The 72,089-nt window shown below is 30.4% G+C and overlaps 3 protein-coding genes across 4 annotated transcripts in view; 2 read left to right on the top strand and 1 right to left on the bottom strand.

Annotated features, from left to right (window-relative positions):
• Positions 1–1,851, bottom strand: part of LOC135949953 (zinc finger protein 202) — a 3,211-nt gene extending 1,360 nt beyond the window's left edge. The window contains exons 1-6 of one of the 2 annotated variants that reach the window (XM_065499412.1): positions 1,724–1,851; positions 1,539–1,631; positions 1,137–1,478; positions 718–1,080; positions 226–563; positions 1–166 (exon numbers count right to left, since the gene is read on the bottom strand). The exon at positions 1–166 is cut by the window's left edge and continues 916 nt beyond it. In XM_065499412.1, the coding sequence (XP_065355484.1) occupies positions 1–166; positions 226–563; positions 718–1,080; positions 1,137–1,478; positions 1,539–1,631; positions 1,724–1,777 (1,356 nt within the window). In that variant the 5' untranslated portion in view covers positions 1,778–1,851. The remainder of the gene's footprint in view (positions 167–225; positions 564–717; positions 1,081–1,136; positions 1,479–1,538; positions 1,632–1,723) is intronic. The other variant, XM_065499413.1, reaches the window with a different exon arrangement.
• Positions 1,852–51,218: 49,367 nt separating this feature from the next.
• Positions 51,219–52,529, top strand: slp1 (sloppy paired 1). The gene has a single exon (XM_065500454.1). It carries the CDS (start codon positions 51,260–51,262, stop codon positions 52,193–52,195), a length of 936 nt encoding a protein of 311 aa, XP_065356526.1. The 5' UTR covers positions 51,219–51,259; the 3' UTR covers positions 52,196–52,529.
• Positions 52,530–53,776: 1,247 nt separating this feature from the next.
• On the top strand, positions 53,777–56,860 carry LOC135949807 (uncharacterized). The gene is made up of 3 exons (XM_065499244.1): positions 53,777–53,865; positions 56,014–56,194; positions 56,243–56,860. Exons 1-3 carry the CDS (start codon positions 53,777–53,779, stop codon positions 56,858–56,860), a joined length of 888 nt encoding a protein of 295 aa, XP_065355316.1.
• Positions 56,861–72,089: the final 15,229 nt, after the last annotated feature.

Raw genomic sequence — 72,089 nt, 5'->3', positions numbered from 1 at the left:
CTCCAATTCTCTATGCATCATTTTGCCCGTTGTTAAATGAGGTTCAGCTGGCATGAGAGGCACCGTGGGATCGGTATTTAAAATGGGAGCAAATTGTCCAGAAAATAAAACGTCACAAAATGGTTTCGTTTTCAAATCGATGCCGTTGAAACAATTGTTTGTAAACCTTGATAAAACGTAATTAAAGATTAGAACTACTTCTTTATTATTCAAAATTTTATTTACCAATGTGGCCTTAAACCATTTGAAGTTGGTGTCATTAGATCCATTGTATCACAAGTATCCTCTATTAGTACTTTATCCCTTATTCCTTCTAGCATGTCTTCAGTATCGCTAAATTCTTCAGGCACTAGATTTGGTGTTGTTTGCTGTTGTTGCTGCTGCTGGTGAGGTTGATTGTGTTGTTGTAAACTAGCAGCTGCCACATTAAGAGATGTTTCTCCCATGGCATCAGTTCCATGTTGGGGATCCATTACCACACGTACCGAAACAACTTCACCCGTTTGTGTAAAGTTTTCAAATGGAAAATGAACGTCTTGGAAGACTTCATCAAGTCCGTCAGTCTAAAAAGAAAAAATTTTCTTGATTAATGTGTAAAGGTAAAGCAAAGGCAACTGATGAAAATAATAGATTTTTGGCCTTTAAAATTTGGTCCATTCAACTTTTCAGCAATTTCGAAAAGCAGCTTTTAGAATTTCTAAAATTTAACTTCAATACCTTTTTAATGGCACATAAATGTTCCGCTGTTTTTTCTGGCCCCAAAACATCCAGTGAGGTTTTCATAGCAGCCAATATTGTGTCTGGAGTTGAAGGTTCATAGTGTTGTTTGAGATGGGCAAAAAAATCCAGTTGGGAACAGGTGACGTGACCACAAAGTTCACAACGAAATTGCTGCATACTGCCAGGTCCCACTACCAATTGATCAACATGTGGCAATTTATGATCGTCTAGCGGCACATTCAGTTGTAAATCTGAATCACAGTGGTGGATTTTTAGTTTGCGGGAAATGCGTTTTTTATGGGGCAAGACTTTGCGGGAATTGAAACGTGTTAAATCACAGTCGCCATCTATGGAATTATCCTGGAATTTGAAAAAATTAATTATTTGACATAATTTCTATACAACACATTACTTACATCCAAAGTGACATTAGAATCGGTTAATAATAATTGCTGTACGACTTTTACACCATTCTCATCTTCGGTGGTCACCGAATTAACTGTTGTATTGTACGACTTTTGAACCGGCATAAGAAAATCATTATTTAAAGGCATAAACACTGAATTTGGTGGCGACTTGCGAGGCTCATTTGGGTGCTGGTGACTATCGGTGCCCACGGGAAATAAACTATTGTGGAAGTGTAAATCTGTAGTTAAATTATCACCATTATTATGAGTACCGGCTTCGGTTTTCGGAAAATTCATCAAGTCCATTATGAAATGATTGGGATCCCTCATGTACTCTGGAGCCAGCAATGTCTGCAATAAAGAATATTTTAAAGAGCTGTTTATAATATGATGTTTTTGTCAAATTTGTACATGATCTATAAATTCTTGCTCCTTGCGTTGCATAATTTGCTCCATTGTATCAATACTGTGAGATTCTTTTTGAACAAATTTCACCTTTAAATCCTTTAAAATATAACAAGAATAGAACACTTTATATGTATTTCTGAGCCATCCTTCCTTTTGGCACATTTTGGGAAACTATCTTAAAAACTTACGATTTCATTATTCTTACAATGGTCTTCGAAACCATTGTAATCGTTTAGTTCCATAATATTGCCTAAACTTTTTCCACAAATTTTGTTTATTCTAATCCAACTTGCACTAATTTTAGCCAAATAAACAAATAAAAATTATGATAAATAATACAGAGACGAACTGTCAAATGATTTGGAACAGGGTTGTTATACGAGAGATGCCATCTGTAAACAGCTGCTGTAGAGTAATGCCAAGTTTGTGTTTGGTATACTCAAGGGTTGAACAGAATGTAAAGCATACTTTAAGGGATGCACCGAAAATATATTTTGCAAAAATGTGTAGTTAATTAAAACGTTGAGATTCGGCCAACTTACTTATTCATTCGTGCCATTTTTTAAAAACCAATTCGTTTACATATCAACTTTGTGGTTTCCCACTAAACATTTTTTTTTGCAGAATTCAGTCAGAATTCATACCGAAAGTTAGTTAGCACAAGTTGTCGTAACTATTTGTCTGGGGAAATGTTTCCAGACTTCTTGTGTTTTTATTGAGTTTTCATTAAAAACTAGTTGAAAGTATTTTTTGATGTATGTATGTATATGAAATAAATATGAATATATTTTAATACAATAGTTTTTCAAACTACTAGTTTCTCATTGGTTTAAATGGCATATAACCGAAATATGTTTACTTCACTGCTTTTACTGGTGGAATACCATTTAAAACTGAACTTGTGAACTGGCAAAAATAGGCTGGAATTCAATGCAAATTTGATTTAAAGGTGTGTCATTTAAGTACATTATTATAACTTGCCTTTAAAGTTCATTTTTAGATCTTATTTTGATTCATTTGTACAATATAAATTTATTCAAAGTATTGCCCATTGTTAGCTATGACCTTTTCCCATATTTCTGCCGACATATGGATTCCGAGCCAAAGGAACTGTTCATAGTATTTGGACGGGGCAAGGTCTGGACTATAAGGCGGATGAGGTCTAGTAAGATTTCAGCAGCTCATAATAGATAGGACTCTTTTGCTCCTACCAAATACAGAGCATTACCTTAGAGCCATGGATATTTGGTTTTGGTGTCGATTCTGCTGATTGGCTGGGCTTCCCGTACGATCTCTTACTCTTCGGGTTATGGTAATGGATCCATTTTTCAATGCAAGTAATGATTCGGTGCAAAAATGATTTTCTTTTATAGCGTTCAAGCATAATTTCGGATATTCAAAATCGTCATTCAAGGTCTCTCAGATTCAATTCGTATGGAAATACTCATGAGTTTCAATCAATCAATTACGTGAAGTGTCAATGAAATATTTAGTGTGGTACCGTGAAATAACTCCCATCAAAAATTAAATAATTCCCAAACTTGAAAAATGAAATAACTACCAAATGGCAAAATGAAAGCGCAAAGTCTTCCTCCTGTAGAGTATATCAAAATCTGACTTCGCTCAGAAAAGATTGCTTTCATTGTAGAAAGGTTTTATAATAATTCAGAAAGCCAATTTACATTTCGCACCAGATTAAGAAATCGTTGCGACCTGACAAACGCCGACAATGTAAAAATAATCTTTTCTGAGCGAAGCCGGTTTTTGATACACCCCAGAGGAGAAAATCTTCGCGCCCTGCAGAAGGCCGTCAATGCAAAAAACTTTTCTGAGCGATGCCAGTTTTTGATACACCCCAGAGGAGAAAACCATAGCTCACGGCCGAAGGCCTTCAAAGCAAAACAAATGGTCTGAGCTAAGCCAGTTTTTGATATTTATGGGTTCTGCTTTTGCAAAGTAGAACCGAACAAAAATGAAATAACTCCTAATTCCCAAAATAAAATCAAATTAAACCCAACAAAAATTTAATTGGGAGTTGTTTCATTGGGAGTTATTGCATTTTGAAATAACTCCCAACTAAAAATTAGGAGTTGTTTCATAATGAAATAAGTTGTATGAAAAATTTGTTGGGTGTTATTTAATTTTTTCGTGGGGAGTTATTTCATTTGGAAGTTATTTCACGGTACCATTTAGTGTTCTTCTTCTCCTCATTATTGCAGCTCACCTGTCCAATGAATGTATAATTCAACAAACCACCAGAAGTGGCTTTGAAGGAATTGTTGCCTTAAAAATCCAAATGATTCGAATCCCTTTTTTAAGAAAATACTAAGGCCCTTTTTCTAAATAAATAAAAATATAAAAATTCGAGGCATCTAGAATACGAAAAACCCAACACTTCCTGCTTTTAAATTTATGGACTAAAGATATCCCCCAAAACAATAACAATAAAATGAATAATAAATACGAACACAAGTTCATAAATTGTGTTCGAAAAATGACACTACCCTCTAAGCATTATTAGTCTAAAAAAAAGACAAACACTGGAAAATATTGTTGGAGTTTTACTTGAATTCAAATATAATTATTTTTTAACTTGGAAAATATTTGAAAATTAGAAAAGTTTTTCAAACAAAAATCATTTATTTGTCTGGAATGCTATTGATATAAAGTGCAATACAACTGTAATTCAATTGCTTGACACTGGAATCCAGGCTAGAATTACATTTGTTTACAACTTGAAAAATGCTTATTGGGTATATGTCTTCTCAAAAGAGGCAGTTAAAATTAAACCCCTCCATATGGACACAAACATTCCTCTCAAACATCACACTGCTACATTCAACGTGCATTGGTGATAATCCTCAAATTGTAAAAATAATTTAAAAAATATTTAAGGTCATTATGGATCAGTGTCTAAAGCCACAACCAAACTGTGTATGAGTTCCACCACTCAATTGTAAAACTGATGGACTTAGTTGAGTGATGCAGCTACAAATGTGTTACAAATAAATAAATACAAATATTTAGCTCGTAAATATATTTTGTTATTTTGTGTTAGTATATTTTTGTTTATGGGTACATATGTATTTATTTTTATGATCATTCTGAAGTGTTAATAATGCACTAAATGTGTTGTAAATGAATGTTTCTATTTAAACTTCATAATTCTTCTAGTAGTGCTGCACAAGACGTTGTTGAACACATTGTGGTGTGTAGGAACAACTTGTAAACGATTTAAATGAAATTTATGTAATTTTAATTTATTTTACAATATTATTATTATTGTTATTGATTTCTCATTTCTCATTTGGCTTTTGTGTTTCTCGCTGTGAAAATCATTCCAAATATTTTTATTTGAAACGTACGCTATATTAGGTTTATAGGAGTCGAATTGTTAAGAGTTAATCAACTAATTTCAGAGAATAAAATTACGTTTTTGATACACTTACACTTTGGTAGCTACGATCGACTAAACAACAGTGGGCTGGGCTATCAATTTGGGGTTTGCGGCTTCGATTTCCACCAGAGACTCTGGGTGTAAAAAAATAATTAAGTCGACTAAACATACTCGTATTATAGTAGAACTGTTACGTAATTCCTTTGTGAATTAAAAAATTATTTGTTTGATTTCTTCTCTCTTACAAAATATGCAATAATTGTATAACTATGGATTTTCATGCATTTACAATATTATTGGAAAATATGCGCCAAAAATATTCTTTAAATAAATCAAACAAAATATGCCCTAAAAACCTAAAAAAATATGCATTTATATTTTTCTAAAGAAATATAAATGAATTAACTATGGAGCGCTCAATGCCCAAACATTACATAACAGAGTTTCCAACAATAAGGCTTTCGCAGATTAGATTATTTAAATTATACTATCAATTAAACAGTTAAGTTTTAAAATTATAATTGTCCTTCTGGGAAAACGATGGATATATTAATTCTAATATCTTGGGATTGTATGTGAAATGACATTCTATATAGATAAAAATTTTAACAAAAAAAGTGTTTCCACTATTATTGGGTGTATGACTTAAAAATGCGGGATTTACAGTACGCTTATGAACGCAGTTTTTGTTTTTAATAACTTATATGTAATTTTTTGAACATTTTAGTGCAAACAACAAAGTTGTTTTTGCTTCGAAAATGTCCAATTTTCTGCCACAAAAGCGTCATATGCGAGAAGTTTTGCTTTATTTATTTAATTTGAAAAAAGTGCCGCTGAAGCACACCGATTACTTACCGAACGAAGCTTATGGTGAATGTGTTCCATCAGATTCAATGTGCGAGAGATGGTTTTTTGCTGTACAAAACTGGTGATTTCGAAAGGGAAGACAAATATCGCCCATGATAGCCAAAAAGGTTTGAAGACCAAGAATTGGAGACATTACTCCATGAAGATTGTTATCAAACTCAACAAGAGCTTGCAAAATCATTGGAAATTACTGAAGCAGCATTTACAAAACGTTTGCAAGCAGCAGGATTCATCCAAAAGCAGGAAAATTGGGTACCATACGAATTGAATGTGAGAGATTTTGAAAGACGAATTTACATGTCTGAAATGCGGATTGTACGCTGTAAAACAAAATCATTTTTACACCGAATCATTACTTGCGATTAAAAATTAATCCATACGATAACCCGAAGCGTAAGCTATCGTATGTGAAGCCCGGCCAACCAGCTGAATCGATACCAAAGCCAAATATCCATGGTGTTATGAGCTCTATTACGAGCTGCTGAAATCTGGTCAGACCATCACAGGGAATCTGTACCGAACGCAACTGATTCGTTTGAAGCGAGCATTGTCCGAAAAACGACCAGAATATGCTGCCAGACATGAAACCGCAATATTCCAACATGAAAATGCTCGGCCACATGTTAAAAAGTATTTAGAAAAAAGTGATTGGCAAGTTTTGCTTCACCCGCCTTATAGTCCAGACCTTACCCCGTCTGAACACTATTTGTTTTGATCGATACAGATCGCTCTATCTGGGATACGCTTAGAGTTATTCTTTTCCCGCACATTTTCATTTCCCGGGAAATCGGAATTAATTTTGAAATTTCCAGGGATCCCGGGAATTACCGCCTAGAACAAATTATTAAATTTTAAGAATGTAGACTTCGTTAAAAAGCTAAAAAATATCGTTTGTTATACCCTACACCACCATAGTGGGGAGGGTATTATGCGTTTATGCAGATGTGTGTAACGCCCAAAAATATTAGTCTAACACCCACCTTAAAGTATACCGATCCACTTAGAATCACTTTCTGAGTCGATTAAACGATGTCCGATGTAAAATTTGGTACATATAATTTTTTCGGCAAAAGGACGAAGCCTATTGAAACAGGCTGAAATCGGTCCATTATATCACCTAGCCCCCATATAAATGTCCTCCCGAAATTGGACTTTATCGGTCATAAATGTTTAATTTAAAAATATTCGTATTCAAATAAAATTCGCTCCACATAAGTTTTATATATACAAAATTCATGTCACCAAATTTTGTTACGATCGGCCCATAATTAGTCATAGCTCCCATATAGACCCGCTTCTGAAAATCACTTTAAATCGCTTAAAATGTTGGTATACTCACAAAATTCAACATAGTAAACTTTCATATAGACATAAATCACGCGACCTAATTTCATGGTGATCGGTCCATAATTGGTCATAGCCCCCATATAAGGCCCACTTCCGAAAATCATTCAAAAATATAAATTATTGAAATTTTAAAAAGAAAAATGTTTTTGCTCTTTTACTTAGTGTAGGGTATTATATGGTCGGAATTCTGTGACAGCCCTGAACATTCACAAGGTTTTGGAATAATTTGGGTTAAATTTTGTTTGTTGTATGAAACTTCTGCATTTGTTTTGGAGCTTTAAGTATCTTTTAGAGAAAGTCAAGTTCAAAAAACATCACATAAAACTAAGGAAAATAATTCGGGGGAATCCTCGCACAATTACCGGGATTGAAAATTCTGCGGAATTCCCGGGACTTCTCGTGAAAAACTCTAGATACGCTTCACATTAGAACAGAGTATCCGAAATTGGGTTGATTCGTTCTTGGCCTCAAAATATGACAAGTTATTTTAAATAAATAAATTTATTATTTAACATTGAAATTATACATACATATAAAAGCTATCTGAACTGCCTATACTAAATTTCCTTGCTAGTCAAACCATACCTGTATATAATTGTTTGATTTCTCACAACAACAAAAAAAAAAACAGTACAAAGCATAATTTTATTTACATCTATTGTGGTAGGGCATGTTCAATTTCGTCTTTTGCCGCCAGATATATAATTTATGTGATTCTATTTTATTTGTTATTTTTTATACCAAATCATAAATAAGGTTTTAAAATTTACAATAAATAATTAGATCAAAAAAAACTAAAAAAAGAAAATCAAATTGTTCCAATAAAAAAAACGAAAAACTCTTAATAGATAAAAGAACCCACCATTTGTAGTAGACCTGCCCTATAAAAAATAAATTTTTCTTGAATGTGACTAATTTTATATTTTTCTAATAATAAATCAATATGTAATGGGGTATTTTTGTTCCATAAAGATGAATATCATGGATTCAAAATCACTAAAATAAGAACTCACGCATTAATAACTTAGGGCCTATAAGCCCTCGAATTCTGCATCATTTAGCATTTAGCTTTGGATAATAAAGAAAAAAATTATATCCATCCAAGACAAATATACAAATTTATATTTTTTAAGGTCGGGTCTAATGTACCATCTAACGAGCGGCTGCATCTCCAAATGTGTGTGGTTTTCTTATACTAATGCTTGCAGTTACAACTTGCAAGTAGTAAGTAATCATCATGTTTTGTTGGAAATTTAAATATGTATTACGCGTTTAAGAAAATCAACATCATCGAAATCAAAACGAAAACGAAAAAAATGATTAATCTCTTAATAAAAACAAAGAAAATTCTCTTGAATTTCAATTGTTTACAAACTAATTCTGATTCTGTTTTGTCCATAAATAAAGAACCGATAAAACGAATTATATTTGTTGCTTTGTTTTGTTTGTAACTTTGGATGATGTGCCGACTTTGTGTGCGAAATGATTTTTGTTTGACAGATGGATTCCAATTAAATGTATCATCTTCTCATCTACATACTTCATACTCCGTCTGTTTATAAGATGATGAATTAGTGTTGCCAGAAAAATGTTACCTCAGGTCCCCAACAACTGCTTATTTCAAAATTTAAATCCCCAATTTTGTTTTCAAAATCAAACAAATTATTTGAAATAAAAACTAAAAAAAAAGTATTTTATTTTATCAAGAATATTTAGATATATTAATCAGAGTACCGAGAATGGTCGAATTGATTTCTTAATTCGAATTTATCTTTTCGATTCTCGAATTTAATACATAAAATTCGCGAAAGAAACATAAATATGAAGAATGCAAAATTGATTTCGTTTATGAATTGAATAGAGTACGGAAATTCTTATAAATATCGAGCCCTTAGCGCCAAATTATCGTAAGCGACATTTTCTAAATTTTTTTTTATTGCAAAAATGAAAATTTTATGGACCGACTGATGTGTTAGGGTTCTCAGAATATCAAAATTGTTAATAACTTAAAAATTATAGGGGGTAAGATTCTATCGTAAGTCAATGTTTATATTTAACAGAATACAAATTTTATCGTAAGCGTATAGTGGTATCGAAAAAAAGAGGGATATAAATCAGTTACTTCTAAATGGTTAGATTGGTTTGTATGAAATTTCACATGTGCAAAGAAAAAGTGCTGTCGAGTTTAAGTTTTGAACCTTGATCTCATGGGCCCACCAGGGGCGCGACCAAGGGTCCTCAAAGTAGGACACCTCGGTTTGTGTTTTGCCGCTTACGATAATTTGGCGCTAAGGACTCGATATGTTCTTTAACAACTAATTTTGAATAAATTGTAAGTAATATCCCCAATTTCCTCCCCAATTTAGGAAGAAATACCCTCATCAGGCAACACTGTGATGAATGAATGCTCTTCAAAATATGATATTTTTGTTATTGCAAGATGCATCATGATGATGCTCTACATTCCATTTGCATTCTGTTTATGATTAAATGGTGAGAACAGAAACGTGATCATGTTTACAAATTGTAATTGGGAGTTTAAACTTTAAAGCAGATCAACGACACTTGTTACCAAAAAATTTGTGTTGTCGGCATTTCAAAGGAACTTTCTCCGAATTTCTTTAATGTTTTAAACTAAACATATTGATTCCTGGGAATTTTTCTCCGAATGAATATGTTTATTATTGCATAAATAAAGTATTAATCAGGTTTTAAATTTAATATAAATTCAAACAAGTAAGAGTTGGAGTATTCGGCTGTGAAGAATCTTATATACCCAACACTAATCGATTGTCTGAAAATCCAGTAGTAAGATTTGATAACTGAAACAAACTGGTATAAAATTGTTTATTAATATCGATATTTATGGGCGTTAATGTATTTTTCTGATGTGTGCCTTATATGGGAGCTATGTATGACCATTAAGGGACGATCGTTATAACATATTTTGCGTTGATATCTATTTATTGATGCTTATTCTGGTTCAGTTTCGTCTCAATAACAATGTTTACAATAGTTGTATGGTTGTTATAGTTATTCTCGAAAGTGGATCTTATGTGGGAGCTATGGGCAATTATGGACTGATCGTCACAAACTCCAGTAGTATGATTTTTTTCGGAAGTGTTCTTCATGTTCTTTATAAAATTAGTTTCGGCGATTTTTGTGTACATGAGGATTACGCGTATTTAAGTGATTTTCCGATGTGGACCTATGATAAAATATTGGCCGATATTCACATTAAAACATATACACAAGCCTCCACTATTTGCTCATTGTTATCACTATTTGTTTTTATATTTTTTCTACCAAAGTGCATTTCAGATGACTAATCATTTGTTATTTTAGCACAAACAACAGAAACAAAAAAAATATTTATTTTAGTTTTTCTGACCACAACATTTGAAATTTTAATCGACTAGACAAACATTTACTGAGCAATCGATCTCCTGTTTCTACATACAAATCGACGACTACTAATAAGCATTCTTTAGATTTGTTGTTTGCGCAAAATAAATATTCAAAATAAACGAAAATAAACCAAAATATTTATTTTTAATTTTAAAACTATTGTTTGCAGCATAAATAAACAAACCAGATTAAGCCCTTTTCGGCCAATATACAAATAAACTGACGAAGATAAATAAAAGGATGTTATTTATTTTTACTAAAATTTCATTTCAAAAACTAGCAACAATAGAAAAACTACCTGCCAAACTATTTTTTTTAGATTTTATACAAATCGAAATAAAAAGCAATTGTGTTAATGAAATACAGTCGAACATGGTTATAAAGAAGTACTGGAAAACATGGTTATAAATGTTCTTATTCGTCATTTCGAATCTTTTCGAGTTCGTTATAACAATGGTCGACCATATTCATGTGTATCTGCATAAAGAAAAATATTTATGCAAAAAAGATTAATAAAAATAACAAATATTTAACAAAAATAAGATTTCTCATTTACGTTAAAATCAAAATATCTACACAGAGATAACAGATTTGTAGTAGCAACCGAATTTGTTGCCAATCGAATGATTCTGCCTTAGTGACCGCATTTTACAGTTCTGGCTACAAAATTTTAGAAGAGATAAAAAAAGCTTGTTTGCTTCAACCGAAATTCTTCTGTATCCACTAATTGTTGCAACCGAAAGAATCTATGAGTGCCACCGAATCATTCGAATCTGTTTTCTCTGTGCAGTCTCCAATATTACATGTATTCCAAAAAATTTTAATCGCGATATACACGATTTTTAGGAGAGCTGAAATGTTTTTAAGATTATTTTTGAATAATTATAAGCTAGAATAGTTATTGGTTCACTTTTAGATTTAATAAATTATACAGAAATGCTTTTTTATAATAAACATTTATTTTATCCAATAATTCTGCAAACTTCGATTTTTTAATTTTTTTTTTAAGATGAAGTTTGTCAATACTGCAGCAAAATGAGTTGAGATAAAAGTATATCGATTTCCACTTACATAAATTCTTTTAAATAATTTTAAAATCTCACAGTGTTTTATATCTGTGTTACACCTTTTTTGATAATAAAAATTTATGGAACAAAAATTTAACATTTTGCGCGATATTTAAGATGTCTTTAAAAATTAAACATTTCAATATTTTCATGGGCCTCTCTGTTCATACTATTTTATAGACCAAAACATTGAATTCAAGCATTGCTCCTCCATATCTGCTCGGCCATAACCGAGCTGTGTATGCAGTTGCATCATTTTTATTAAATCTAAGTATCAATCTACAAAAACCAAAAAAATCCAGATTACTAAGATAGAAAAAAAGTTATTTTGGTACCGGCTTTCATCAGTCACCCTGTATATATACTACCTTCATTCGTCCAAAAATAGAATATAATTCTCATATATGGGCCGGAGCCGCAAGTTCTAGGCTAGAGTTGCTGGACCGGGTTCAATGAAGGCATATTATAAACTGTTACCCGGTTTATTTCTAATTTAGAACATTGTCGGAATGTTTCAGAGATATTATCACGGGTATTGTTCAGAAGACATAAGAAGTCTAATACATGGATTTTCATTCGGAATACACGACTATCACGCAGATCGCACCCATTTTCTATAAATTTAAGTATCGATCGCACGACACATTATAGGGAAAATTAGTTATTTGGTGGAACCATACGTATGTTGGACCTGCTTACTACCTGACAACGTTTTCCCGGCGGAATATAATATTTATTACTTCATGTCAAACGTCCACAAACTTTGTATCCTAACATCAACTCATAATTGTATTTCCTAACATCAATACAATGCACTGCATATATAGGGGGTGTTATTTTTCAAGTTTAGGAAACTATACCTTGAATTTTGTAATTTTGTTGCATTTGTTTATATTTTCGCTCATAGTGAAAATAGTGATCAAAACTAGTTCAACTGATGAGCTGATCTACTTTCATTTCACGTTGGAACAATTGAGAATGACATTTCTTGTTGCACAGTTGTAAAGCAGTACGATTTTTCCAAAAAGACACAAATTTACCAAAAAAAATAAAAATGTCTCAAATCTCGTAGTGTCTGACTAAAGAACATCCATCCATAAGGATTTATTAATATTTTATTGATGACAAACAAGTGCATACATACAAAAAAGCACACACATACAAAGAAGAATGTTTGTATACCTAAAGTACATACTTCCTTTCCTCTTCTCATTAGAAAAGTTATTAAACAAAGGGATTCCTTCATACAATTTCATTTTATTTGTCCGCATGACCAAAATAGAATTTTTATGAAAAATTTAGAAAAATTTATTTTATTTAAATGAAAAAATCGATTATATTTCTAAAAATCGATTCGACTTAATTTAACTTAATTTATATTAGCACACATTAAACACTTTAAATAAAAATATCTCCATTTGCATGAGTAAAGTTGTTTGTATTTGCTTACAAAAATAATAAATAAATTCGTAGTTATTAGTGTATCCAAAACCGAAACCGAAAACCGGAAAACGGTTTTTGGAAAACTTTGATACCATTTTTAAAAACATTAATTAATTTTATAAATTTTTTTTAAATTTGCCGGTTTTTTGGATACTCTAGTAGTTATTTATATGATTGCATATATATTGTAAATAGAGTTTTTCACTGGATTTCCCTGGACGCGAAATCCCGGAAATATTTTATTATATTCCCGGGTTTGGGTGTAGCGACTTAAATTTTTTCGGAATTCTTTCGTACATATTTAAATGATGCACAGTGTGCACTGTTCAGAACAATATGCTGATGCTAAAGTTGCAACTTTTTTTATTTTTTTTACAATATTACAATATAAAGTACTTTTTGCCATAGTATAGTATCTTTTTTTTTAATTTGTTTTTATATTGTGTATGTATTCATGATTATTTACAAACATATTTATAGTGTGTTTGTAGTATCGTTAGAGTACATTGTACTGAAGGAACATGCAAAAAATGCCTTCTTTTGTTATTTGTCACGTTCTGCGGTACCATACATTTTACTACTACAACAAAATGTCCAAAAGCTGTTCGATGTCAAACCAAAGAATACGTGTTTTCACCAACATTTTGCACAAATACAGCCATTCTGATTTAAAACAACACAAAACAGACAGAAACCAAAAAAACAAAAAAAATGAATTTGAAATTGTAAACTGTAACAAAACACTTGAATCGAGTGGATTTTTCCTTTCTACATATATATATTTATTGAAACGGCGAGGGTTGGCAAATTGTAAATAAATAGTTTAAAAACCTAAGAATTCACATGCATTCTTCCTATTCTCAATAGTTTGAACGAAATTAAATTGGGGTTTTGACCGTATAACGCAATTAAAGCAGTTTCTGAACCCTTCAACTATTCGTTTTCCTTATATAATATTAAATGTGTTTTAAATAGTTTTCCTTTAATAACTTTACATTAAATTTCTGATCAATCCTCGTTTATTCCCCCCTCTGAGACTTGAAAAAAAACACAAATCAAATGATGTTTTGTGTGAGTTTTTCGTTTGCTTTTCTTTATTCTATCAAGTGTATTTATTGCTTGTTAAGGACTTTAGGATACAAAAAAAAAAAACAAAAAAAACAATATGTATGCTAAAGTTACGACAACAACACAACATTTTCCAACTGAACTGAAGATGTTGTTGAAAAGCCAAACAAAATGCAACAACAACAATAACAAATATGAAAAGTACTTCAAGTTTATTGAGTGAAAACAGTATAAGAAAATTATAATTCCATTATTAAACATGTTATATACTAAACAAAAAATATAGATATTCTGACCAGATTTGGCAAAAAAATAAAACAATATAATGGTTTAGAATGTTTAAAATATAAACATAATTAAAATTATATATAAAAACCAGAGCTTCCAAAAATTCCTTTAAACAAGTGTGTAAAAATAGTGTGCATTAATTTTACAAGAATTCACCATCAGAAGAGATGAGGGGTATTTTGTTTTTGTCATTCCATTTGTAACACATCGAAATATTCATCGCAGTGAATTATATGCATATATTTAAATTATATATATTCTGGGTCCTTATGAAACTCTAAGACTATCTAGTTATGTCCCTCCTAGTGTTTATAAAAAACCGACTTTTTAAAAAACCGGTTTGACGGTTAACCGAAAATTGGCCTTTTTTAGAAAACCGGGTTTTCGGTTAACCGACATCGAAAAAACGGTTAACCGTCATTTATGTATATGTAGAAAACTTAAAATGTCCAATAAAGTATATACAGCTTTCAAATTTGTAGTTTTTAATAGTCAGGAATGATTAATATTAAATTACTATAAATATACAAAAGTGCTAAGTCCATTTTATTTTGTAAAAATTTCTCAGTCAAATGGAATTGAGTATAAATATGTTACTAAATATTTAATACTTGTTTTAATTATTATTATTTTCTGTTTGATATCAGAAAGTCGAGGTGATAATAAATTTCAAAATTATCAAATATTTAATTAAAAAATTGATTTACATTTTTTGGTTGAAATTAAATGAATAAATTTCAACCAAAAAATGTAAATCAATTTTTTAATTAAATATTTGATAATTTTGAAATTTATTATCACCTCGACTTTCTGATATCAAACAGAAAATATTACAAGTCCAAAAAAAGGACCTATAAGATTCAAATTTACTTCTTCTTAGCTGTGATTATTTGTCATTATAAATCATACCAAATAATTAATAAAACTCCATTATCAGATTTGAAAAATATTCCAAATCATGGATTTTAGAAAGTTTTTTGTCTCTCCTGTAATATTTATACACTAAGTTTCATTTTGTGCAATTTATTCTGAAAAAGTTTTTAAGTAAAATCATCGTCCTCTACTATTTAGAATCATTGTAATTCTTAAAAATATCAATCTAAATAGGTTTGTATTATAAATCAGCAGTTTAGGTTTCAAATCAGACCAATAATGTGTGTACAATGAATATAAAAAATGCATAAAACTATGAGATTTCGTAATTTTAGACCTGAATTTAAAAGACCATTTAACCGAGTGATAAAAACCGGATAAACCGGTTAACCGAAAATCAACATTTTAAACTAACCAAAAAACCGAGATTTCGAAGAAAAGCCGGTTTTTCGGTTATAAACACTAGTTCCTCCATCTGTCTCTTTGTTGAAAACGCGATAGGTTGATAAGGTTTGTTTGGTATTGCAAATGGCCAATATCGGTCTATGATTTCACCTAGCCTGCATCCAAATGTCTCCCGGAATAATGTTTGAGCAGCCATAAATATGTTGATTATACGGAACTCCTGATAAAATTTTTTACAAATTAGTACTCGGAAATAATACTATAAAATATAGCAAAAACCAGGCACAGTAGCTTTTAATAATGTATGATCACTTGACTAACTCCAAGTGATATATTTTGGGTCATTTGACAAGTATGTGCTATGTGTAGTGAAGAGAGAAGTCAATTGGCTACTTTATACATCTCAAGTAATCTAGAGTGAAGTCAATTGTCACTTAAGTGTCTCTAAGTAATCAAGAATGTAATTTGTTTAAAAATGAATTTTGTACTGCACGTATTTTTTTGAGTAATATAATATAATTCTCATTTAGTTTATTTTCGTTTTGCTTAAGTATACTGACATCCCATGTAACAGAGCGCCACGTTAAACTTTTATTTTATACTGCACTTTATAAAGTAGTTATTTTACCCATCAGGTGGTCGATTCTGGTTCTGTGAAACGGTGAAATGAAAAGTTTTTTCATATTTTCATAGAGTTCAATTTCAGTTCAATGAATCAAATTGAAAACGGGAATCGCAATTTGTGTAATTGTGAAATGATAACATGAAAAGTTCGTATGAAAACGCAAATGAAAAGTTTTTTTTTTATCATTTCACCGTTTCACATAAACAGGATCGACCCCCAGAAGTAATATATTGGAGAGTTGTGGGAGGAAGGTTTGTTTACTAACAAACGGTCATTAGACTGTCTATGAGATGTCTTATTAACTGACTATTTGAGGTCAATTATCATATGTGGCTGATCAAGTAAACAAATAGGTAGAGAGTAAGGTAATTGACGCTATGTAACCAGTATGTGAATCCAATACGTTGACTACTTTGGACCAGCTATCAGATGGTCTCATTGTAATCAAAAAGGGCGAATTGACTTCGTGCTTAGTTATGTAAAATGTTCGGGACAGCCTCCTAGAACTGCTGGGACGTATTGGTTCTTATTCTGTTATCCTGGATGTTCTTAAACAAACGATTATTATAAGTATATGTAAATATGTTGCCATAGCGGATAAAAAAGTTACGTAAAATTTACAAATGTTACCAACGGCAACACTGATACACATTGAGAAAAGGGGCCAAATTGTTTACATACTTACACTAAAAGAAGGAAACATCACCAAATAATAACAATAACAATGGCAACAATATTGAATACATTGTGAATACTCATGTAATAAACTTGTGCCAAAGCAGCAAAAATACCAACTACATCTTTGTTTTTTAAATACATAAGTTCTGAATTTGCCACCCCTTCGTTATTTTCGGTATTTTAGCAATCACCAGTCACTCTGTTAGCGAAGGAGGAAGAAAGGAAACATTTTCTGCTCGTACTACTGCAATATGACAATACAAGTTGAGAGATGTGGTGATGCGATGAGGCTGATGATGATGACGTTTAACAAATAAACACGTATTTACGGATAATTACGTGTTTATGTTATTGTTTCGTGTTTTATTTTATTATTTATTTATATTTTTTTGTTAAACGGTGACAAAAATCCGTGTTGTTTACTTTGACGGTCACGTGTCAGGCATGGATATTGTAAAACATTTGTAGCAACAACATTGTCGATGAACACAAGATTTGTCAAGTGATAAATTATTTAAAGATTTTGATTTAATTACACATAATATGTACTTGTGCTCGTGTTTGTACTTATGGCTTTTATTATCGTCTTATGCGTAAAACACGAAAGAAATGAGATAACGATGATAAAGGTCGTGCGATATGTTTACGTTTGTATTATATGAATTAGGGATGCCAAACGGGAATGGTGGTCACAACCTCACAATACTGGGGAAAACTATTTCGTTTTCCACAAATTTCGAAGATATGCCTTACATATTATTAATAACGAAAGCCGGTTCTACTACTAGGCTAAGGGCGGTCAATAACAGCAAAAACCCAAATATTTTCACCAGCGGAGTTGAGATAAATCTGCGAAATAGCAGCAGCTACTTGCTTCATTCCAACTTGTCGATTATGCGTGTGCGGCCGCACTTCCAATCAGAAACAGCGGGACTAGCAGATGAACGTGACAAGAACCGAAGGTTGGTAAATGACGATAATCGGAAACAAATTGTTAGATCACCTGAAGAACTGCAAGTTGTGGTCTACAGATCGGTCTCTCTCTAACCCGACGAAAAAAGATGATAGCGTTTTAAGTTTGCGAATACGGTGCTCGAGTCTATTCTAACGACTTTTTTTGAGCACCCAGAGATAAAGATAAAGCAAAACGAAGTGTAGTTCCCAATCTTCACAACCTTCCAGTCTCGGACACACCACAGCTTTTTACGTCAACTGAAGTTACAGAGGCCAGCAATGCAGCTAAACCATTAACCCAGACAGAATAACCATGCTAAAGGGTTTTAACATGTCAGTGAGGAGATTTATAATACCCGGTGCCTAGAAAAAGGGTAGACACATCACAATTCTCAAACCTGGCAAAAACGCGACTGAGGGATAATCGCACTCTTGTCACCTGTAGCATTGACCACCATTACCACCCAGATATCACAAGGTTTGAATCAGTTGAGGCTTTGTGAAAGGTCGTACCTCAACATCGTTATTCTCTTCTAGGATATCCTGGGATCCTCAATGCCCAAGAACTTCAATTGGCCGCCAGTCGTTCGCAGAGTTTAGTGAGTTCCACATGGCGATATTCTGTCGGTACTCCTGTTTAACTACTACATCTCTAAACGCTCCGTACCACCACAAGGAGTGGAAGTGATATCATATGGTCGTGTGAATGGTTATCTCACAATTTCTTCACTGCATGTAACCTCTAGTGAAGTCTTCAAAAACACTATTTACCATCTAGACGGTACATCTCAACCTTGGCGTCGTTGTCGATTGAGCCAAAATTCAGACTGTGAACCACCAACAAATTTTGGGGGTCACATTTGATAGCCTATTTACTTCCTCAGCTCATGACAGCAATCACCCACAAATTGCAAAGAATAAGACAAATTAAATGGATGAAGAAGCCTTATAAGATGATCGGTCCGTCAGTGGTTAATTACGCAGATCCAATGTGGTCACATTTGCTGAATGATACCCAGAAAAGGAACACAACGTCATGTTGTCGAAACGGTTCCTCTTGAGATGTAATCGGTTCCAAACTTGAACTTGAACAATAATGCAGAATTAAAAATTGTCAGCAATTCTTTCCATTAATCCATTCCCAAAAAATTAATCATTCATAATGGAATTAATTCATAACAGAATTCAGTCAACCTTTGAATAATCCAAATTTTTGTTAATTCACTGAAATGTTCCTAAAGCTTTACAATTTGAACTTTTATTTCCGAAATTATACAAAGCTGTGTTCAATTATTTAGTGTATGTTAAGATTTTAATAGAAGAACGATTCAATCTATCTTCTATATAAATAAAAATCAATTGTCGTTCGTTGGTAATTGCATCAGTTGAGAACGGCCGGACCGATTTAGACAATTTTTTTTAAATGTTGGTCATAGTCCAACTTAGGTTTTTACGGAATGAAAAATTGACCACGCCCACTTTTACGCCCAATTTTCCATTTATGTAAAATCGGAAAACGGCTATTTTGTTTTTAAATGTTCGTAAGAAAAATTTACCACGCCCCCTTTTTTTCGATATATCTAAAATCGCAGAACGCCTGGACCGATTTGGCTATTTTGTTTTAAAGCAATAGTCCACAAAAGTTTTTTACGTCCTATAATACGCTCACTAATACGCCTACTTATCAAATGCTGTAAATATGTGACCAAAGGTAGTGGAAAATGGTTGATCGACCGCCATCTACAACATGATATGTGCCGGAATGATAAATTTGCCCGAACGCTGCTATACTTCGAAATTCCAAGATACTTGGAATCAATCGTCAAAGAAATTTCAAAGGCGGAAACAAGGAATTCCAGTTCCAGGTTTCCCCCATTTATTTTCCAACCACACATTAGGTCCATCCGAGAAACGATGAGTATTTCTATTTGCGTTGGCCAAAAATCGATTTTTTATATAAAAACTCACAATATCTAAAATCTCTAATAACTTGGCCAATAAGCGTTTAATCATGAAAAAGGGCTAGATCTGTGATCACTCATATTTCAGACCAAAATTCTATTACTTATATAAAAACTCAAAATATGTACATTGATTTACAATGTATGCTGTTGTGGCTTGGACAGGACAACGTCTGTCGGGTCAGATAGTAAAGAATAAAAATTATGGGCCGAACCTCAGCAAATATAATACTTATTTAGGACGTTTAAAATTTAGTGGTTAAATGAATTCTAAAAGTGATTCTCAGTTAATTGGCATACTTTAAGATGGCTTTTACTGGGAGATTTTTATATGGTTGCAATGAGACAAGAGCAATTGTAGAGCTTTTAAATTCGGCTATGGAACATGTTCTAAAGGTTTTAAAGCTGTATCCTGGTACAATTCATAAGTTTTAATATACATTTTTAGGACAAAGTCTTCAAATTCCTCCACCAGGTGCATTCTATCTAACCTACATTTTTAATTGCTTGTGATAAAAACAAATTATCAAAATTACTTGAAACCACATAAATCTTGTCATCTAATTGTTAAAAATTTATGTCTTAATAAACGCATTCATCCATATGTATGGATCTGTATATATATGTATGTGTGTGTGTGTAATTATTTCCAAATGGAGATGTTTAACATAAATTTCTTTTCAGCTTCTTGTTTAACTTAACATTGACTTTTTGATTGTAGCCGCACCTCGTTGGTTAACACCTTTTTTTATTCTTTGCTCTGCATTGTGTGTTGTCATTTTTTGGTTCTGTTTTTTGTGGACGGCATAATGATAATGAGTCCATTATATAGATCAAAGAATTAACTACATAGTATATGTAAAGGTATAAATAAATAAATACACATTGTGCAACATAAAATGTTGAAGAAAAGACAACGAAACTGAAAACAAATGAAAAGCTGTATTGGTAAATATTTTGCACGTGCATTCGTTAACAAAATCTAAAGAATTTTTAACCAAAGAAAACTGTTGTGGTATTAAATGTGTTTGATGACTTTATTATTTATTTCACTTTTTATTGTGTTGTGTTGTCTTGTGTTGAGTTGTGTTATTTCCACAACTGTAATTTATAAAATGCAACAATAATATTGCGTTGTGTTTGATCTTATTATTAGATGTTTTACACTTCTTCTCCCTTTGTAAATACAACAGGACATGCCTGCCATCTCGACCCAAAAGGACAACACACAAAATGTGTTACTCTAAAGCGGTGAAATAAAAACAAGCACATTTTATTTAGTTTTTTTTTGTTTCTGACGATGACAAGCGACATTTAAAGAAATCGGTATAAAATAAAACAAGCCGTGTAGAAAAACATTGAATCGTGCTTACGTAGAATGGTGTTTGAATAAAATGTCCTGCTGAGCCGTCTAAATGAGTATAAATTTCACCTTTTATTTGTTGGTCGATCATTGTTTCATCTCGTTAGGAGCGAAAGCGACAAGAGAAATAGAAAACAATGATTACAAAACAAAAACACACAAATAGTCATAATCATCAGTGTTATCATCCTTATAATGACACGACTAGTATTTATAAACCGGTTAATAGAAAAACCGGGTTTCTTCACAATATCGGTTAATCGTTTTACCAGGTTTTCATCACTCAGTTAACCGGTTTTTAAAATATTGCACAGAAATCAATAAATTTCATGTGTTGGTAGATATTTTTTTTTTACTTATATTCATTGTTATAATCATGGTTTTAAATATAAACTACTAATATAAAAGGCTCTTTAGATAGAAATTTTGAAGTATTACAATAATTCAAAATGGTAGAGAACTATGAACTGGAACAAACTTTTCCAAAATCAATTATACATGGTTAATGAAACTTTCAACAATTATTCGGGCTCTGATGTATTAAAATTCCTTATATAATTCAAGAAGTTTAGGCTAAATCTTACTAATGATTTATTAAGAAATGATAAGTTTACTAAACTTCTATTAAACCATTTTTATCGAACACGGTTAACCGAAAAACCGTTTTTCTAAAAAGGATACATTTTCGGTTAACCAACATATAGGTTTTTTTGTAAACACTAGACACGACTAACAAAACCGATGATCATCACCACCGCCGCCGACACCACTAATACCATCAAACATGAACGATTCTCAAAAGGCGATGACGCGTTTTAAGGCATTTCTCATGTTCATTTTATGTTTTTTTTACTCGATCTACACTGGCAAAAAAGGTTTTGTGAAATAAAATAGTGTTAAAAACTAAAACTACCTTAAGTATATATCCGCTATAATATTTATATATTCGATGACCCAAGATATTTGTATTGGTTCGAGACTGATTAATAGTGGCATTTTTCTTGTACTCCATAATATTTGTGAGATCAGTTTGTGGCATTCAATGGCATATAATAACGTAACATAAACAATTTTATGTTCCACAGATGTTGGTGTTGTCCTCTCTCTACGAGGACAGTTTAAAAACTCCGTGACTTTAAGAATTAAAAATATTTTATCTGCAAAAAGGGTCTTATTTCTCAACATTTCCTTTTAGAACGATACATCCAGTCCATAATATATCCTTCAAGATAATAGGTTTTCTTAAGGTTCCCAAAATAGGCGTTTGTTTTAGTGATAACCTCTATATTCGACCAAAATCTTTTACAGTCGAGCCATTTCTTCAGGTTTGGTAACAGGAAATAGTCGCGGCGGCTGGAGAATATGCTGGATATGGTAGCAGTTTGTAGTCCAATTTATGAATTTTATGTTTGAGTTTTCACATTTTTCACCAAATGGGTAAGTTTTTGTGAATAAAAGTAGCCGGAGTCCTTTCCAAAGTAACTTATGTGAATGACACCAATTAAGACCACTGCTATAACTGTAGTTTGGTCTCTGTTGCTACCAGGCTTCGTCTAAGTTTACAAAAAACAACATCGCCAAGTGATTACAAAATGTTCGAACATTTCAATAACATTTTTAGAAGACCGACATCACTTGGGCTGGTACGACAACAACGAAATTCAGTAAACCAAATTTTACTATTGAAATATATTGTACAGAATCCCCATAGTAGAGGTTTGAGAAGCCCGCTTAGTACCCTCCAAAGCCAGAAGTTCCCAATACACAAAACACTCCTTCTTCTATTTATATTCGCATTTAATAGTTTATTCGGAAATGATGTCATGAGTAAGAACTTGAGACAATAGTGAGAAAAACAAATAATTACACTCTCTACACGCAGAGAAAAAATATAATTGGGCATGGTTACTGTAACCATTTAAATAGTGTTACAAGATTTTTAACAATAGTATAGTCACAGTAACTATTTACATAATTGTGGTAACCATAATATGGTTAATTAAGGGTTCACATGATTGTATCAACCATAAATATGGCAACCATATTTATGATGAATAATTTTATCATAATATGTTGTTCTCAGATTATGATAAGCCTTAAGCCGAGAGCAACATAATATGATAAGTCCTTCATCATATGAATGGTTGTCACAAACATATATTTGTTTACTGTAACCATATATATGATTGATACAATCATGTGAATCGTAAATTAACCATATTATGGTTACCACAATCATGTAAAAGGTTACTGTGACTATAATATAATTGAAAAACTTGTAACAATATTGAAATGGTTACAGTAAAAATGCCCAACTATATTTTTTCTCTGCGTGCAGAATCAATAAAATACATTGATTTGCAAAAACCTAAATCTTGTTATTGCTAGAGTTAGGTTTTTAACAGCTGACTTCGGTTCAAATTTCAAGTCTACAAATTTAAATTTACCTTTGTGCCTTGTCTTCAATTTGAAAAACAACATATACAGGCCTGTCACAGAATTCAATTCCGTTCGAAAGTGGAATTAATTCCGTATTTCGCTTCTTCAAAAAAGTAAAACAAAAATTTCTTTCGGAATAAAACCACTTGTAGTTTTCAAAGTAGAATTGATATTTCAATGTAATTATTTGTTTTTCTAAAATGTTTAATCAATTTCTGTACCAAAAACTTTAATTATGTTTTAACATAAAAAACGCTGTCAAATTAATATCAGAAATACAGAATTATTAAATATTTTTTGAATTAATAAGTTACACGGAATCTGAAGAACCTAAAACGAAATCGATCGGAATTGAAACCATTCCGAACAAAATGTGTGACAGGCCTGATAGTGTTTATGATTAAAGTTTAGTGTTTGGGTTTAACCGTAACCGTGGGTTTTTATGGCCGACAATTATTCTTGGGTTTCGGTCATGTCTTTTAGAATTAATTTCAGCAGGAAACTTCGAAATTTAGAACAGAAAAAACTGATTTTTCGATTTGGATGGTAAAAGCAGACCTAACAGTAGATAACAGGATTTGAAATTATTATTTATCCACTAAATTCTTCTAATTGTAGTCTTGCATTAAATAACCACGAAAAATATCTTTTTTAAACGAGATCTGAGATTTAGACGGAAACAAGAAAATATATTCATAATTCAGTGAGTTCAATCTCTTTAAAGTCAAATCAATGTAAAAATATTATTGGATGTAGGCATTCCTTTTTAAGCTTATATTACATTCATTATTTTCATTCACTTTGGAATGAGAGGTTAGGAACCTTATAATCCATATTTGGAAATGTTTTTTGTATAGATAAATACACATAGATCAAAAACTCTCTTTTAAAAACCTAACTCAGTTGTCAAAAACCAGAGTTGAACAAAAACAAAACTCGTATGTATGATATTTTTGAGTAAATTTTTTGTTTGAGTTTTTTTATAGTTTCCGCTCTATGCGTATTTCTCTATGGTTTTTTGTTCCTATCATAGAGAAATACACATAGAGCGAAAACTAGAAAAAACTCAAACAAAAAAATTATGTACTCAAAAAATCACCACTACGAGTGTTATTTAGGATTTCGACAACAGATCACTTAGGATTTCGACAACAGAGTTAGGTCTTTGACAGGAGAGTTTGAGAACATATTACATATTAAATAAACTAGCCCAAAACCGAAACAGGTTTTATTTTTTTTTTTGTTCGTTTTTTGGAAGCTCTAATTACGATAATATACTCTCTTATAACTTAACTTATATTTTGTAAAGACAATTTCTATGAAAATTACTGAACAAATACTTAAGAATTTAATATTTTCTTTCAGTGTATTTATATTATGATTGCTAACATAAACATTTATGTACTTATAGATGTGTTGTGGAATTAATTGAGTTGTTATTTGTCCTTTTTTTGTTTCGGTAAAATGAATGTTGTTTTTCCTATTATTATACGCATCCGTGGATGTGTTTTACAATGTGGTCGTGGTGTTTTATGGTCTCTATTCTCCCAAACTCTCTCTTTTCGATGGTTGGAATCCACAATTTAATATTGATGTCTATATTTTCCATTTAGTCAGTTAAGGTCTGTTAATAAAACAATAATATTGATGCTGTCCAAATATGACACTGATATACATATATATTTTTAGATTTTCCTTTTCATTATTGTTGTTGGTTGTTAGTTTTTGTTTTTGTTTTATTTTTCTTTTATTCTTTAAGTAAAACAATTGTCTCAAAGATACCGCCGCCTTTAGTTGATTGTTTTTCTAACTTGTAGATTTTCATTAATTTTTCTCTCCATAAGGCGGCAAATAATGTTTGATGTTCATTAAACTGATTTGAAATAAACACATATTCATGCATACATATTTATTTTGGAATGTATTTATCATTATTAGGAATAAGTGAAAACATTCATGTTCTTTTTTACTCTCCTTTAACAATTTAACTTTAACAAGTACTAGATGTTAGATACATATTTTGTTTTTGTTGTTGATTTAATGCTTTAAGTGGGTAACATGAGATAGACTGACTATGACTAAATGCTTGCCTGGTCATGTTTTCAATTGGTCTAAACCATTTATGGGATAAGTGGTTGTGTTATTGTAATATTTATTCAGATTAAATATGTTAAATTAAAAACATTACATTTGACATGGATCTATTCTAGTTGTTTGAAAATATTTTGTTTTAAAAAGTATCCTTTTTAAAAAAGCCATTCTCTTTTCTTCATTTACAAAATATCGGAAATTTAATACATTTGAGAAATCTTTGTTTTAGCCAACACACCCACAAAAAAACTAAATGTATATACATAACTTTAAACAAGCTCTCAGATCTTTTGTGGACCATACACGTTAACTTTTATGTTTAAAAGTTTTTTAAAAAAAATAAACTTGTTTATAATCGATAAAAATGTATGTTATTATTTTATATATAAAAGTATTATTAAAATTATACTGATAGTTCGAAGAAAAATCTGCTCAGTTAAAATTGTTCACACTAGTGTTGTCAAAATTTAAGAATATCCTCATCTAAATAATGTTTGTTTGTTTACCAATAAATGTTAAATAATACCCCCATCAAATGTCAACGTTTAATGACCTTCATGACCAGTTCCTTCAGCGCTTAATATACATAACTTGAAATGTGTAAGTTTTTGCTGAAACACGAATAATGTTCCAAACTAATCCAGCACGCAGTCAGCTGTAAATTGAAATTGAATTTCAACAGTTTGGTTGATGACAAACAAAGTGTGTAATATCCGCAGTAATATACCCGCTAACTATTTACAAAATACCATCGAGTGTCAATGGCAACAAACTCCTCTATTTACAATATATTCATATTAAATGATCCCTCCTTTCTTTATAAACACATTTTCATTTATCCAAAAAGTTAAACTTAAAAAATCAACAGATGTCAATTTGTATTTAACGATTTTTTATTGTATTTTTGCATTATTGATTTTCAAAAAAAAAAAACCAAACGAATACAATACATGTGAAATTGTTGTTAAAAAAAAAACTAAACTCAACAAATTAACGTCTATTTGATTTGTTTATACCAAATTGTGGTTTATTTTTCAATGAAAACATTTTAAAATAAAAAAAAAATAAAAAACGTACCAAGTCAGTCAGCCGATTTATTATGTTTCTGTTGCTGTTCGTTCATACACGTCTATTATATTATTGTTGTCGAGCAAAACAATGAATAACGACAAAATAAATAATTATTTCCATTCAAATGCATTCATTCCCTCTTTTTCATGTTACGACTATTATTGTAATAGTTGGTACATATATGGGCAAAAACACATTTCTTTTAAAATATATGAAACATACTTAAAAAATAATGAACAAGCAGAGAAAAAATATAGTTGTGCATATTTACTGCAACCATTTCAACAATGTTACAAGTTTTTTAACAATATTTAGTCACAGTAACTATTTACATGATTGCGGTAACCATAATATGGTTAATTTATGATTCACATGATTGTATCAATCATATATATGGTTACATTAAACATGTATGTATATGTTTGTGGCAACCATTTATATGATGAATAATTTTAATATGTTGTTCTCAAATTATGATATCCATAAGCCGAGAGCAACATAATATGGTAAGTCCTTCATCGTATAAATTGTTGTCACAAACATATACTTGAAAATATAAAAAAAGAGGAGTTATTTTTCCTTTTAAACTTTTAGAGCTGTATTTATTAACGAACTGCTCAGATGATATGAAGGATCAATATTGTTAATGCTTTAATACTCAATCACCATCCGGAAAAAATTTGTCTGAGGCACATCCAAAATCCTTTCAAAACTAAACGCAATAGTAAACTTTTGACAAAGATGAAGATCTTAAAATCGAGGAATGCCGATAAGTAATTCACTCCAAAGGATTTTACACGCTTATTTTTGTTCATACAAAACGTTATTTTACTCAAACTTAAACAAAATCGTGTTTTGGACCATATTAGGAAAAAAAGTAAACTTAAGTAAAAATCTATTCAAGTGGAATTAAAATATGACCAACAAAAAGTGTTGGGTAGTAATGAGCTTCGGCTTTGGTTTTAGTTTTCGGTCATATGTGTGCACATTAGGGTGGCCCTTATTTTGCACTTTTGCGGTAAATAATGCTGAAAAAAAAATACGAATTAAAACTTATTTTTGTATTTAATTTTCATTTTTTAAGTATAAATGGCAAACATTGTCTGAGATCCCATTTTAATATATAATTTAATTTAATATAATACCCATTTTAATTTGAAAAAAAAAATCATAAAAATGCATGGATATTTAAAATCTTAAATTTGACATTTTCAAATTTTTGTTTAAACAAAATTTCAAAAGTTTAAATTTTTTTTCGATTCTAATAAATACTACGAAATTCCTAAAAGTGCAAAATAAATGCCACCCTAGTGTACATACACTCATGGCAAATAGTGAATTAAATCGTATGATATCTAAATTACTCTACTGCCTTGAATGATACTCCCAAACTACCGCAATTGAGATATTTTACATCCAGTCTCCATTCCGGAGTCTCATATCATTTTCCACCAAAGTTTTGTTTAGGAGAATGGACCAACTAAGTATTTTCTTCTCTTTTCTGGTCGTTAATTTCAAATAAATTAACATTATTTTGAAAATATCTCGTTTCAAATTTCATTCAAACGGTTTCGCTGGACTATCTTGATAAATTGTAAGGGTATATGTTTGGCATTAGGTTTGAAATATCTGCAGTATTTATTTGCAGGAAATCTGACGGTCCAAGTATATCTGAATATCGGATAATTCTGTGAGAATTTTTATATTGAAAAAAAGCATATACTATATTCAGGAACCTGATAGGTTGGGGAATCAATTTAACGATAATCCAAATAACTTACCAACCAATATGTTACGTCTGTTTCTCCAAAAAACTGACTTTTGCTTTATCCTACAGTCTTCAAATATACAAATTAGCTCTAATGTTCTAAAGAATTACCATTTAGAATTTCTCAAGTCGAGGAATATTGGATGGGTTTATGCCATGACAGTAATCGGTAACATTTACATCTATAGTCTTAAGGAGTTCTAGATTTCACACAGCTGAGGTTTTTATTAGAAAGCAAAATTTTACAAATATTTTAATTCGAGTGTGTGTCATTATTTCACTAAAATGAACACATTCAAACAGAAATAGTTTTGTTATATTTTTAAAGCACAATAATAATAATAAAAATAATAAAAAGAAATAGTGTGCGATTCAATGAATCCGGTTTAAACGAATACTTATTTACTAGCACAAATGTCCTTTAGGACAGAAAACACTAAAACCCATATATATGGGAACTTGTTGTGGGTTGTTAGCGTTTTGCCAAATACTAGTTTTGGTTTGAGGTCTTTAAAAATATTAAAATCAAATAAATTTTAAATGGCTTTATAAGTTTCCATGAAGGCCTTCATTTCATAAACTATTTCGTTATCTATGTTTTTCAATATCTCAACAATGTTAAGTTGAAGCCACAATATTGTGTTCGTCAAACCCCAAGTGTCAAATTTCAGCCTTGCCGCATCAAAACTGCATCACTAATGTTGGTTCAATGTCAAACAAGTGTTAATGTTTGTATGTTTCTTTGCAGCATTTTTGATTTGCCAAAGTTTTGGTTTCTCCGAATAGTCCTGGTTAACCAGAATCCCAAAATATCCATTGACCTTGGTGGTATTTGCCATTCAAGGACCCAGTTTCTAGACATTACTATAATGTTTTTTCTTACCAATATTTACAAATTTTTACCATATTCAAGGCCATGTCACAAATGTAGCCAAACAAACAAACAAACGAACGATCGAACGAACTGGGCACTGTCAAGGAAACAGAGTCAAAGGAAACATGATTTCTTAGCTCTATTGATGACTCCCAAGTGTGCTGAGATGTTAGTAGGGTATAAGGAATTTGATCGCTCCGGGATATGGAGTAAACAATCGCTGAACATTTATCGGCACAGCTTGGGCGTAACGAAATATGTTAGTTTTCCAAAAGAAGTCAATGGCTGTCAACACTCTAAAACATACGGAAATTAAAAGGATCTTTTGCTAAAAATCTTTAGTAAATACATAGTTAAACAACTCGTAAAATCTATCATTATTGAATAAGCACGGCACAAAATATCACAGTGACTGTGACAAACTAACGTGCAGAGCAAACAAACAATTGAGTGTACGTTCGTTCGTCCGTCCGTCCTTATGTGCGTCTGTCCTGTCAATTGTCAAGGCATTATTGTGCACAACTTCACACCCCTACGGAGCGTATCGGAATCGTAAACAATTGTTGCTAACTATTGCTCGTTTTCTCTTCATTAACACACAAAATGCGAAGATTGTTCAAATTGATCAGGATGCACACTCTCACACTGGCACATTTCAATTCCTTTACATTTGACATTTTTATGTGTGTTTGTTTGTTTGTATGCCTCTCGGCTGGTGTAAATTGATACATTTTGTTTGTTCTATTGAACAAACGTATTCGTCTTCGTGCTGCAAATTCCAGCCAATATAAGAAAGAAATCACCTTTTTTTTTGTCAAATATATTAGAAAAAGAATTCTTTTGTGACATTGTTGGAGAAATTACTTCAGCAATATGAACTGAGTGAGTGAGTGTCCTGTAAGAATGGCCAAAATTAAAAGAAAACATGTAAAACTAAAAGTGATGAATTGATAAATGATTGCTGTTTTCTAGAAAAATATTATGAGTTTCTCGTTCTACTGTAACAGAAGGAAATACGGATACAAAGTGCAAAGTTGTGAACATTAGAGATTTGTTTAGCATCTCCATAAAGATGACAGGATCATAACAAAAGCATTATGTTTATTGACTGATCGCTACATAAGTATAAATCCATAAATAGATGGATGGGCTCCTGGGTCTTATAATTCATAGCCTGACAATTTACATATGTAGATATACTAATTTATTTATTCATTCGATTTTTGCAAAACAATAATGTTTTATTTGCTGGTTTAGAATTCACCAGAATATCACAGTAGTACTTTATGGCTTTAATCTGTAACTGTTTATTGCTTAAAATATAATTCTTTAAAAAAATGTTGAAGGTGTGACAAATAAAATACACAAAAACGTTCATATACATATATTTTAAATGAAATTGATAATACAAATTAAATTCTTTTGAATTAAAGTCGTACAAAGTTCGAGGAATCGTGTCATAATTGAGGATTAAAGAAACATTATTCATTTGGTACATGTATGTCAATAAAATGCACAATCTTAATGAAATTAACTATTGACGTCCTTTTCTCTTATTCCCAGTTACGATATTTCACACATCTTTGAAAGCACATACGAATTGTCTTTAACTAATCAACAATGGAGCTTAAAACTCGACAAAATACGCGACAAATTATTAAATGTCCTGAAGACAACATCGACGAAAATTTCGTCTCTGAATATCTGGCAACTGGGAACTACAGCATGGGAATAACATTCCCTTAATCTTCTATAAATTAGGATTTTTTTGTTTGGGTTTTGTTCTGTTTTAATAATAGCTTTCATATATCTGCTCCCTTACTGATATCTCAACAATGTTTGAGGTCTTTAAAAATATTAAAATCAAATAAATTTTAAATGGCTTTATAAGTTTCCATGATGGCCTTCATTTCATAAACTATTTCGTTATCTATGTTTTTCAATATCTCAACAATGTTAAGTTGAAGCCACAATATTGTGTTCGTCAAACACCAAGTGTCAAATTGCAAACTTGCCGCTTCAAAACTGCATCACTAATGTTTGTTCAATGTCAAACAAGTGTTAATGTTTGTATGTTTTATTTTTGATTTGCCAAAGTTTCGGTTTCTCCGAATAGTCCTGGTTAACCAGAATCCCAAAATATCCATTGACCTTGGTTTTATTTGCAATTCAAGGACCCAGTTTCTAGACATTACTATAATGTTTTTTCTTACCAATATTTACACATTTTTACCATATTCAAGGCCATGTCACAAAGATGAAATTGTCTTTAACTAATCAACAATGGAGCTTAAAACACGACAAAATACGCGACAAAATATAAAATGTCCTGAAGACAACATCGACGAAAATTTCGTATCTGAATATCTGGGCAACTGGGAACTGCGACCCCACAAAGTATATATATTCTGAATCGTTATAGATAGCGGAGTCGATATAGACATGTCCGTCTGTGTGTTGAAATCAACTTTCTGAAGCCCCCAAATAACTTACATACACGAATGATACATCAATATCTCCGAAATTCTCGGCTCGGTTGCTATTTAAAATCGAGAAAATCGGCCCACAAATGGCTGATATAGAAGGAAAAAACCAGGACAACCTCGATTTTTGACCTATTTTTGACCCATATCTGGATTACTATATCATTAATATAGACAATATGGATATCTAATGATAGAGATTTCAAAGACCTGTGCAACGACGTATATAAGACCATAGTATGCTGGACCTACAATGCGTCAAAATCGGAAAAAATATTTTTTACCCGAATTTTTTTTTTTCACCAAATTTTTTTTTCACTAAATATAAAAAAATTAAAAAAAATTTTAAAAACTAAAAAAAAAAAATAAAATTAAAAAAAAAAATTTTAAATTTAAAAAAAAAAATTAAAAAACATATAAAAACCAAATGCTAAAAATTTCAACAAAACCAAAAATTTTGTTTTTATAAAGAATCCACTTTTTGAAATACCAGTTTTTGGTTTAACCGTGTTCGATTAAAAGCGATTAACCGACAAAGAAAGGAATAATTTTGGAAAAATCAACAATACATTTTTATACCAACCATCAAAAAGAGATTGATTTTGTCATTCCATTTGTAACATATCGAAATATTGTTCGTAGAACCAAAAGTATGTCTGTCTGTTGAAAACACGATAGGGCCCAAACGAAAGGAGCCAGCTGGCTAAAATTGTTCACAAATACTCTCTGTTGCTAAGGTTTGTTTGGTCCATGATTTCACCTAGCCCCTCCGGAATACTGTTTCAGCAGCCATAAATATGTTGATTATGCTGCAATCCTGATAAAATTTATATAGCAAAGTATGGCGCAAATCGTGCAACATCTTTCCCCTTGAACATTCATAATAGTCTTATAATTACTAATAACGTGATGAAATTAAACATAAACAAGTGTTTTATGAACCAAGATCTTTCTATCAGTTCTTGTGAGGATCGGTCCATAATTGAAACTGTCCCCCATATAACCCCTATATCAGAAAAATATTTTATTTTCACATACTTACGTGTAACTGGTAAATGTGCAACCTCTAAACGTTATCCATTTGATAAAATGTTCGATATATAATTTTTAGATGATCGAGTTTTTTTTTTTTTCATACGTTGGCATTGGAAATGACAAAAGTGCAACATAAGGGCCAGGCTAATGTACATATGTTCTCTTTTTTCATAGAGCTATAGCTCGTAAATTAATTTCGAAACAATTGAAATGTATGTATGTATATAATTCAATTCTGTAACTTCTATTTAAATTACAAAAAATTCTACTTATTAGAAATTCGTTACGCATTGGGGAGTTAAATTTTAACACTTGGCTTGACTGCAGCACTAAATTAAACAATCGATCCTACGCATCCTACAAACACTATACGTTCTCACATTCTGCTCTCTCACACTGCATTCTCTCGCATTGTTATTGCAATTCCAGTATTCCACTGAACACTAAAGAACAATAGTTCAGCTACAATTTCGTCCTAATGTCAAATGATTACTTTTAATAAATCTTAATGCGCATGACGAATTGGATTAGTTGCACCAGTTCCATGTGCACGAACGAAGCCAACGAAGGAAGCACCAGATAAGGCATAAATACATGTATTTGAAAGAGTATTAATACAGGGAAAAATAACTAATGATATTGTTGTTTTTATTATTATTATTTCTTTTTTTGTTGTGATCCTCTCTATACAGAATAAATAAAAATGTTTTGTAATTTATACCAGAGTATCATCGGACAGAGTTGTTGCTGGCTGTACACATGGTAAAAAAGCGTAACTAAATTTATAAACAAAGATGATAACAGCCACAGAATAACAAACAAAAACACCAACAATAACCTGAAAAACAAAATAAAAAAGTATCCACCAAAAAGGATCAATTTGATATACATACATATGTATGAATGTATGTATATGAAGAAGTCATTTTTGTTTGTTGTTGTTTGTACATTTCTAACTACAGTCTACACAGTCTACACAAACAGCACAACAAGATCACTTCCACTCTGTCATACTCACACACCCATACAACTAACATGTTCTCTGATAAATCATGTCCCTCGTCTATTAACTTGGTTAATATAATTTTTTTAAAAAATGTCGGAGTTTAAAATTAAAAATTATCTCATCAATTTTTTAAGGAGTTTAATTTGTATCTTCATTTTATTATATTTTGTTAAATGTCTGGTTGACATCGGTATTTTTGTTTTTGATGCCGGCCGTATTTGCTGTAGGTGGTATTTGTTCACTTGTTTATTTTTACATTTTGGGAAATATAGATGTTATCATAAATTGTACATGTGAGGTCCTTGATAATAAAAGTTAATGCTGTACAAATGAACATCTTAATTGTAAACTTGTTAGATACTCTCGATTGTTGAGAGAATAAATCGAGAGATACAAACTACGTTATACAATATTTTGTTTTAAATATTTTTTAAATGCAATTATTTTTCTATTTGGCTAGGTTACTTATGATAAAATATCTAAAGCGCACAATGGGACGTATTTCCGGCATAAGGGTACAACCCAAATTCAATTATATATTTCCTCTTATCAAAGTAACCAACCTAATTACAGATTAAAATAAGTGCGTTGGCGTGTTAAAATTTCCTTATAGAGCCTTTTTTAATTATTTATTTTTAACGAACTAAGCTAATTTTAGTAAATTTTTATACACTTCACCATGAGTGACATTTGCAACCCCACAAAGTGAATAGTCTGCATCGTTATAGATAGCGTAGTCGATGTAGCCATGTCCGTCTGTATGTTGAAATCAACTTTCCGTAGTCCCCAAATAACTTACATCCATGATTCAAACATCAATATCTCCGCTATAGATCCGGTTGTGTTGCTATTTAAAATCGAGAAAATGGCCCCACAAAATGTCTGAGATATAAGGAAAAAACCAGGACAACAAAGATTTTTTACCTATTTTTGATCTATATATCTGTGGATTATTAAGTCATTAATATAGACAATATAGATATCTAATGAGAGATATTTCTTAGACATCTGCAACGATGTATATAACGCCATAGTAAGTCAGACCTGCAATGGATCAAAATCGGGAAATTTATTTTTAACCCGATTTTTTTTTTCACAAACAAAATTTTTGGTCATACATTTTTTTTACTAATAAAAATTTAGGCCAGATCGTCAGGAAACCATTTCAGAAAGACTTTGGGAAAACTAACGATATTATAGGACTGAATTCCCAGTATGCAAAATGATTAGAAATTGTCTCGAAAATGAATCACTTTTTCGTAAAATTTCAGAGATATAGAATTCGATATTATGTCGAGAATGTGTGTGTTTTCCTATGTAGAGTGAAAAGTAGTTATTATTATGATTTTAAATTTCATCAAAATGTTATACTCCTTTCGATATTAAAAATGTTCAATGATGATTTGATTAATACATTGGTTGTATGACTTAAAAATGCGAGATTTTTAAAAATTATTAGCTTTTATTATAAAACATTTGTACAATATTGTTACCCTTTTACTTTTTAAAAACGGTGGTTTATTTTCCTTTAATAAACCTTATTCATTTAGTTGCTAATAAAAGCTATCAGTAGTTTAAAATTTGTAACATCTCTTTATTAAAATTTAGACAACAATTTAAATAGCCAACCTCTTTTAATACACGCAGGGAAAAAAATATAGTTGTGCATGTTTACTAGGGTGATCGGCCCGGTTTTTAATAACCGGTTTTTTGGTAAGGTCGGTTTCAGTTTTTTTGAAAAGCTCACATTCGAATATCGAAGAAACCGGGGTTTTCTCCTCGAATAGCCGGTTTTTTCTAAAAGTGTGTTTTTATGAGTTTAGTGTATTAAAAACTTTAAAAAATATTAAAAATCCAAAAGAAAAAAAATTAAAACAAATACTTCAACTATTTTAGAAGACTTGTTATATTTAGAAAATGTCACAAGTGATCTGATAAGCCTGAAAACTTACTCAGTGCTTTGTTTCCTATATGTCCTACCGAGTAAAAGATGATTTTCAATGTCTAGTTTTATAAAAAAAATCGATGTACTCCAAAGCATTTAAACTGTGTTTTACTTATTCCTAAGATTGTTTTACCTTCATAAGGTCTTAAAATTTATTGACGTTAACGATCTTCGGGTTAAATTAGACCCAAACAGAAAATAGATTTTTTAAAAAAAAAAACCTAACGTAGTTCTTGACATTTGAAATTAATTTAAAGTCATAAAATATCAAAAATATCAACAAATTTTAAAATGGGTAAAATTTTACCCGAAGACCTTATGAAGGATAAAAAAACAGTAGTTCGAGTATAATGTTCAGCAAGTATGATGAAAAGAGACAGATATATATTAGAGCTACCAAAGATATATTGTAGTGATACCAAAGCTCTGAAAAAATGTAACTTAATTGTGCGTAACAAACGACCTTAATTCCAAACAAGTTTATAGATATTTTTTGCCAATTTGTTTTTCTAAAAACCTAACGTAGTTGTTGACATTTGAAATTAAATAAAATACATAAAATATAAAAAATATAAACCACCACACACTTTTAGAAAAAATTAAATATCAATTTCAAAATGGGTCAAATTTGAACCGAAGACCTTGTGAATGATAAAAGAAGTAATCAAAATTGTTTTAATCACTATTATTTTAATAAATAAAACATTTTTTCTTCTTATTTCTAGGTGTTTTAATATTTTTCCAAAAAACTGGTTAACCGGTTATTATAAAAAAACCGAAACTGGTTTATATTAAATTGTAATTTTTCGATGAAACCGAAAACCGGTTTCTAAAAAATGTAGAAGAATCGATCACCCTAATGTTTACTGTAACCATTTAAATAGTATTAAACTTTTTTTTAACTATATTATTGATCTAAAGTTGATTTAAAGTTTATATTATCAATTTGATCTAGTGTTTATAAAAAACCGGCCTTTTTTTAAAAAACCGGTTTCTCGGTTAACCCATTAAACCGGTTAACCGTCATCTATGTGTAGAAAACATAAAATGTCTTCTTTTAATTATTGGTTTATTCATTAAATTTCAACCAAAAAATATAAATCACCAATTTTTAAATTTCGAAATTTTATTATTACCTAGACTTTCTGATATGAAACACAAAATGTTAAAAGTCCCAAAACGGACCTAACGCACTTTTTCTTAGCTGTGATTATTTGTGATTATAAATCATACCAATTAATTAATAAAATTCCATTTTCAAATTAAACAAGTAAGAGTGCTATATTCGGCTATGCCGAATCTTATATACCCTTCACCTTTGTTGTGGATGCATTATTATTTTTTATAATTAGTATATATGTATGTACATTGCCCACTTTCAGCGTACAGCATCCTAAATTTATCAAGAACACAAAAAACAACAACAACGCCAAACGAAACAGAACACCGAAATAAAAAACAAAAACAAAATACGCAAGGCAATGAAACCAACACACATCCAAACTTACGTTTAATTGAATAAAAAACAACAACGCCAAAAGAAACAACACACAAAAGAAAAACAAAATACGCAAAGCATGCACATTCAAACATACGATTTGTTGATTTTTTGTCAAAAAAACCAACACACAACCAAACAAGTTTAGTTGTATAAAAAACAACAACAACGCCAAAAGAAACAAACACAAAAAAAAAACAAAATACGAAAAGCTGCACATCCAACCATACGTTTTGTTGCTTTTTTGTCAAAGCATGCAATACATTGTGTTTTTTGATGAAATTTTCAGAGGTTGTCTCGGATTTTTGCTCATATCTCCGTTATTTATGGACGGATTTTGCTGATTTTAAATAGCAAAATTCTCGAAAGTATGTCTGACAGAATTGTTGAAGATTTGGATCCCGGAGATATCTGGGGCCTTCAGAAAATTGATTTCAACAGACAGACGGACAGACAGACGGACAGACAGACAGACAGACAGACAGACAGACAGACAGACAGACAGACAGACAGACATACAGACAGACAGACAGACAGACAGACAGACAGACAGACAGACAGACAGACAGACAGACAGACAGACAGACAGACAGACAGACAGACAGACAGACAGACAGACAGACAGACAGACAGACAGACAGACAGACAGACAGACAGACAGACAGACAGACAGACAGACAGACAGACAGACAGACAGACAGACAGACAGACAGACAGACAGACAGACAGACAGACAGACAGACAGACAGACAGACAGACAGACAGACAGACAGACAGACAGACAGACAGACAGACAGACAGACAGACAGACAGACAGACAGACAGACAGACAGACAGACAGACAGACAGACAGACAGACAGACAGACAGACAGACAGACAGACAGACAGACAGACAGACAGACAGACAGACAGACAGACATCCAGAATATATATACTTTATAGGGTCGGAAATGAAAAATGTAGAAATTACAAACGGAATGACAAACTTACATATATATACCCTTCTCACGAAGCTGAAGGGTATAAAAAAGATTTAAAATCATGGATTTTAGAATGTTTTTTGTCTATCCTATAATATTTCTGTAAAGGACTTTGTACACTAAGCTAACGAAATGATTAATAAAATAAAATTTTAGGAACAAAACACACTAATGAAGTGTGTGAATAACGTTTGGTAAAATCATCACTAAGTTTATAATGAATCATTAGTAAGATATACATATGTAGCTTTATTTTTTAATAGTTTCATTATATGCAATTTATTCTGAAAAAGTTTTTAAGTAAACTCATCGTCCTCTACTATTTAGAATCATTGTAATTCTTAAAAATATTAATCTAAAGAGGTTTGTATTGTAAATCAGCAGTTTAGGTTTCCAATCAGACCAAATGTTTGATATAATGTGTACCCAATGAATATAAAAAATTCACAAAAACATGAGATTTATTAATTTTAGTCCCAAATTTTAAAAACCCGTTAACCGAGTGTTAAAAACCGGATAAACCGGTTAACCGAAAATCAACATTTTAAATTAACCGCTTCGCAAAAAAACCGGTTTATAAACACTAATTTGATCCTATAGATCAATGTTATTGATTTCAATATGAGATGTGGAAACATTTGAGTACTTTGACGGGTTATAATCAGTACTTTGACGGGTTATAATCAGATATAACAAAAGAATAAACATTCGGCTAAAGCATTAAAATCTTATTGTAATCTGAACGCCAACTATGCGCTAATATCACAATGTCTTTACAAATTCCTTTAATAAGACGAAAATGTAATTTTTAGGCAATAAAATCTGCTGTATTACGATTCATTCTATTCCATCTGTTCGTTAAACGGTTTTCATAATGAACTGAAAGTCAAAATATTCATTCTTCAAAGCAAAGTGTTAAAATCATAAAAAAATCAATTTCTCTACTAACGACCTTAAATACAGCGTCATAAAATCATAAGTAGATTCATTGTTGAGTGAAAATTCAAGGAATTCAAAGAAATATTTAGATACGCACAATGAAAATTTAGGTAGAAGATAAGAAGAGTATTTCGTATAGTGAGTATTTTCGAAAGCATGTCAAAGTTAGAACGGACACAAATTTGACCGCGACAAATTTAACGAAACGCACACCACATTTATGGCGTGATTGATGCATGTGGTGTGTAGAGGACGAACGAACGAAAGAACGATCGAAGGAAGAACTGTTGTAAAGAAGAGAAACGTTTCACATTTAGTGAGCATTTTGTTATTTCGTGTACAAAGTTGTAGGCAGTTGTTGTTGCCGCAAGGATACAATAGCAAATGACTAACATTATGGACAATTATTGCTGTGAATGATCTCCCACAGTGGAACTAACCACCGCAATTCGGTCGCAGATTGGTCGTTGTTGATGGCTGGAAAATGTAAAACGTATGTCCAACGATTTCCTAATTTTCTCTTTCTTCCCTTCGTGTTCTTGAACCAAATTCGAATTGCAACAGACATTATCGAACTCTGTCCAAGTTAATGCGGTATTACACGGTTATTTGACATTGCCATTCTTGAGATAAATGAGATACATACGTTGTACTGTGGAGAATAATAGAAATGTAATTTTGTTCTTAAAGAAAATCGTTTATGATTTAATGATTTGCTTCATTTAGAGGCCAAGCATAAATTTCCGTACTTAATGCGATAGAGGTGTAGAAAAATGTGGTTGCCTATGAAACCATAATGGCAGATGCGAAAAAAACACTGCATTTCTGTAAGGCGTACATTTACTTACACCCCCTATCTCTCTATCTCAGTATGCATATAAGTACAACATAATCGAAGACCACAGTGGTTGGGATAAGGGAAATACATTAAAAGATTCCTTTGCATTCTTTCTGTGTGTCTTTCTGTTGTTAAACTGATGAGGCGATTATAGTGTTTTAAATCAATTAGTTTTGTCGAATCTCGTCATAATTCGCCCTTCATGTTGCCATACAATGGACAGAAATATAGAAAACAGTCTGTATAATCGCACACACAGAGTCTCAAATTGTGGTAGGGGAGTATTTCTTTAGATGGGTAAAATGACCTGCTTGCCGTGTCGGCTTTTTTGCTTTTTTTGTTTTCTTCCTTTCTTGCAACCGAAAGAAAAAATAGAAAATAAAACAATATTATAAGTCATCATTACACTACTTAGGTTGGCAAATTTTGTTGGATTTTCTAGTTGTCTCAATTAAATCATAAAAAACGAAACGCTCTTTGGTTAAAAAAAAGTAGGCGGACATTCTTCTCTACAACTTACTCTAACCTGTTCTATGACAAGCATTGATGTGATTGTTCTTTTGCCGCTTCGTCTGTGTCTTATGTTACCGACAATAGTCCTTTTTCTCTCTGTTTTTTGGCAACCTCCTTAGCAGCCATCGCTGACAGAGCATATTTTTAGTTTTATTCTATTATTTCTACAAGATGTTAAATGATTCTTTTGGTTTCTTTTTCTGTTATATGAGTATAGAGGAAAAAGTAGTAGTAGTAAAATATAAAACAATCAAGACATAAAAACAAATCTCAAAAAAGTTTGTACGAGCATGTATTCCAACGTATGTGTCTTTTTTGGATTTTGGAATATTTTTTTCAAAAATCTCACATTAAATACTATAATAATGTCAAGCGTCTTTATGTCTAAACAATGGTCGTTATGTTCTTAAATTCTTTGAGATTTCGCCGACATCTGCAATGTTCAAATTTGCAGGTTACAATTTTGAAATTTGAAACAAACGGAATGTAAGTGTATATAGAAACAGGGAGTTTGTTCGCATTAACTTTTAAATGAAATTATCTATTCCTTCTCTCGGAGTAGCTGTAGAATTTAACGAATCAATGCAATGTGTCCTTGCTTAGGCTAATAATAAAGTCAAAAGAGTTTGAAAAAATCGATTCAAACATTTAATTAATCAAGCCTGTAATTTCCTACTAATATACTAAAATATACATTTGCACATAAAAGAGATCCGAGGAATTGGTTTTATGCTATTAAAATACACTGAATACTTAAAAATTAACGAGCTTAAAATTACGAAACTTTTTTTTGGCCAATAATGATCTGAAGACCTTTCTTATACGCTCATTAATGTGTGGACCCTGGTGGCTATAATTGCCGACCACTGCTCAATATCAGCTATAATTATCTTACAAAGGACATTATAAGTACAACGCATAGATAGTTCGGTCCAAATATTTTATAACTACTAATTTGCTTTAACTATTTATATGCGGCACTACATATTAGGCCACCATTTGTCCACAGTTTTGTTTCTTCCCTATTTCATATTTGAATCCATTGAAATAATTCTGATGTCATGTTCAAAATGCTGCGATTTTTTTTCCAAAATATTCTTTAAAACATCTTATAAAATGTATGCGGCACTTAATCTTTTGAAGTCTTTTTTTTGAACTTCTCGAAATGAAATTTGAGAAAAGTGTTTTTCTTTTCAGTTTCCACCCAGCCCATCATACGCTGAGTGCAGGAGTGGTAGGAGAAGTACATGTGTCAAGTACAACTATGTTAATGTGTTCATTTGGTGCTGTTGCTTAAACGCCCCAAATGAAATTGTATCAAGTGTTTATATGTGCAACTTTACAAACAACCATACAAAAACAATACAGATGTGTATGACAGTGTTTTTTTTTTTGTAATTAACCGACTTCGGAACACGTCGAAGTGAAAACAAATAAAATTAAGACAACAAGAAATCCCAGAAACCATATGTAAATGAAAATTGCTGTCGAATAAACATTGGTACCTATAAGAATACATATTGTATGCTTATAGGCATATTGAATTGCATATGGATTCGGCTATTCTTTAACTATTTATGTATCATCGAGCCATATTCCGGGATAAAATTTTATGGGGACTGTCAGAAATCGTGGACCTATTCAAGCCATTTTCAACAGAGCTTGCATTTTTATCAATAGAACAATGTGTGCAAAAATTTATGATATCCACGTTTTTAGATGTTGTCGTAGATTTTGGTCCATAACTCTGGTTCTACTTGACCATTTTTAATAACAAATACTTTTGATCAACAATGAATATTTGGAGAAAATTTCATCCTCGTATGTTTTTTCCTTGAGGTACTATTGTGCCAAAAATAGTCGGACGGACATACATAGCTAGATCGTCATAGAATTTTATAAGGTCCCAGAATATATCAAACTAATATATAAAAGTAGTAGAAATACTACTTTTTTGTAAAGTACTTTTTTAAATTTTTTTAGAAATACCACCTTTTTAAAAATAGTAGTATAAATACTACTATTTTAGAAAAGGAGTAGAAATACACTTTTTTTAAAAAAAAGTAGTAGAAATACTACTTTTTTTAAAAAAAGTAGTAGAAATACTCTTTATTTTAAAAAAGTAGTATTTCTACTACTATTTTAGAAAAGTGTAGAAATATTACTTTTTAAATACTAATTTTTTAAAAAAGTAGTAGAAATATTACTTTTTAAACAAATACTACTTTTTTCAGAAAAGTAGTATTTCTACTACTTTTTCTTAGAAATACTACATTTTTAAAAAAGTAGTAGAAATACTACTTTTTTAAAAAAGTAGTAGAAATACCACTTTTTTTTAAAAAAAGTATTATTTCTAGTTTTTTTTTTTAAAATACTAATTTTTTAAAAAAGTTGTAGAAATGTTACTTTTTAAACATATACTACTTTTTTTTAGAAAATTTCTACTGCTATTTTTAGAAATACTACTTTTTTAAAAAAGTAGTACAAATACTATTTTTTTAAAAAATACTACTTTTATAAAAAAAGGAGTAGAAACACCACTTTTTTCTAAAAAAAAGTAGTAGAAATATTACTTTTAAAAAATACTACTTTTTTAAAAAAAGTAGTAGAAATACACCGAAAAAAATCAAAACCGATCACTTTATAATTTTTTTAAAATTTGTCTGCTTTTTGGGGAGCTATTTCAAGAGAGATAAGACTCAAAAATCCATTTTGGTCCGACATTTTTTTTGTTTCTTTTTCTGGTATAGTTTATGGCTGATTGAAAACTAAACGCCTTCATCGAAATTGTTGTGTTGAAATTTAAAGTTAAATCTTGCATGACAAAAACAATAAAATTTAAATGATGACAATGTGGTGTACATATAAAAATTGTTGGTAGCTGTGGTAAACATAAAATAACAACAACAGGAACCACATGTAAACATAATCATGCCTCACTTACCTTTGCTCCACTTCACTGTTTGGGAAATGTATCAAATTTCTTTTAAATGTTTCATACCCACGACACCAAAGTGCCCGCAACATAAATATTAGCCAAAAAATACTTATACTATACATAGAGGAAAAAAACTTATAAGGCGCCGATCTGTATGAAGTTATTAATGATTTTGGTTTTGAAATATTAATTATTGTATTAACTCAATTTTGTCGTGTATAGGTTCCTTTAATCATTCTAATATTATCTCATAAGCTAAATATGAATAGGAAATAAAAAGCGTTTTAAAATCAAACATTTTGTATGTATGGCATATATTTTGAAATTTGTCCTTCCTTATTATTTGTAATAACTAAGTATTTGTGCTAAATTTCAGTTTTCTAGATCTTCTCTTATTTTAATTGTTTTTTTTTAATCTTGAACGGACATTTTGGTCCATAACTCTGATTTTACTTGACCGATTTCTATTCAAACATTATTATACACATACAAATTTTAATAAATTCTGTACTATATATGTGGTCACCCAAAATTTACCAATTAAATGTTATTTATTTACAAAATTAAAAAAATAAACAAAATTAAAATGGCTGACACAAATATTGGAAATTGTTTAGTTGATTGATTAGATTTTCAGTTCGTTAAATACAAAATGTGGCCCGCAAAAATGCTATTTTAGATATTTCGTCAACAAAAACATATTTGTAATGTTTATTAGTTTTTTTTTTGGTTTAACAAATATTTAATGTTCATTTCTCATTGTATAAATAATGAAATTATAAATATTTGCTCAATGAGTTTTTTTTTTGGCTTTTAAAATTGGGGACATAAACAAAAATTTGTCAGACCAACTACGATGGTAGATAGAAAAAGTAAAATAAATAAAATACCTTGATTTTAATGAAAATTATCGAAGAATAATTCAATATCAATTCTAATATTATTTTATAATGTTTTTTCCAATATTATTATTCAAAAAGGCCTGTCTATGGAGAACTGAAAAATTTTGAATAAATCACGAAACATTTCTTTGTTGTGTTTCCCTTCAGTGAAAAATATGCGCTTAAGATTATAAATCTTATGAAAATTCTGAAATCTCTAAAAACATAATTGCATTGTTAATTAGGAAATTAGTCTCCCTTGAAATTAGTGTTTTATGAAAAATCTGACAAAAATTTAAATTTTACCTTGAAAATTACGAAAATCTCTATAAAAAATTAAGTATTTTTTAAATGAATTTTCACCCAGTTACTAAAAAAACGTAAAAAATGGTTTTAATCACCAAAATGATTGAATCAAGCAAAAAATTTCCATTTAGCATCTCTCAACAAAATGATTACAGCAAATAGCAAACAACGATTTTTTCCAAATACCTTTAAAAATATTAATTTTAAACAATCTTTTAATTGAATAAATCAACAAAGTAATTAAAATAAATCAATGTTTTAATTTAATCAATCACTGATGTAATTGATATTCTACCCATATGTATGTATGCAGATGTTCAGTAAACATACAAAAAATCTACATATTTGTAAATTATTTGTGATGGTTTCTGCTTTTTGAAAATAATTAATCTTATTTCTACACTTATCTCAAATCCGTTGACATTTCTTCTTATATACATATCATAATTGGACTATGTTTTCTAATTTAATGGGACCAGTTAATGCTTAAGATTGATCCAGGCATGCTAACGTTTTTGGATCTAAGAAGTTAAACTACCTGTTAAACCGTCTCACGCACACACAAATCTCTACCTAACCGATTAACTTGGTAAGGCTGGAATTTCAGTAAAGAATCTAACCAAACGATTAACTTGATAATACAGACTTAGTTGAAAATAAATCCTGGCTTTATATAATCTAGTGTGTGGTGTGAGCCTTTACTAGATAAATAAAGCCAGAAAGAGATGTGAGCGCGGAAGATTATAAAATTACACGATTAGTTTATGGTTAAGTTTAAAATAAATAACAATATGTACATATTTACGCAGAAAAAACAAATATGTAAATTCAATTACGAAAAACACATTTTCAGTTACTAATACATTTTTATTAATGTTCAACCAATGACAAACATTTTGTTGAAATTGTAGAAAAATATTGAATAAATAGTGTAATCAAATGGATTACTCTGTTAGTTGATTATGGCAAAAAATCGATTACTGTTTTAATGAAAAATTTGCAAAAAATCATTAAATTCTAATATAAGAAATGTTTATTAATTCAACAAGGATTAACATTTAAATAAAATCCTTATTGTGAAAATTTACCCTTTTTGTGTTATTCCTGTATTTTACATTCAATTCCACGAGAAAGACAACCACGACTGAAAAAACAAAACCCTTTTTTTCAAGATGATTTGAAAAGGGAAAAACACTTAAATGTTAATATGTGAAAGTATTTGGAGCTTATTACATCATTTAAATAATGACTATTTTTAATTTTTTAATTTAATTGGTATGTTTTAGGCTAAAATTGCGGCGAAAACTAAGTAGTATGAAATGAATTTGACTCTGATTGTTTGTTTTTTTGCTATTATCAACTTGTTTATTGAAACCGAATATACATATGGGGCATTTCATGTCAAGTGAACCAACTTTTGAAATCGATGTCTTCTGATCGGGATGAAATTCTATTGGATAGTAATTTAGACACAATTTTTCAACAAGATCGGTCGAGAACTCTCTGAGTTAGAGGGGGTCAAAATTTGGCCAAGCAGGTGTATTTTCTTATCCATGTAACTTATTACCTATTGTTCTCAGCAAAATGTGTCCCAAATAGTTTAGATAGCTCTTTCTTCAATCTTTGGAAAAAAAATATTTAAAAAATTTTTAATAATTTTTTTCCGAAATCAAAAACTTTTTGGACTTTTTTTTATTAAAATAAAGTTTTCCTTGAAGACCTATTTGGTCGCTTAGTGGGATGCGAGTTCAGTATCTATCAAAATAAATGTTTTGTAACTCAAAACATACAATTTTTGCATTTTTTTACAAAATCAAAAACTTTGTTGACTTTTTTTTTCAAAATGGACCCTTTTGTAATTATTTTTTTAGCTCTAAACAAAAGCTTAGATATTTTCCTTGAAGACCCTTTTGGTCGCTTAGTGGAATGCGAGTGGGATTACTATTTTTTGGGCCCTTTTTTAATTTTTTTTTGCGCAAAAGAAAGCTTAGGTCCTTTCCTTTAAGATATTTTTGGTCGTTTAGTGGGATGCGAGTGGGATATCTATCAAAATAAATATTTTGTAACTCAAGACATACAATTTTTGAAATTTTTTTGCAAAATCGAACTTTCCCAATATTTTAATCATCCAAATCGGACAACGATTTCTGGACGCGCATCGAGGTCAAAGTTCAGATATATGCTAAATTTTACTATGTATATGGAATAAATAGGTAAATCTCGTTAACTTTCTGCATTGTTTTCACGTTAAAATCGGCCCAAAATATATAACATTTCGCTATATTTTCATTAGAAATTCGAAATATTGAAAAATTTGACCTTTGACGATTTAAAGGTTAACGTTTTCCGATTTTAGTAAAACTTTCAGACCATATTTAAAATTACCAGGACTATAATATTATGAATAGGTTTTACTTAAAATGTATAAATTGGCCTCATTCGCCAAAATATGGACAAAAAATAGTTTTTCTTGAAAATAGCAAAATTTAAATCGCAGGTACGGAAAAACTGTAAGATGTATTGATATACATTTTTCATCTTTTTATTCCCTATTATGATCTCAATAAATCCCAATGTGATGATCGAAAAATTCTGAAATTTGTTTAACAAAATTTAAAAATGAAGATTCGAAACAGCTGTTAAAAAAAATATTTTTTTTGGCCATACCTGCGAATAGGTTAACGGTATCCTACGAAGACAAAAACTCATACACAAGTAAATACGGATATATTTTAAATAAAAATTAGCTTTTATTTTAATTTTTCTCGAAATATTTTAATTTTTTTCCTAAATTTCTTGTTCAAGTGGCTTGAGAAACGTTAATGGTCTGGCGAATTTGTAATAACTTTACCATTTTTTAACCAAATTTTGTCATTTATATCTCATTACAACGATAATTACGTACACATTTCGATTCTTTTGCATTCAATTGCAAAAGTATTTTTTTAGTAGCGATAATACAGTTTTTGGGTAATTTTTACCCAAAGGAGATACGGGGTTAATTTCCAAAAAAAATTTTTTAATGTAATATTCATTAATATAAATAAATCTACATATTTCTAGAAAACAATGCAGAAATTTAACGAGATTTACCTATTTATTTCATATAAATAGTAAAATTTAGCATATATCTGAACTTTGACCTCGATGCGATTTGGCCCAAATTTTCAGCACTTAACTTTTAGGCCTAGTGTCACAATATTGCACCCGGCACCCTTTGAAATCTAAAAAAAAAAATCGGCTGTCACTCTAATACATATATTGTTTTATTATACGAGAAAAATCTGTCACGTACGACATTAAATTTTATTTATTAAGAAAAATATTGTTTTTGTTTAAATATGAAGGATTAGAAAGGAAAAATATTTCGTTTAGTGTAAGAAATTAAGAGAAAACATAACGCATCTCACGATTCGCAAATTTTTCAGATACTACTAATTGTTCAAAATCTATTTCACTCTATAGGCGTACAAATGTCACGTACGATGACATGGAATTGCCCATATGTATATGAAAACAGATTCGTTGTTATGAACAAATTTGTAGCCAATCGAATGATTCTATTATTTTCACAAATTTGTTCGGTTCTGAAATAAGAATTACGATTGAAATATTCTAATTGTTGTCACAAATTGATTGGAAAATGGTTATAATGATCAAATACATATGTTTAATAGGAAACAATATTAATATTTCAATTATTAAGCAATTTTAAATCCAACTAAATTTTACTTTATAATAACTAAATTGTAATAGTGCAACCGTATTAAAACACTTAATATTAGTTGATGTATCCATAAAATTCGGTCGAGATAGAGGAAAGCCAAATTTAGAATTCTCAACAGAAAATTTGGTATATTTTTTTGACATTTTGGAAAAAATTTAATTATTATTGATGAAAATATAAAAAATTCACATGTAGAGTGCTTGGCGTAGTAAAATTTCAATTTCAATTTCTAATGTATTTTGTTTTTAGTTTTTTGATATTGTGCTCTTTTACTACATTATTAGGCCAAGTACAAAAAGTTTTAAAAAAGATATCGAAGAAACTTCAGTAACACATTTCAATGTCCGTAATATGAATGATGATTCTTGGAACAACATATCAAGCAAAACATGTCAGATTAAATGTGTATCATTAAATTCAGTTAATAAACGTATTTAAACCAATTTGTCAAAAAATGTGAAAAAGTACGTTTTGATCTGCGGCTCCTCAATTATTTTATTCAGCCCATGATACCATAATTCTACAAGGTAGAATCATTAGGAAGAGTTTTCAATATTTACCCTAGAACATCAAACTATGATTTTAATTCGTTACTTTTTTATTTTGTTTTCGCGATATTTAATAGATTTAATACGTTGATTTTGAAACGGACACAAATTTATTTGGCGAAATATAGTTTTTCTTTAACAGTATTTTTTTTCCAACAAAACTAGAAATAATTTATTTGTTTTCGTAGATATTTGTTTTAGATTTTTTTCATATTTTCTTTTGTTTGACGTTACAAGAATTGTATAATTGAGAATGTGTTTTCTAATGAGTCTACCTTATAATGTTGTGCCATGATTCAGATTATCAATGCGTTACCAAATAAAAGTGTAAGGCCATTTACATTTCCAATTACGTCCAATTCTAAAATGGTAGTAGATAAAGTTATTTATTTGATAAAATTTGGTTTAGTAAAACAAATTTGTTTTTATTTTTTAATAAAAAGACAATTCTGAAAAAATAAAATTTTTATTTTTTTAATAAAATTAAATTTAGTTTTTTGAGTAATAAAGTTATTGATTTGATTATGAATGTATTTAAAATCGTGATACAACTATACAAGATGGTCTCACTTTCTCTTTTGTAAACCTTCTGAGGTTTACAGTAATAGTGTAAAATAGTGCTGAAGTAATCAGTTTTTTTAATAATAAAAAACCAGAAACTGTATGCTATTTGAAAGGAAAATATCCTTTACACAGCCTCCCAGAAAGCCAAAAACAGAAAAGCTATAGATGTCAAGAAATCAAACCAAAAAACTACACTTCTTTTTCAAGAATAGTATCTGTGTCCGATACAATATTGCATACAGATTTAAAATTAATTTTTTTCATTGTTTATAAAAAACGAATTTCAAATAATTCCAACAAACATCAAACAGAGAGAGAAGTAGAACTACATTGTTTTATCTATCATGATTATAACTTTTTCTAATTTTATATCAATCGATTAATTGAAACTTTGTAAGAAATACTTTTTTCTGTAATACAAACATATTTAGAATATGTTAAACCAAAAAAAAATCGACTAGTGTTTATAAATTATTAAAGTTGTTGTTAAATATTTATGAAAATATCCCCCCACAAACAATAACAATACATAATAGGTAAACAGTTAAACTAATTAAAACGACCGTATCAAATGATACAATTGGTACAATAGTATATAAAAATTTTGAAAAATGCGAAATCTCCCAAATATGTATAATGAACGTATGTATGTTTAATAAAACTTTGGCAGGCAGTGAATAAAATAGGGCCGCACACAAATCAACCCTGTTTAGATTAATGCTAATAGATATTTTGACGCCGAAGCAACGAAATCCAAAATAAACATTGACAAAATAAAAACAACCATAATAAACAACAACAAACACAAAAATAAAATTGAAATGCATTCAATTCTCAAATAAAAATCGGTAGTTTATAATTTTGTTGCTCAAACATACAAATGTACATGCGTATTGAAAGAGAAACAACAACAACATTTTAATGCAGATATAGTACTGGCAACAACAACAACAACAACGACATCAAACATTCAACTACCTTCTAACATACATACATACATACATATAGTGTTGTACATACCAATAATTCTCCATTTATTTGAATATAAATATTGTGGATGCTACAAGTAAAACAAACACAAACAACAATTTGGGGGAGAAAATAATATTAAAAACAACAATAACAACAACTACTACATATTAGGAAATCGTATGAAAAAGGCGGAGTTACATTCTTACACAAACAAACATAGACACACAGATACACAATCCTATCGATACTCTACCTACGTATTTACCGTTTGGTGGTTGTTGTTGTAGTCGTTCTCAAAGTGGACTGTATTTCTCTTTTGTGTTTTTGTTGTGTAGACTTGTCCTGCTGAGAGGGATCATGAGTTTCAGGGGTATAAATAGTCGGCTCTCTGCTCAGTTAACTACAGTATTCACTTGTGCTTTGTAGAATAAACATCTATCTATCTCTTGTGTTTAAAGATACATTTTCAATAAACAATTCTAAAAGAAAAAAATATATAATTTAAAACGATTTTCAAACAAAAAATAAAGAAACAATTTATAAACATTTAAACAAAAAAGACAATGGTCAAAAGTGTTAACAATATGGAATTCAAAAGTAACTTCTCTATCGATGCTATTTTATCAAAAAATTCATCACATCAACAACAACAATTCGAGATGCCAACAGCTTTGACTGTCATCAAACAAGAACCCGATGTCAAAACATTGTATGTTTCCGATGGCGAATTATCCGAGGAATTTGATAATCCCAGCCGCACCAGTACACCCATGAGCAGTGCTGCCGACTCTCTATCTTCCGGCGAAGATAAACTGGAAGATGATCAGAGTTGTGACAGTGACGAAGACAAGGGAAAATCCGAAGGAGAGGGTGATGATAAGAAACCTACCTACAGCTACAATGCCTTGATTATGATGGCCATACAAGACAGTCCCGAACAGCGTTTGACTTTGAATGGCATTTATCAGTACTTGATAAATCGCTTCCCCTATTTCAAGATGAACAAACGCGGCTGGCAAAATTCTATACGCCATAACTTGAGCTTGAACAAATGCTTCACCAAGATTCCACGCAGTTATGATGATCCCGGCAAAGGTAACTACTGGATCTTGGACCCCAGTGCCGAAGAAGTATTCATTGGTGAGACCACCGGTAAATTGCGCAGAAAGAATCCCGGTGCCAATCGTGCTCGTTTGGCTGCCTACAGACAAGCGATTTTCTCACCCATGATGGGACGTTATGGACCCGCTGCATCTCCCTATGCCCAAGCCATGCCTTTCAATCCCAGTTATGCCAATGCTGCCGCCGCTGCTGCCATCTATCAACGCATGAATGCTGCTTACGCTCCAGCTGGCTATCCTAATGCTGCCAATCCTCAAATGCCCATGTTCAGTCAAATGAATATGCCTGCTGCCAATCCCATGTATCCCGCTGGTTTACCCATGACTGCTGAACTTTTCCATCGCATGCAACTATTAGGAAAATTCCCAGCCAGTTAGATGTTGTAAACCAAAAGCCACGCTCAGCGTTTTTTTGTATTAACTCTTAAACGTAAATACGTTTAGAGCAAGAAAAGGACTTTGACTTCCAATTAAACGGTTAGCAAACGAAGGTGACTTCTACTCTCGCTCCGCACAGAGAACAGCATCAACCAGTGAGTTTTCAGTTGAGGGATCCATAAGTGTAACGTGTATTGGGGCAATTCAACACATCCAATGCTTGGACAGCATTTCAACAATAAGGCAGGCCTTACAAATCAACTTCATGACGACAACGAACATGTCTTATTAACAAAAACCAACCTAAACAAAAGCATATAAATTATTCTTAACATATTATTAAACATTTTTCATACAACACTCTATTTAATAACAATAAATATCAAAATCAAAAAACAAATTTTCCTCACAAAAAGGTGTTTTACTTCTTTCTTACAATCTTTGAGTCATTTATCAGAAGAACTATGGCTTTGTTGCTTAAAATCCGAAAAATCGATTTGTCAATAGCAGCCAGCGTAGTAGTAGTAGTAGAGCAGTAGTATGTCTTAGTGTATATGTATCTGAATGTAGAATTGTTCTTACACTAATAATGCCTGAAAATGTCTTAATTATGGTCCGCACGTTTGTCGGCATGATCATTTGAACCCCCTGTAACAAATACTCTTTTCAACATTCAAGAAGAAACAAAGCCAACATATGTTGTGACAAATGTATTTCAAAGATACAACAAAAACAAATCTTAAAGGTTCACTTTCATAGCAGTAGTACGGACATATTTTTGCTTTCTTACTTTCATAATTTCCGTCTGTATTTCTCATTCTTTTGGGTGTTTTCAAAAAAGATCATTATAATTCATGCAACTCAATTTGAAATCTACACTTAAAAAACATGTTTGTTTCTTCTTTAACACCACAGGATCTCTGAAATCAAGCAGTTACAGGTATTTTGAGTATTATCCACACTATTTCAGTTGCAAGCCAGCAAGCAAACAAAACTATTTTTTATTTTTCTATTTCTTCGTTAATAAAGACATTTATTATATGCTTCGTTGAAGTAAAACAAATGTATTTTTTTTTTTATTTTATCATCGATTTGTTCTGACCAACTTTCTACAAAGGAATTGTGAGTGGAAAAAAGAGCAGCACATCATTTGGTTAAGTTTGATCAGGTATTAGATCTAAAAGGCTGCATTTCCAACTCAGTTTGTTCGTAATTCTTATTGTATCTACGATTGTAATGATGATGTCTCATAATTATAATGGAAAAGGAAAATTAAAGAAAATTGTATTTAGACGGCATTTTTACTTTGATCCAATGTATTCAGTTTGTTTTTACTAATTTTTCCTCAAGATCATAATAAATATAAATTTTTCTTTAACAAAACATGTGTGTATTTACATTAGGGAACATTTATAATATTAACCATCGAATTTTGACTTTCGATATTAATCAATTGGGCATACAAAAAGTTCATTGTAATTATGTAAACTGAATCAACCAGTAACCAGTTGAATTAGTCAGGTTACGGATATATCAGATAAATAAAATAAAAATTTTGCTGGATTTTGAGACTTTGTGACAATGTCTTTGCTGGTAGTAGACGCTGTTGAAGTAAATAGTTATGTGAATAACTATAATAGTGTGATTCTCAATACTATTTTGATATCATTGTATGTAGTAGTTGGAATGTAATAGGATGGAATCAGAGCCGTGTGCTTATAACCTTCAATACAAATTATTTGGAAAATTATTATTGTGAATGTCTCCAAACTTCGTATGATTACCTATCGTTGTAAGTAGTTGGGATACAAATGGGCGTTATCGGAATAATGGGCATGGTCCCTATCACACAAATCTAATATTTACAATCGAATATTTGAAGAACTATTATTATGAGAGTCTTCAAACCTAATGTAAATTGCTTTGATGTAAATTTAGGCTAAACTAAATTACAGGATTTCTAAAATTAAACATTAATATTATCGATTGTATTTTACACAATCGATGGCAAAAGCATATACATATCTTGGTATATCCTTAAAAATTAAAAAAAGCCGATAGCGATACTCTCCGTGTTATGCTAGTTTTGAATAAATTATAACTATAAATTTGTTTGTGACGAGAATTTCTAATATTTTTAAAATTAACAAAAAAATTCGATAACCATACAAAAAACATCACAACATTAATCAGGTATGTGATGAAAAACGATTTCAAAAAGACAAAATGTGTGATGTGTTTGTTTGAATCGTTTTGTCATATTAGTTTCAAATTCCAATTTGTTTCAAAGAGAATTTATTAAAATTAAATTTCATTATAAATTATGGTAAACAAATTGTTGATTTCTGCTATAAAAATGTGATGAAAATCAATCGAAATTCATCACACATAAATCGTTTTTGAGATTGATTTCAGTTTTGAAAACGATCGTTTTTCATCACATGCCTGAATAATTTTTGTTTTTCTCAATGCTTCACTAAAAACAAAATTATATAGGATTTAAATTTTATTAATAAACTAAAATTTCGAAGAAAATTTAAAAAAAAAATAATTTTTAGTTTAAATCGTTTAAATCTTCACCTTCATACGGCTTTTTTAATTAATAATATCTGATATCTCAATAATCGTTTGTTAATATTTAGTGTTAAATATATCAAATTATTGAAAATAGTAGGAATTACCGTCATAAACAAAATTAAACTAATTTACTTTTTTAATTAATTTGGTTGTTTAGTTAGTTTAAATTTTTTTTAAGATTATTTCAAAAAACAATAAGTTGAAGGTGGAGTACATTTCCATAAAGACAATTGAAAATTGCGTTTGCATTTTTTCAAAAGAAATATTTATTTTAAATTATCGGAAGAATAAAAATGGAAATGTCAAAAGGAATCCAAAGCATATGTGGTTACCGAATATGATCAAAATCGCAATACCGAAAATAAAAAAATGTTTTGGATTTTATAATAGGGTCTGATTTTTGCGACTATTGACCCAAAACGGATTTGAATTAGTGCCACTTCAGATTTGAGAGTTTACAAGTCAAAACTGTAAATAATAAAAAAATGAAACTGTAAATAATAAAATAAAAACTTGGAACAAATTTTACTCTATTTGAAGATTAATAAATAAGCAAATGACCAAAATATCGCTTAAATTCCTATCAGCAATCAAAACTGTAAAATTTTGAAAACTCCAAATTTCTTTGTATTTAAAATTTCGTTAAAAAATACTTATAATGTATATATTTTTTTATAATTGAGGATGATCTTGTCATATCCATCATTTTGAATGCATCTAAAATTCCCAACATACATATATGCTAAATATTTTTTGTCAAACATATTTTTTAACCAAAATTATTGTTGTAACAAATATCAAATCATTTGAAAACTGAAAATTCAAATTAATATTAAGAAATAACAAATTGAAATTCAGAAAAGCAAATTGAAAATGAGAAATCCAAATTAATTTTGAGCAAATACAAATTGAAGATGGGATGTCCAATTTAATATTGAGAAAATTGTAATCCAGAAAAGACAGATAATCAGGTATGTGATGAAATTCGATTTCGACATCAAATCGATTTGAAATCAATAAAATATGTGATGTGTTTACTGCCATCGATTTGTTATATCGATTTCATATTCCATTTTGTTCTATTAAAAAAATCAAATTTACCCATGTGATATAAATCAATAGTGTCGATTTCAATTCGTTTTCAAATCATTTTATTTTACTTCAACGAAAATTAGAAAAATGTAAGTAAATGTAAATTTAGTTTTATAAAGAAAATTAAATAATTGTTGTAAATTTTTTAGGGGAAAACATAAGAATTCTTTACAGGAAGATGCATTAATCCAATTTATGGAAAATCATTCTGATATAGCCAGGGGTTTCACAAAATGCAACAAATTAGATGTAGAAAATTTATGGATTGATTTAACTACTAATTTGAATAGCTTTGGACCGCCAATCCATGATACAAATGGTTGGAAGAAAGTAAGTAGGAAGTATTTATTCGAATGGTTTACTAAAAAATTTTACTAGGTATGGCGTGATTGGAAGGCTTGTACTAAGAAAAAAATTACAACCAACAAAAAAGAAGCGATAGCAACAGGAGGGGGACCACATAACCAAATATACATATCTAAAAAGGAAGAGATAATTGGTCAGCTTTGTGGACTGTACTCTTTAGCTGATGGAGTACAGAACTCCATATCTATAATTGGATCGGATTTATTGTCATCTGATGACGAGATTACTCCAACAAGTAGACCGGACAAACGAAAAGTGGAAGATGACATAACATGTGATAAACCTAGTACTTCTAAACGGGCATCTAAAAGAAATGATGAAGATGTAAAAGAAAGCCTTAAAGGATATATTCAAGATGATATAAAAAATGGAAAAGAGCTGTCCGATTCTTTTAAAATGCTTGTTGAAGTATGCCAAAAAAGTGATGATAAATTGCATATTATAGGAAGTAATACAAGACGTGTTTATAAATCTATAGAAAATTTAACAACAAATATAACAAATGAAATTAAAAGGCATAATCAACAAATGGAAAAGGCTGCTTTTGAAAAAAATAATCTTAAAAAGATGGACTTGGAAATAAAAGAAAAACAATTAGAGTTAGAACTTCTAAAATACCAGAAAAAATAGAAACTGTAAAACTTAAATATCTTCCTTTTAAATAAACATTTATTTATATGTATTTATTTAAATTTTTAAATTAAACTTTCAGCAATATTATCGCGTATTATATTTGCGGAGTTTGTTAAAGTTATATCAGTCTCAAAGCTTTCAATCTCATGTCCATCCATTTCATCACTTAAATGTCCTTCCAAATCTTCAATAGGATGCTGAATTTTTAGTGTATTGCACAAGTTGTGCAAAGCGCAACAAATATTTATAATTTGTACTGTTTTTAAAGAAGAATACCAAAGTGTTCTTGACAAACACCTAAATCGACTTTTCAGGACTCCAATTGTCCTTTCGACCACGTTTCTCGCCGAAGTATGTCTTTTATTAAATCTTTGTTGACAAATAGTTCTTGGATTCCTGTAGGGCGTCATAACGAATGGTTCAAGTGGATAACCCGATCGGCTAACAGAAATGATCCGCGTTCTCCATTTTCATACGATGAAATAAAAAAGTTTCGTGCTGTACTCATATTGAAAATAAATGAATCGTGACTACTCCCAGGTCTAGTTGCATCAACAGCTTTAATATCCATCTTATAATCGCAAATCTAAAATATGGACTATTATGTGTGAAGATTTTTTTAATTAATTCATACAAACTTACAATCATGGCATTAATGCTGTAATACCCCTTTCTGTTGAAAAATAAATCTTCTTCTCCTGTTGGACCTTTTAATGCCACATGAGTGCCGTCAATACATCCGATAACTCCGGGAATGCCATATTTTTCATAAAAGAACTGTTTGGATTTTTTTAACTCTTCTTCTGGTGTTTTAAGTTTAATCAGCCCTGGACAAATTTTTCTTTCCAATAGTTTTAACATTTTTGTAAAGCATTTTGAAACTGTTGTTCGATGCATAGCTATATTTAAATCGTTCCCAACAGACCTTTGAAAACTGCCTTCAGCCAAAAATCTTAAGGTTGCGGCTAATTGTATTGTAAGAGGTATTGATGTACTCTTCCAATAATTTCCAATTTTATTTAAAATTATAGTGAACCCTTCTTTATTCAAGCGAAAATGTTGAACGAATCTTTGAAAATATCATTAAAATATAAAAAATAAAATGTAAAAACCACGCATACTTACATTTCATCTGGTAAATTTAAAGGATTCGATTTGTCCCTTAAAGATTTGCGTTTAATATTTTCCTTCCTCATTTTGTTTTTTTCGAAAAGAATTACAGAAATCGCTGTAATCAAAGCCATTTTATTTATATTTGATTCACAACACAAATTTATGTATATAAATAAATTTTTAAATTAATTTTTTTGTCTCCACTAGAGTAGAATTTATGACAACAAAATATTGAAATGGAACAAAAATGGAATATGAAATCGATCGAAATTCATCACACTATTGTCGATTTCAAAAGACGATTTACTTTTCAATTCGGTCGATTTTCATCACATACCTGAATATTGAGAAAATACAAATTTAATTTCAAAATAGAAAATTTATATTGAGAAAAAAATAATTAAAACGAAATTGACAATGTTTTACCCTAAAGAAAGAAATTTTTAATTTTTTTTTTAAATAATAAAATAACACTTTAAATTATATTTGAAATTTGTTTTATGGTACGAAATTTAAAATAATAGTCAACTTTATGGACTTAAAATCGACTTTAAGGCTTTTGTAGTTATGCTGTTTGTATTATTTTTATACCCTACACCACCATAGTGGGGAGGGTATTATGCGTTTGTGCAGATGTGTGTAACGCCCAAAAATATTGGTCTAACACCCACCTTAAAGTATACCGATCGACTTAGAATCACTTTCTGATTCTGGTTGGCTGGCTGTCCATGTAAACCTTGTGCGCAGAGTACAGGTCGCAATTTTGAAGATATTTCGATAAAATTTGGTACATGTAATTTTTTCGGTCCAAGGACGAAGCCTATTGAAATTGGATGAAATCGGTCCATTATTTCACCTAGCCCCCATACAAATGTCCTCTCGAAATTGGACTTTATCGGTCATAAATATTTAATTTATACATGTATCTCCACAAATTCCGCTCCAAATAAGTTTTATATAAACAAAATTCATGTTACTAAATTTTGTTACGATCGGTCCATAATTAGTCATAGCTCCCATATAGACCCGCTTCCAAAATCACTTGAACGTGCTTAAATCACTTAAAAATGTTGGTATATACACAAAATTCAACATAAATAACTTTCATATAGACATAAATCACACGACCTAATTTTATGGTGATCGGTCCATAATTGGTCATAGCTCCCATATAAGGCCCACTTCCGAAAATCACTCACGAATATAAATTATTGATATTTTAAAAGAAAAATATTTTTACTCAATAAATACTTTAGTTTATAAAATAAATCCTACGAGTATGAATACATATAAGTTTTTTTTATTATAATATATCAACTTTAATTTTCAATTTATGAATATAAAATTAGATTTCTTAATTTCAATTGGGATTTTTCACAATATTAATTTCGATTTCTCTATTTCAATAGGGTTTTTCTGAACATAGAATTACAATTTATATTTGCTCTATATAAATTATATATCTCATTTTCAATTTTTATTTTCTCAATATTAAATTGGATTTCTGAATATCAAAATTTCTCAAAATAAATTAGGATTTTCTCAATTTCAACTCGAAATGTGTAGTTTCATATAAATATAACGATGACAAATGTATTAATAGATTCAACGCTTCAGAGCCAACAAACGGGAAAACTTTGTAATAAACCAACAAAAGTTTTCGTTATGAACTAATTCAAAATCAAATTTAGCTTGCGAGTTCCATTTTATTCTAATGATTTCTTCTTGGAATATATCAAGTATTTCATCAACCCAGATATAAATCAAATTAAAGTTTATAAATCAAATATGAGCAAGAAAATAATTTTTTGTCTAATTAAAATTGGAAGCTGTAACATTGTAAGCTTAATGTTTCCCCCTGTAATCTTTATACGGACCCCTAGAGGGAAGCGGACACCATTTGCTCTATAGCCTTATAATTCAAATTTGAATTTATTTTTTAATGCTGCAAAAAGGAAAAGGTGTTAACTCTAAGTTTGTTTTTACTAGCATGGACTAATTTATTAGATACATTTGCGTTGTCACCCAACTAAGTCCGGCCTTCAAAGTTAATCTTAAGAAGGCAAAAACTGCTTAGACGAACAAATCTTCACGATTAAGTTTCTAATCTCAAATGGCAAATTCCAATTTTGCACACGGATTTCAAATATGATCACTGCTAATCACAACGATTATCAATCAGGTAGTGAACCAAAATATGCCCACTTACAAGTTAATCTTCAAATGTGTACACAAATCGGTGATAGAAATTTGGAAGAATTGGTGGTTTAATTAACTACTAATTTTCCGTTACTAAGAAAGAAATGAAATATTTTATAATACGAGTGTTGTTTTATTTCTTAGCGAAACACCAAACAATGACCTATATGAAATGTTCCATTTTCAAAATTTTTCTCAATAAAATCCAGATTTTTATTGTTTTGGTAGTCACATCTCAAATGGAATAGATTTTTGATTCATGAACAAATATAGTGCAATCATCATTTTAACTCAATGAAAAATCTTAATAACCACAAATTAAACGTTTAAAAAATAATCTTCTAAATAATTTATTTTGTTTGTTTTTTTATGTAAATATTAATGAACCTAAAATCGTTCATCACTTAGTAATATCACTAGCATGCTATTGTGAGGATCATGTTAACTATAATATAGTTACGTAGGGACAATATTATGATAACTTATTATGCTCCTCATTGCGAAATATTTTACGTTTGTCATGATAATAAAATTAATCATTAAAATGATAGTTTCAGATTCTGGTTGCCATAAATATGTTTTCATTTTTTTTGCGAGCATAGAAACAATATTCAACCCTCTATTGTAACTCATGCGATCAAGATTATACAAATACAAGATAAGTACAGGAAAATATTTATAGTTAAACCTAATACGTTTAACAATTTAGAATAAACTCTAATCTCGCAAATATATTTTGCAACTAAATAAAGATTAAGTATTCCATCTTGTAGAACAGTTCAGTTCATTGTTATTTACATTAATCGCAAAATATTTTTTACGCATTTAGACATGAAAAACAAAAACATTAAAAAGGAATCCATAATAAAATAAGTAAATCAATATAATAGTTAAACTAAAACGAAAGACTTAACCAAGATGGAAGGAAGGAGTACTAGTAGTACATACTGGATAAAGTATTGAATAAATGAAAAATTAAGTGAGAAAAACAAAGTATCTGTAGCAGCAGACATATAAACGGAGTAAGGGAAACCTTAGATAGAATAGATATTTGAATGTTTTGAATAAAAGACTTTTAGGGCTTATTTGGGCGATGCTCTTTCGACACTGTAATCTATGCACTTAACCCTGGTAATAAGATAAGTAACTTACTCCTATGACTACAATTACTACTGTTGCTGCCACTGCTGCTGTTGCTGCTTAACTTACTTATTTAATACTTACTTACTTAACGTTCAACTCTCTCTCACACTCTACTTAATTCTATGCCGCTTGCTTGCTTGCTTGCATGTACTTACTGCTCTGATCTTAAGGATATTCTTTTTGTTATTGTTGTTAGTGGTGCTGGTGGTGGTGGTGATGAAGTAATTGTGTTGCTTGTTATTTTAGCAAATTGTACAAATTCGTTTAAGCCCATAAGTTGGATTTCAATACAAATCAGATCATAAATTAAACCACATTCATACATACATATGTATGTACATTCATCCTGTGCGTATTTGGTAGTGGTATTAGATAAGTAGTTATAGGGGTAGGGGTATTTATGTTAGTAAGGGATTGTATATAGGTTAAAGTAGGTTAGTAGACTAGAGCGGATAATCCTGAAATCTGGTGCAAAAGACAAAGGCCTGAAACCAGATCACTTAATAGTAATACGCTCATACAATTTACACATAGATATTTTTATCAATTCATACATACATACATGCATTCCTTAGAACATTGCAAAAATTGCAAAAAGAACGCACGCCAAAAGAAGATAATGTATTTATCTATCTATCTAACAATTGTTATGTGTAGTTGTGTTAATGCCCAAAAGGATAGCAAAGGTTCTTAATTTAACAAAGACCATTGATTGGACAATGAGCTGGGAAAACAAGAACAGAAACCGGAATACTCGCACATACTTACATATTTCTATTTGCCACAATTCACAATTGCATTAAGTAGCTTTCCTTAACCAGATTTCATTATTGTAAAACATAACAATACAAATCTTCAAGACAACTCTGCTTAAGATTCACTTACAAAACGGAAAAAAACAAAAGACAAAATTGAGACGGTTAAAAAAATCAAACATAATGTTTGAGTAGAATAGAGTTTAGAGCTGTGCACAGTGGGGCAGGAGCAAAATATTTTGGAAATAAATCTGTCACTTCTAACTGGCTGATCCGAGGCGTTGTTAAATAGGTGTTGCAGAGTAGTATTCGGGACCTGGACGACCCCTCACCAAAATGTTTGACCTGCTTTAGTAATATCTTTGAGGTAATATTACAAATATTACGCTTTTATGAATATATTTTTCCAGGGGCCAAAATTTTTAGACGGGAATTTGACTAAAACATAAAAATATTTTCGAAACAAAGGAGTTTATTTTAGTGCAAATTTTCAAAAATACTGCATATTAGACAAACATTTTGAAATTGGGGAATACATAAATATATGTCGGTTCACCTTTTGATACCAAATGTAAAGGAGGAAACAAATATAGGATTTAGGAAAATCAAATCACACAATCGACTTAAAATCCACCAAAAATCCAAATTTTCGCGTTTTTGGAATTTCGCACTATAAAATCCACATTTTGTCTGTGGCTGATAAAAGAAAACTGTGAAACATTTGTAATACATTAAAGTACCTATTGTGATTCTAAAACACTTAGCCTAAATGTAAAATTTCGATACAAAATAGTTTAAATTCGGAAACTAGGAAAACCCCTATTCGCATATTTGAAGTGTTTTCTATTTTAAAGTTATCCATGTTGAAATAGCTTTCAACAAAATATAAAAGCTTTTAAAGTTCCCTAAGAAACTCCTTTTCTAGCAACCAAAGAGTAAAAGCAATATTTTATATTTTCTCCATTTTCAAATTCAAAATCGATTATATTTGTACTCGATATTGCTTTTAATATTTATACCCTACACCACCATAGTGGGGAGGGTATTATGCGTTTGTGCAGATGTTTGTAACGCCCAAAAATATTGGTCTACCACCCACCTTAAACTATACCGATCGACTAGGAATCACTTTCTGAATCGATTAAACGATGTCCGTCCGTCCGACTGGCTGGATTGTTGGCTGGCTGTCCATGTACACCTTGTGCTCAGAGTACAGGTCGCAATTTTGAAGATATTTGGATAAAATTTGGTATATATAATTTTTTCGGCCCAAGGACGGAGCCTATTGAAACTGGCTGAAATCGGTGCATTAATTGGACTTTATCGGTCATAAATGTTTAATTTATATATGTATCTACACAAATTTCTCTCCAAATAAGTTTTATATATACAAAATTCATGTCACCAAATTTTGTTACGATCGGTACATAATTGGTCATAGCTCCCATATAAGGACCACTTCCGAAAATCACTCACGAATATAAATTATTGATATTTTAAAAGAAAAATGTTTTTGCTCATTTACTTGGTGTAGGGTATTATATGGTCGAACTTGACCGACCATACTTTCTTACTTGTTTTTATATCATTTTCTTATTTATTGATTAACTAACAGAACAAATTTTAATGAAATCTGGCATATATTGTAGCCGATATTATGAATGGTCTAATAAAAATTTTGCATGTGCCCTACTTGAGGATCCACAGCTCCCCTAATGAGGGGTCGTTGGTGTTAGTCTTAAAAAATGAACTCAAATACTCCTCTCAGATATTGCAGATTTATTTCGAAAATATTTCGATTCTGCTCCACTGTGCAGTGTACTTATATGGATTGTTTTAATTTAAATCCTAATTCGGTTGTAATCCAAGCTTCTTTAATTGCCAAAATGTGTTAAGTCCCTATAAAGTATTGCTAAAATATTTATACATAAGCCTTTTGGCAAAAGCTGCTTGTATCTACAACATTTATCAATAACATGTATGATCGAATGGATTTTTAAAGGTGATGATTTGAAAGTGCTATAGATTACTACAGGATTACTTATGTATCTAGTTTTTACCTTTTGTCATGTCTTATTTTAAATCATTTCATTTCTTTACGCAGACGAGGATCCATCCGGGGGGGGGTTGTTAATAAGGAAATCCAAAAAGGCGTAAAGTATCAACTCAGACAACTGATGTCAGTGAAATATCGCAGGAAAAACTTAACATGGGATACATACATATACCACCGAGGCCTCAAAGTATGAGCCTCGCGAGGCTCAATACACCAGATTTGCTAGTATGGAAGTGTTTATTAATTGAACTAATTTTAAACAACCTGTTCGTTAATAGGTGTTTGGTGTCATCGATCCGCTTGTGTACTGTTGTTCAATATTATTGGTTCAATATTACGTTGCAAAATTTGTTAAAATTTGGTTGTCGACAATTGACGCGTGGAATGATCTATTGTCAAATAAGCTGTGTTATTTGATTTTCAAAAGACGCAACGTCAGCTAGTGAACTTATTTTGGATATTTTCTTCAATTGCTTATTTATTGTGTTAATTTACATATGTACGAGTATATAATGACTACAGCAACTCCTGCTGCTCAAATACAATATGCAAAGTTAGCAAAAGCTGGGTGTATTCACAAATTCTTAACAATTAGATGTTTTTCTTGTTAAGCATTGTAACGCAGGAAATAAAAGGTCTCATTGTAATTAACACTTAAGCCATTCTAAACTAATCGTAAGGAAAAATTAAGAGCATAAAAAACAAACACATACAATGTACCTACATAAACCCAAGTTGAAGTTTAATTAAAGCAAATCAAATGATTGATCATTTAAACATACATAAGTAGTATATACGTATGTATGTATGGATGTATGTACCCATTCATGTAACATAATGGTTCTAAGAATCTAAATGAAATTAAACTTTAACCCAAGACAATGACCACAATCCATTGAAAGACTACAAATTAGATGAATTCACAACTAGTAATAAACAAGTAAGAAAGTATAGTCGGTCAAGGGCGACCATATGATACACTACACCGAATATATTAGTATAAACAGTGTTCTTTTAAAATGTAATTTCGATTTTGTCGTACATCACTTTGGCGAATGAGTATTAAAATTATAGCGGTTACTGACATTATTTCAGAAATAATGAAAATATAACGTCTGTTTCAGCGATTTGAAATTTAGTATCATAATTTCTGTGTATATAAAACATATTTGATTTAAATTTCATCTCGATATCAGTACTCGTAAAAGATTTGTGCATGTAAAAATGATTTTCGGAAGTAGTCTTTATTTGGGAGCTATGATTAATTATGAATGTTGAGCTTATTTGTTTCGAACGTTATTTGGATACCAAAATTTAAAAAAAAAAATTTTGCTCTTTAAAGTGATTTTCGGAGGTGATCTTTATATGGGAGCTATGACTAATTTGAACCGATCATCGTGAAATTAGGTGGCATGATTTGTATGCATATGAAACTTATTAATGTTGAATTCTATTTGGATACCATTATTTCTGTATATATGGAACTTATTACTGTTGAAGTTTATTAGAATGCCAACATTTATGGTCGTTAAAGTGATTTTATTTATTTATTAATCCATATTGTGGGCAAAAGTGAGCATTATACAGGACCAAAGTTCAATTATTGACCGATCCTTACTAAATGTTTATGTATGATTTCTGTTGATATAAAACTTATTTATGGCAAAATTTCGTGATCGCTAAAGTTATATTTTGTGGGACAATTGTTTGGATCAATTACAACCAATTTCAATGGGCTTTGACATAAATCGAATATAACAAATTTTATGGAAATATCTTTAAAATTGGACAATCAGACGGACGGACATCGTTATATCGACTCAGAAATTGCGGTATACTTTAAGTTGGGTGTTAGGGTAATATTTTTGGACGTTACAAACATCAGCACAAACTTATAATACCCTCCCCACTATGGTGGTGTAGGGTATAAAAAACACTTTACTTAAACTACGATCTCATACATTCATTCATATTGTCAGTCATTGATTCATTCTCTGTTCCAACACACAAACCCAGTAATATTCAGTCAACAGCACAAACTAAATGCCATGATCCTTAATTAGTGTTTGTTCATTATCTTGGCCCATGTTGACCCGATTTTCAATTAAGTCAATTGAACGTTGAGGGCAACAAATACTCGTAACAGTCATCATCATCTTCAAAGACGATGACTGATTCTGTATTTTATAAATATGAATAAAAATGAAAAACAACACAAAAACATATATAAAAGTACTTGTACGACAACATGATGTTTTGGTATTCGTTTGTTTTTTTGCATCTACATATTTACCAGAAGTTGAATCAACACAAAATTAAATATTAAACGGAAATTATGAATTGTAGTGCGAGTACAAATACAAAATAGTCAGCCAGTCTGACAAACGTTGGACCATAGATCCATCCAGCCAGCCAGCCAGACACTCACTCACTCTTAGTAACTAAAAATTGTGGACAAAATACAAACTAAGTGTATGAAGCCCGCGTGATCAGTGAGTGTATGGAAAGTGATGGGAGAGATGTGTTCACACTATACATTCATTCATACTTAGTTATATTTATTGAAGTTGTAACTACGCAGAATTATTGAATTAACCCGATCACTGAAACGATCATTACGTTTCTTTAGCTACATATATCACCAAAGCATTCTTGGGAACTAGTTTACGACTTTTAAAATTGTCCACACATGTATTTTATCTCTAAAAGGAACAACGTACTATTTCGTATTTCTCTTTCTGTTTTCTTTTCAAGTTTTTATATGTTAAGAGGCTATAAACAGTATTTAGACAGATTCCTGTACCAAATCATATATACCTATTAAATACGTATATTTTAAGAAAACGATTAAAAACTAATTTTTTTGTTGAAAACTAATTTGAGAAAATATTGAAAAAATTGTATTCAAAAGGTAAAATATGCTCTAAAAAGTGAAAATATGCATTAAAAAAATAAATGTAAAAATATGCTCTTAAGGCAAAAATATGCACTAACAAATCGATGCCAAAACTCTTTAAATGTTTTGAAAAGGATAAATACCTTAAGCATGGGTTAATAGGAACAACATGAATTAGCATGATTCCGGCTTCCCTGTTGATCTATTAAACTCTTCCAACATTACATTTTCCTGATCTCCTATAGGAAACCGTATGATTTTGATATTGACCCGCTGAGTCAAATAATATTTTCAAATGAAACATTTTTACACTGCCAGTGTAAACTCATCAAACAATCATAAACACATAGAAAATTGTGTATATACATATGTATATAGTACAATTAAATCGAGCGACGAGTACGACTTATAAATTACAAGTTGTAATGAAATGAATGTGCGTCAACATTTACGCTGGCGATTTTATAATTGTGGTGGAAGAAGTTTGCCACACGACAAAAAGTGTTTGTTGTTGAAAATGTTGGGTAGTTGATGAAAATTAAATTGAAAAAATTACATTAAATTAATTTTATATGTAGTGGCAACCACAACAACAACAACAACAACTAAACAGTAGCAACACTACTTTAATGATGTTTTAATGCAATTACTGACCGTCGGCCAGCATTCGAGCACACACTCCACTCATCATCAACTCATACGTACAAGTATAAATACAAACAAATGTATATGAATGTATTTGATTCCACACAAACCATTAGATGGAGAAGCGTAGGCACTAATCATCATTGGTATTGTTCCAAACTAACAACAAATCAGACGTCGAACAACAGCAGTCACAGTGTAAATAGTAGAGATAGTCGGGCTGGTACATAAATGTTTAGTTTTATTTATTTTGTGCAAGACCCGCAGTTTTGTTACATTTATTTGTTTCATCATATTATTTAAGTGGTCGCTGAAAACAGACCCCACTTATTAATAAATATTAAATTGAAATTGTTGAGCCATTATTTTGAGTTTAACTTTTACATGTGAAAGTGTCTACATATTTGATTTTTTAACTTTTTGACCTCTCCTAATACTGTTTAAAATAATGCCTGCTCTAGTTCATCATGCCTCATGATATGAAATATCCCTTGATTCATTTTGATCAGGCGCGGATCCAGGTCAACAATTTGGGGGGAGGGGTTGGTAAATCAAAATTTGATCTACATTTTTCCTTTTTACTTCTTTTTTTATATGAAAACTTTTCAGTTTTGCGGGGGAAAATTCCTATTTCACCCCCTCTGGATCCGCGCCTGATTTGGATGAATTATCATTTTTGCCAGCCAAGTACCAAATCCGAAAATTGAAGTCCCCAAAATATCCCCATTGCAAAACTGGAATCTCCAATTTTTTCTCACGTTTTTTTTGTTTGTTTCTGGATTAGTACACAGACGTAAAACTAGGACCTCATTATCAAGTTATAGAGTTTTGGATCTTATTCATGCGTTGGCTTAGTACACCCAGAGAAAAAATATAGTTGTACATGTTTACTGTAACCATTTCCACATTTTTACAAGTTTTTTAACAATATTATGGTCACTGCAATTATTTATATGATTGCGGTAACCATAATACGGTAAAGTTACGATCTACATGATTATTGCAATCAGATATATGATTGTAGTAAATAAATATATGTTTATTGTGAATCATTTTATAATATGTTGTTCTTAGATTATTATAACCATAATGTTGTAAATGCTTCATCATAAAAATGGTTGCCACAAACATATACTTAGTTACTGCAATCATATATATGATTGCTACAATCATGTGAATCGTAAATTTAACATATTAATTTTATTAATTTAATTGCAAAGTAAGATTAAGTGATATACATACATATATGTATTAAATTAGTATAGACTAGCTAAGTAGATTATTAGAAATGTGAAGTATTTTGTGATTTATGCTTCGTAAAATATCGGGCATCTGTATACCTTTTCAAAATGAGATGTATCTATAAAGTTATAGTTTTGATAGCTGAATGGAAAGTAACTCAGATGAAAATATGTACTGCTTCATTAATATTTGTCCTAATAATTTAATCTTTTGCATAAATTTAAGCTAGATTAATTGAATATAATCAATATAACATCTGTGAACCTTTGATTCGACCATTTGCTCCAATAATATTTTTATAAGAAAAAAAATTATTTTTTTTCAATAAAAATATTACGAAATGTTATGTTTGATTTTGTGAATTTTGTGATAGGTCCTATTTCAGTAAAATATTTATTTGATTTTATAAATTTTGTGTTTGAAAATATGAATTTGATAAAACTTTGGGGTAAATTCTTCAAAAATATAAATTTCACATATGAAGCAAACTGGCAACAGTTGTAAGTAGTATCAATGGGTAACAAAAGTTTTGGTTGTTTCAACCAAAATTCTGCTTTATCAACTGAGTTTCCGTTGATAGAACTGACAAATTGTATGTGTTTATCCAGGCATTTTTCTTAGCTCCCAAATAACTTACATACATGATTCATACATTAATATATCCGCTATAGACCCGGTTCGGGTGTTATTTAAAATCGAGATGGTATGGGGTTTGTATTTCTGCTACTGGAGTTGGGCCATCGCTCAAAATTAATGAAATAATGGATGGATTTATCTATAGAGACATCTTGGAAAGAGTAATGCTTCCAAATTCTGAGGATAATATTCCTCTTCGATGAGTTATTCAGTACGATAACGAACCCAAGCACTCTTCACATGTTGTTAAATCGTTGTAAGCACAAGAAAGAGTTTCGGTAATGGAATGGCCACCACAATTACCAGATCTAAACCCCATTGAGAACCTTTGGGAAATCGTTAATCAAATAATCGATCCCGAAAATTGCACTAATTCAGATATTATGTTTCAAGGATTGGTACACGCAGAGAAAAATATAATTGGGCATGGTTACTGTAACCATTTATATAGTGTTACAAGATTTTTAACAATATTATAGTCACAGTAACCATTTACATAATTGTGGTAACCATAATATGGTTAATTTACGATTCACATGATTTTATCAAGCATATATATGGTTACAGTAAACAAATATATGTTTGTGGCAACCATATTTATGAAGAATAATTTTATCATAATATGTTGTTCTCCGCTTATGATAAGCCTTAAGCCGAGAGCACCATAATATGATAAGTCCTTCATCATATGAATGGTTGTCACAAACATATATTTGTTTACTATAACCATATATATGTTTGATACAACCATGTGAATCGTAAATTAACCATATTATGGTTACCACAATCATGTAATTGGTTACTGTGACTATATTATTGTTAAAAAACTTGTAACAATATTGATGCTTGGAACGCTATTCCTGCAAATTTTTTGGCAAATTTGACAGCTTCACCGGTTTGCCGATGTAAGGCCGTCATTGAAAATACACTCAGGTCTCGTTTTATGCGATAGATGCGTTCCAAAAAAAAATCGAATAAATTGAATTCGCATAAAACGATAAAACTAGCTTCATATTAAAACTAATGATTCGTTCCAAAATTCTGAAAAACCGCATAAATTCAAATTTTAATTAAAAAACTAAAGCAATAAAAAAAATCAACAAAACTATATTTATTTCATTTACTTAAACAGTAAAAACAAAAAACCTTTAAAAATATAAACAAAAATATAATATTAATTCATTAATTACAGAAAAAACGATCCAAAAATTAAGCTAAAACATTATTTAAGGAAATTCTGTAAATATGTATGATCAATCTGAATGACTGAATAATTGTCGGCATCGTTTAGGAATTGGTTCAACGTCACTTTCATCACTAGATGATATAATCATATTGTAAAATACCATTTTCATCACTAGAATTTAAAAAAAAACATCTAAAATTTTAAAATCTGTTAAAATTTCAAAAAAAAATCGTAAATTTAAAAACCGCTTAAATTTGAATCCGCATAAAACGAGACCTGAATGTATAGGATTTCTACCAAATATTAAGTTTTATAGACATAAATGTTTTCGAAGCAATTAGTTGCATATGTTTTGGCCAATGAAATATCAACCCTTACTTAGTTTTTTTAATTTTTTTTCTTTTCAATGCAAAACATTCTGAATTAAATTTCATATTCTTATTTTTAAAGCATTAATAAAAAAATATTATAAGCAAATGAATATTTTTGTTTACCTTTAAAACTAATTTAAACAACTTTTGTAAAATTCTGTTGCTAGTTGCATTTGTTTTGACCACCACTGTATATATATTTTAGATCAGTAACATAAAATAATTAACTATGGATGGCGCAATACTTAACAATTACACAACAGAGTTCCCTGCTTATAGGACTATTTAAATTATATTAACATTTCAAAATTAGAATAGTTCTTCTGAGAAAACGATGGATAATATTTTCAAATTAATACTTGTTTAACGCCATAATCATGCGACTAGCCTTTTAAAATCATAAAAATATTGATCGTGCTGTAAAGTAGCATCCAACCCTTACTTTTTATGTCGTAATGAATGACTGTGAGGAGCGTTAACTGTGTATGTGAAGCTACAAAATCTGTCTGTAATGAAAACTATTATAAATCGAAATTTCGGTGAGAAAATAATATATTTATGTAAATGTTTTTGATACAATTAATGAATTTTTGATACTTCAAAACTATTTATTGAAGCAAAATGTTGAAATGATAACTTTCAATTCATGATAGAGAAATGAAAATGACTTACTGGCAGTTTCTCAATATCGAATGAAGTTATTCGACAACATTTCATTCTATTTCTATAACAATTTCGACATATAACTTTTTTTCTAGTCCATGTAATGCCCATTGACTACAAAAAATAATATTAAATAACCATATTGGGATAATATGCATATAAATAAGCATTTTGGAGAAAAATATAACAAAAGATGCCTTATCAATAAAACAGAGATAGGATAGAGATTTTTAGTCTACATGGCATTTAGACTTTCGAGAAAAACCATACATTTGCATATAAATCCACCCTCTACTTATTGTATTGTAAAAACCAATAAAA

Source organism: Calliphora vicina, chromosome 2 (genome assembly GCF_958450345.1).
Source record: "Calliphora vicina chromosome 2, idCalVici1.1, whole genome shotgun sequence".
Taxonomy (NCBI): domain Eukaryota; kingdom Metazoa; phylum Arthropoda; class Insecta; order Diptera; family Calliphoridae; genus Calliphora; species Calliphora vicina.
Note: the sequence above shows the minus strand (reverse complement) of the source record. Positions and strands in the feature narration are given on the sequence as shown.

Bases quoted from the DNA above. Each gene is read 5' to 3' on its own strand.
- slp1 (XM_065500454.1), top strand. From the start codon at position 51,260: ATGGTCAAAAGTGTTAACAATATGGAATTCAAAAGTAACTTCTCTATC.
- LOC135949807 (XM_065499244.1), top strand. From the start codon at position 53,777: ATGTCTTTGCTGGTAGTAGACGCTGTTGAAGTAAATAGTTATGTGAAT. The intron at 53,866-56,013 runs GTATGTAGTAGT...TAAATTTTTTAG, and splicing joins AATACTATTTTGATATCATT to GGGAAAACATAAGAATTCTT. The intron at 56,195-56,242 runs GTAAGTAGGAAG...AAATTTTACTAG, and splicing joins ATACAAATGGTTGGAAGAAA to GTATGGCGTGATTGGAAGGC.